We start from the raw sequence: 69,901 nt of genomic DNA on the forward strand, positions 1-69,901 counted from the left end.
CATGGTTGATTCCTCAAGTACTGTCCTGACGATTTCACGTACATCGGTGGTTCCTTGGTGTTTCGTTGTCACCTAGTGGATGGCCTCCATGGAGTGAGCGCCGAGGTGGCAAGCTCGTCAAGGACGCCACCATCCGGCCATACCATGTCGCACAGATGCCCCTGGCTTGATGGGTGCTGCTCCTGGGGCTCCGGTTCGTTCGCACGCTGGGGCATAGAGAGACCGGGCGCAGCCACTCCCCGCGACGCACCGAGCAGCGAACCAGCATATTCTTAGAGATGCTCCTTGTACATCTGCTACACAGTGCGATCCCCTGGGTGAGTCCGTTTCAGATCAAGAGGTTCTCTTCTAACACTTCTGGTCTCGTACTAGGGTTTCTCCTCCCCCGCGTGGTGTATCCTTTGGGTGGTGGCCTGGTAAGGTTGTGGGCGATCCCGCTCCTTCACGCAGGTAGCTGCTTCAGCTTCACCAGCTGCTCTGGTTAGCCGCACTCAGCTGATGGGAGATCAGGAGGCGCACTTCAACCGCGGGCATCGCCTGGATGGATTTGGGGCTGGACGTCAAGGGCGTGGTGCTGGTCGTTTCAATCGTGGCCGCGGGCGCCCGTATGTGTGGCAACGCAACTCACCTGAGCAGGGCCAATCATCCAACACTGGATCGGCGGCTAACCAGCGATGGGAAGCGGCTACACACGGACGTGGCGGCGGCCAGCAGGAGCACTGGCAAGAGGCGGCGCGTCAGGAGGAGACTGCTCCCCTTGGTCGTGGTCCGCGACGGCAGGATGAACAGCGTCCTAATACTGGTACTATCGATCATTGCTCGAACTGTCGGGGTTTTGGTCACCTTGCTATTCGCTGTCCTCTTCTGATATGTGAGCAGTGTGGAAGATCTGGACATGCTACTTCTGCTTGCCTTGCTATTTTGTCTTGGGAGTGTTTGGTGCCGATGTGTGCGTTTCAAGCTAGGGGCCAGGGGTTCTACTATATTCCTGATTCTATTTCCGCTAAGTAGTTGAAGGACCGTCCTAGCAGTGTGGTGATTTCGGTTATTGCGGGTGTTGCTTCATGCAAGGATATTGAGATGGAGTTCACTGCATTTTTTGCTTCTGGGTGGCATTGTTCTGCAAGAAAGATTGGTCCGCAGCAGTATGTGATGCGATTTCCATTTGCTGGGGAGGTCGAGAAAGCCAGTTACAATGAGACTTTTTGATACGGGTGCGGGTGGCCCGATCTTTCGATGAGATTGGTAACTTTCGATTTGGGTAGGAGGTGACGTTGACGATCCGATTACGGTCTAGGAGGCAGCGCCTTAGCAATCGATACACCAACTCCAAAGGGTTATTGATCACGCGGGGACACGATCAAAGGGTTATTGATCACGCGGGGGCACGATCAACCTGACCACGAAGGTCTTTATTCCTGCAAGCAACCGAAGAACAAGCAAGAACAAGATAAATAGCGGATGCAATCTAAAATTGCGAATATACTATATCAAACCAATGTCTCAACGAGACGATAAGTTGGGGTTCCGAAAGCGGTAAAACAGGTGGTCTAACCGACACACGCGATTACACGAAATAGTAGCGATGGCTAACTTTTAACTAAACAAAATCCAAGGCTCCTTAGGGGGCTCATGGGGTATATAAAGGAGGAGGGAGAGATATTTTCGTCCACGTTGAGTATGGAGTCCGAAATCCAACTCTATCTCTAACTTTCCTAACAAACTACAACTCTTTAGGAAACAGAAAAACAGATCCGTCAGCTTGTTTTGTCCGCCACGGTCAGCACGAGTTGAATCTCTTGATGGGGCCAGATCTGTTGGAAAGGTCTTGTAATTACCTTTCCAACAAGTACTTGTTTGCTTGATTTGGACTCCGGATGCGGCCTGGGTGATTAAAACAAATTCGGGTCTCCTGACAGCTCGGACCCGAATCGGATTCAACTTTAATTCATGATATCTTTCTCTAGCAAGCTCCGAATCATGTGCCGTTTGATTTGTTGGAAAGTACACTTGAAATCCTTCCCTCTCAGCTGTATGAATGCTTGATTCTTGTTGGCCCTCCCGTTCGCCTCCATCGTATCTCATCTTGACTTTGGACTTGAAAAGCTCGACAAGATGCCTACGTAATAAAACGAGACAAGATAGTAATAGCTCCGCCTCTTCATAAATATGACAATGAAAACAATTACTTCTTGAATTCACCTGATTATGAATCTTGTCAAATATTATAAAATTGAGGGTACCAAAGGTCGTATCCATGGTTAGCATGTCCATATCATCCTCCCTTTTTTGAAAGGAAAGCCGTCCTCGGCGTCGTTTGTGCTGTAAAGAGACTGACAAAATAGACAAAGTGTGTGCATGGTATATGTATATGTCATCCATCTTTATACATCTCCTTTCTTGCACAATTGATCTTTTATAACAAAGTCTTATGAGATAATTAGTAAAACAATCATGATGAATAACATTCCAGCAAGAAGATTGACAATATTGTTTGCATTTATAAGCGAAACGATTTCTTGTATTTGGTTTGCACCGCTCACCATTACACCATCCCAACATTGGAGAATAATAATGAATAGTATCCAAATTAGTTACTACAATATGCTGAAATTTAGAGCAAGTCAAAGCACTAATATTCAAACAAGCATGTAAATAACTATTTGGCAAATAATCAACACCTATATTGGAGGTCCTATCAAAATGATTAAGCATGTGCAAAAATTTCTTTTCTCCCAAGAGAGGAAAATTATCACAAGTAATGCAAATCTCATGCACCAAAATGTTATTGTTCACATCATGTTGTCCAATTAAATGAATTGTGTATTCATGAACAGCAAAAGATTTCGAAATTGTTAACTCACACAGTTTATCCATTGCATGCGACAAATACATGGGACTATCAAGTGCAATATAACACAAAGAATTAATAGGTGGATCGTTCTCAATCACTCCATGTGTAATTAAGTCGACACAATCTAAACCAAATTTATCTACATCACATGTTTCTCCCAAAACATTAGTTATTTCCTCACATGATTCATTCTCATCAATATCAAAATTAATATGTGCACTCAAATCATTAGAAGAATTAATTTCAGCAGTAGGTGCACTCAAATCAGCATGTAAATCAACAATTTCACATGGTGCAGAAAATTCAACGGGTATCTCATTTATTTCATCACATGTCATATTTTGTTCAGCAACACAATCATCTTTATCATTACCTTATAGGCTCAACACGTTTCTTGTACACCTTCTCTCCAATTTCCTCTCCGCTTCACGAGCAAGATTAAGCAAACACAATAGAGAGTCGTATTTTCCGTATTCAATCATGTAAGAAATATCAAAGTTAAGCCCACAATAAAACCTATCCATTTTTCTTTGGTCGGTTTCATCTAAACCAGATCGCAAGGTTAAAATTTGGAACTCATGGTAGTAATCATCAACAGTTTTATCATCTTGTGTCAAACGTCGTAATTTGGAACGCAACTCATAAGCATAACTTGGAGAAACATATTTTTCTCTCATGATTTTTTTCATATCAATCCAAGTGTGAGGTATTTTGTTTTCTCTAACTATCTCACACCACCATGATAATGCATCAAAACGAAATTTACTACTAGCAATTTGGACCTTATGACTATCTAGTACATGGAAGCATGTGAATTGTTCAGTTAAAGTTAGCTCCCAATCTATATACGTTTCAGCATCATTTTCCCCCTCAAAGAAAGGTACACACAATTTAATTGTATTAGAAGGATTGTTTTGTACCGTTGCCGTGGCATTATCAACAAGAGAAGTGGAGGATGGCCGTGGTGAAAAGCACTCATCGCGGTCACGGGATAGCATCGTTCTAGTTGCCATGATTCGTGTAAGTCCTGTCATGGTTAGTAGAAAACAAGAAACAAATCACAGTAATATGTTCCTATCAACTACTAGGATGTGGCTACAAGTCGCTCAACTCTCAAGCTAAAAATCAAGTTCTTACAAGTTCTTACCATGCAAAACAGGAAGGTGATGGCCAGCGGCGTGACCAAGCCCTCCGAATATTAAATGTATCAATGCCTCGGTAACAAACCAACCTAGGTGTAGAATCTGTGGAGCTTGGAGGCTTTTGTGAGTAGCAAGGAATAGCAAATAATCAAATCAGCAATGCAAAGTTGAAAATATGCTCAATAATGCTAGTCCTAGCTGCTGGAGTCGATAAGAACGAATTACAGAAATAATCTAAGTCTAGATACTGAAGAAGATAGGATAGAAAGATGGCACAACAAGTAAATCTCTGGGATTTTTTTTCCTTTTTTTTCTTTTTGTGACCTTCTGTTTGGCTTCTTATTCTTTTCTTCTTCTTTTTTTCTTTTTTCTTTTTTAACCCCAGAAACTCACGCAAAAGAAGGACCGGAAAACTGTACGTCGGTCTTTCGAAGAACAGCAAAGGCTGCAGTAAGAAAAATTCAGAAAAATATGAGAAAATATGGGTTAGAAGCGTATCGAGACAAGCTTTCCAATGAGTGCAAGATCACTCGAAACGGAGGTCGGACGGTGGAGAAAACTGAGATATACTGCGCTGCCCCGGTGCCGTAAAACGGGTGCAGAAACTTTGGAGCTCGAAAAGTCCACCTTAGAGGCCGAATTTGAGTGTCAAAATGCAAGGCAACGCCCTGGATATTTCCTGATGCACTTCGTCGTGAGCTTTCCAAAAAGTCCAAGAACGTCCAAATCCGAGTTGGTATGCAAACGATACATCCGTTTTACTGAACACGGGTCAAACCCACCCGAAACTAAAATTCTACTTGGACTCGGGTCCGAAACTGACTCGAACTCTTTCTCTTTTTTTTTTGTTCTTTCTTTCTTCCTTTTATTTTTCTTTCCCTTCTTTTTTTTTCAACTTTCCGAACAACTTGATCTCTAAACAAAATTCGATCTATTATGAAACACTTTCCAAAAGCACTCTTGATTGGACTCGGACTCGAACTCGCGGCTGAAAACTATAACTTGCCGACTCGGTGTAGGACTCGAAGAGGGACTCGGTGTAGGACTCGAAGAGGAACTCGGTGGAAGATATGGTGGCGGCGGAAGATTATGGCGGTGGTGTGGCAGGAAGTTTGGCGGCGGAAGATTGATGAAGGAAACCTGCGTCACACGAAGAACAAGAAAACCAAAAGCAAGTTCGATCTAGTAGAAAAAATCTGAAAAACGATCCAATCTAATCCAGCAACTCGACACGATTAATGCAACAAAGATTCAACAATGCAAATACTAATGTGAAAATTGCAAGGCTCAGATTGGTTCTAGAACAAGGTAACTAATTCTAATTTTTGTTTGGCTTTTTCTGGACGATAGGTAAAAACAGATCTAAACAATGCAAATACTAATGTGTTGGGGTTGAAGCCGCCGAGGGGATCGGTGTCGAGGTAGTCTGGCGAGAACCGCGAGAGGGACGGCGTGGCATTTCCATGGTTGTCATGGGGCATATGGGGCGACACTGGCGAAATGGCTAACGACGACGGGGACGACACTGGAGGGTGGCCGCGGCGCAGCAATGCCAGCCTTAATCGCTTCCATCTGCGCCGAGGCCGCGACCCTCTGTGCCTCCATCTTCCGGGCCAGGTCGGCGTTTCTCTCTTTGGCCTTCATCTCCCATTCACGGCAGGACGCGTTTTCGACGCCGTGGCGGGTACAATCCGCCGCCTAGTTAGCGTTGCTCATCCCGGCCGGCCGCTCCTTCTGCTTGGGTTTCTTCGCCGCTGCGTCGCCGGCCAGCGTGGAACGAGGCGCTGCATACCTCTTCGGCGGCATAGTTTTTTTGGGGCGGTAGTGGTGTCGGCGAGGCGCTTTGAGGTGGTGTCGGCGGCGAGAATGAGGAAATGACAGGACTGGCCGCCCAGGCAGGGGTAAGTGGAGGGAAAAAGGGAAGCCGTCGAAAATTTGGAGGGAAATTTGTATTATCTCGCCGACAGGTGTGGCCCGCATTGCTTTTTGGCTTCAGCCAGTGCCCCCGATCCCCCCCCCCCCGAGTTAGGTGCGGCCTTGGGGCGCCGACTAAAATCTTGGGGGCCTGGGCTGGGTGGGTTTTCGGGTGCTGGCGCCCCCATTTGGCGTTTGGGGGGGCTTTTAGGGGGGGCGGCTGGAGTTGCTCTAAGACCAACATATAAGGGATGTTGGTTCTCACCTAGTAAGCAAGTGAGCAAGGGAAATCCCCACACACGCTCCTCCTCCTCTGCTCGCCTCGTGTTTCGTGGATCGAGTTGAAGGCTGGGCTTCCTATCTTTTTGTCACGCGCGCGAGGTATTTTTGAAATCTGTTACGGACGCGTGCAAATTTTGTGGAGTCGGTTCAGATTTCCTAAACCGAACCGACCTATACCTGCATCGCTATTTATACAGCCACCCCGTCCCTCGATCGGGACGCAACACAACCGAGTTAGGATTTCGTCTGCCTCTCGCTCTTGCGCCATCATCGTAGTCAACTCCATCTCGAGCGCCGGCGTGCACCAGCGAACGGGAGAGGGCGAATAAGGTTTTTGGGAACGGGAGAGGGCGAATAAGGTTCTAAGTGCCATAGTTGTGTGCAATCAAAGCAACCTCGAAAGCGCCACACGACGGCCGAGGAGAGAAATCTGGCACCTCTAGAACATACATTCTGATCTTTGTGAGATGAATGGTGTGTTGACAAAAGGTGGAAAAAGATATTTCATGACGTCAATTGATGATGTTAGTAGATTCTGCTATGTTTATTTGTTGCGAACTAAAGATGAGGCTTTAGACTACTTTAAATCTATAAGGCTGAAGTTTAAAATCAATTGGAGAGAAAGATCAAACGTTTTAGGTCGGATCGTGGTGGCGAGTATTTCTCCAATGTATTTGATGAGTTTTGTGCGGAACATGGTATTATTCATGAGAGAACGCCTCCCTACTCTCCCCAATCAAACGGGGTCGCCGAGAGGAAAAGCCGTACGTTGACTGACTTGGTGAATTCCATATTAGCCACCACCGGTTTATCTAAGGCATGGTGGGGGGGAGGCTCTAGTGACTTCATGTCATGTCCTAAATAAAGTTCTAAACAAAAATAAAGAGAAGACTCCCTACGAGGAGTGGATTGAGAGAAAGCCATCACTTTCTTATTTGCGCACTTGGGGATGTTTGGCAAAGGTCAACGTTCCAATTCCCAAGAAACGCAAGCTCGGACCGAAGGCAGTGGATTGTATGTTTCTAGGCTATGCTCAACGGAGTGTGGGCTATATATTCTTAGTAGTTAAATCCGAGGTACCTGATATGCATGTCGATACTATTATGAAATCTCATGGTGCAACATTTTTTGAGAATATTTTTCCTACGAAAGATATGCATAGCATTGCTAGAATTTCCTCTGAAATATTACCTGAGTCTAGCATACCTGAATCTAATACATCTGATAATGAATCCGAACATTCTGAGGATGATGTTGAGAAGGATGATAATGAAGCTCCTTACAGGAGTAAGAGACGAATGATTGCAAAATCCTTCGGTGATGACTTCATTGTGTACCTTGTGAACGATACTCCCAAAACCATCGTAGAGGCATATGCATCTTCTGATGCAGATGACTAAAAAGAAGCTGTCCAGAGTGAGATGGACTCCATTTTTTCTAATGGGACTTGGGAGTTATCTGAACGACCCCACGGTTGTAAACCAGTGGGCTGCATGTGGTTGTTCAAAACGAAACTCCGGAGTAATAACTGTTACATATATTCAAACAGACAAAAACTTGGCAGATCTCTTTACAAAGGGACTATCACGTAATGTGATAGAGAGCGCATCGAGGGAGATGGGATTGAGACCCATGTCCTGTCGCACCAGTGGCACCCGGGGTACCACCGCCGCATGACGCGTGGGCTCCCTCGCTTGCTTCCCGGGAGGATCGCATCCTAGGCAGCACCCCGCGAGCTGCCCGGCAAGTCACCAGCACGGCAGGGCTAGCCGGGCTGCGGGGGTTGCCCTGGAGGGCAGCAAGAGAAATCCCGCCCGGGCGCTTCCCGGGAAAGTTACTTGCCGGGGAGGGCATTCCCGGGCGCAGGCGCCCGTTACAGGGGTGGGACCGAGTGGGCAGGACAGCAGCACCACGTGGCCGCTCGGCGAGCCCCCCGTGCGCAGGTTTCGCCAGGACAAGGAGTGAAGCACACTCAAGCATTAAATGCACCGACAGAAAGGGGATTCCCCGTCCAATCAGCCTACAACGACTGGCCCGGTGCAAATCCTAGGCACGTAGGACCCAAGTTGCAGGGCTACCCATCCTGCATGAAAGCCAGCGCAATGAGGGCAAGTTGTCCGAGTTCTTTGCTCGCCATTTGTCACCCATGCACTGTGGCACCTGTGGCATCCCCCTTCGGTATAAAATGAGGACCCCCGCAAATGGTCAAAGGGTTCGGTTCGGTTTTCCCACTAGTTTTAGCCAGAAATAGCAAGTAGCCCTTAGCGAAACAAGAGACAACGCCCGAGGACTCCCCCCGGCAACTTGTAAACCCTTGCTCATCGGTTAATAGCAAACTCAGAAGCAGGACGTAGGGTTTTACACCTCAGGGTGGCCCGAACCTGGGTAAAAGAGGTCTTGTGTTCACCATGTCCCGGCGCTTGGCATTGGCCCCGCCGGCGATCGCCAGGTAGGGGGCGCGTGAGGAGAGCTCGCCGGTGACCGCCGGCGCCGTCGCCTGCAGCAGCATCGGCCTCGTCTCGCCATGCCTCCCAAGCAGGCTGGTGATTCTCGGATCGACCCGCGTGACGCCCCAGCGGTGCACACGCGGTCGCACGACGCGCAAGCCGCGTCGCGAGCTCAGGGTTACCCTGAGGCCCTCTCGGGCACAGCAGTCGCAGCTGCCACCCCAACCTCCTCGGCCGTCGGCGGACAACCGGCCGAGGGGGCCAGCTGCTCCCAGCACCAGAGCCAGTCGCACGAGCGGCCACGATGCCGCCCGCGCCGGCCAGCGAGTTCACTCGCGGGCCAGAGATGCGCAGCGGCAGCTATGCCATGAACACACCGCGTCGCGAGCGACGCCGTCGGAATCGCACCCTACTCAACCGGGTGCGTCGGGGGACAGGGGTGGAGGGCAGCCGGTCGGAGAATCGACTGTCCCCGGCCCAAACCCCGGCAGAAGTCATGGTGCGGTACGAGCCACAGCAAGGCACGTCGGCACACGATGCGTGGAGTGCGGAGTTGGACGCGCTCCTCGCACTCACTGCCCAGCAGCCGCAGGGCAAGGGCGCCCTAGCTGGCTCAGGCCGCGGGCAGAACCCGGGGCGCGAAGACGCACCCTACGCCTCGGGGCAGGGAGAAAACCCTCCCCCGCAGGGAGGGCAAGGAGGCGGGGATCCTGAGGGGTCCTCGGATTCGTCATCAACCGTCACACGGGGTGACGCGCGCGGCGTCCTGAACACCCGCCAACAGGAGGATCTTCGCCAGCGCCTGGAGCACCGGCGCCGGCGCGAGGCAGAGCGCCCGCGCCTGGAGGAGCAGGAGGATGCTCCTATGGGCGCCGAGGTCGGCTGCACCGCGTTCACCCGCGAGCTGTGCCGGGTAACATGGCCCCGCACGTTCCGAGCGCCGGCGCTGGGGACGCACGACGGGACCGCGAACCCGAAGGATTTCCTCCTGACCTACACGTTGGGGATGCACGCCATCGGCGCCGACGACAAGGTCAGGGCTAACTGGTTCCCGATGGTCCGCAAGGGATCAGCGAGAACGTGGCTGCTCAACCTGCCTGCCGGGTCCATAGCCACTTGGGCGGACCTGCGCGAGCAGTTCGTGAGCGCGTTCCAGGGTGGCTACAAGCGCCCGGGAACCATGGCAGAGCTACACACCGTAGTGCAGAAGCCAGGAGAGATGCTGCGGAACTTCGTCAACCGCTTCTCCAACCTCTCCTACTCCATCCCGGAGGCGGAGGCTGCCGCCATCACCATCAACGTCCGCGACCCCAAGATGCGGGAGAAGCTGAGCACGCATCGGATCTGGACGATGCAGGAGCTCTACGGCAGAGGAGGGGCGCTTAGCGCCCGAACTCGCAGCTAAGGCTGCCGCGAGCCCCGCTAAGGGATCGCAGAAGAAGAGCTCCCGCAAGCACAACGGGAAGTAAATCCTCGCCGCGGAGTCGGGAGCTGCCTCGAGGCCTACGAAGAAGGCCTTGCCCGCTGGCGAGTCTGGCGGTAAGGAGGGCGACGCGTCACGCTGCCAACCAGGCGTACAACAGCGTCTCGAAGGGGAAGTTCGGGTGGTGGAGGTGCACCCAGGGGAGGATTGTCTCAGCGATCTCCCTGGCGCACGAGGCTATCTCCTCGTCACAGAACTTGGACATCCACAGGTCAAGCGCCCCGAGCTTCCCCACCATGTCAGAGAAGAAGGGGATCAATGTGCTAACGACTGTGCCATCCACCTTCGCGGCTCGCATCTCGAGGAGCTTCTTGGTCTCCCTCCGCCGCTGCTCCGCCAACTTGTCGTGGTTGCCGCACGCCAGCACCACTGCCTCCTTGGCCTGCTAGAGGAGTTCTCCTCGCCGCGAGATCTCCGTGGCCTTGGCCACGTTGTCCTCGCCCATCTTGACGAGCTCGCCCTGGGCAGTGGCTAGTTCGGACTCGGGTTGGCGCTCCTCTCCTTGGCGGAGTTGAGCTCCTTCTCCCGCCGTGCCGACGCCGCTGCCGCGTCTTCCGCAGCCTTGGTCCGCTCCTCAAGCTTGGTGCGCAGCCCCTGGAGCTGGGAGAGGTAGCTACAGACCAGCTCGCTCTTCTCGTTGAGGCAAGCTTGGGCCGTAGCAAGCACCTCCTCGTGCTCCTTCTTGGCCTTCTCCTGCGTCGCGGCCAGCGAGTCCAGGGCTTGCTGGTGCTCGGCGCGCTGGCCTCCAGTTGCCGGTGGAGCTCCGTCTCGAGGACAACTGGCGTTGTGGCTTCATCCCTGGCCTGTCAGGCCAGGCGCGTCTCCTCCCACAGCCGGGAGAGCTCCTGCCGCTCCCTCTCGACGGCCTGCCGCACCTCGCCAAGCTGGCCCTTCGCGAGCTCGTGGCGCTCCCTCACTTGGTTTAAGGAGGTGACGAACGCCAGTTGCTGCTCCTTGATGGCGTCAAGGAACTGGTGCCCTTGGTCGTAGATGCTCGGGTCCCGGGTGATTGGGTCCCAAGTCGGCCCGGCAAGGATGCCGAAATCTGGGCCGGTGGTACCAGCGGATAACGACGAGGTCCCTGCCGCCACTGTTTGGCCAAGAAGGGTGTCGTCCACTTGCGGCGGAGCCTCCCGTTGCTCCCCTGCCGCAGCCTCTCCACACCCGTGGCCACGGGTGGCAGGACTGTTGGAGTTGCCGCGCCCCCGGTAGGAAGCGCCTCCTGCTGGGAGACCGTGGGATCCCCGTCATCGGCCTGCATGGCCCGGGACGCGCCGCCGAGCTCCGACTCGGTAGCGACAGCGGGCGCCGCCACCGTTATGTCTTGCGCGGAGGAGCTTGGCACGGGAGCCTCTTCCGGCTCCTCTCTCGTCCCCGTGTCTTCGACATCGGAGCCGAGGTCGACCACCACGTCGCCCGCTCCCGTCGCGGGCACAGTCGCGACTGCGACAAAGAAAAGAATTAGGATCCAAAAATAAACTAAGTTACCTGGTGATGAGCGCAAGAGAGCTCTGAACGAGTACCTTGCGGTGCCGCCGAGCTTGCGGGAGGAGCCTCCTCCTCCTCCGTCCCAACCTATGTTGCCGGCGCCCGCCGCGGGCTGGACTTCGCCTGCGAGTCAAGAGAGCAGTATGGTTGCGGATCAACAGGAAGGAGAAGCGTAAACAATTGAACCAGGAGTGGGGTCAGTACATGTTGTCAGCTCCTCCACCGGGATTGGGTCAGCGGCAGGCGCAGGGGTGGCGCCACCGGCCCCCGCGCCGCCTGTCGGCGCTAGCGTGGGCCCGGGTGCGCGGCTTCTTGCTCGGCGCAGCGGGTGGCGACTCGGCTCTCCCCCTCTTGCCGGCTCCCGTCGGGGTGCCGTCCTTCGGGGGGTTGAGCCTGAACTCGAAGCCCCGGAAGAGTCCCCGCTTGGGCGGGGCCGTGGGCGCCCGTGGGGTTGCCGCGCCCCCAGTTGCCGAGGGAACCGCCACGGCGCCTGCGGTCACTGCAGAGGTGGCCGCTGCTGCGCACGCTCTTGATCTCCGCAGGATCAAAGGCGCGTCGTCCTCGTCCTCCTCCTCCGCTGCCGTAGGGAGGACCGCTTAGGTCCCGGCAACTTGACCCGCCTCGTCGCCGGAGGACTCGAGTTCGGGCCACCCGCTTCCCTCGGGTTGCAGGTGGAGGGGGACGGGGGGCCCGAGCGGGGGAGTCGAACATCAGCCCCCACTCGTCGCAGGGTGGGTAGCCGCTGACAATCTTGTGCAACCCCGGGACGCCGGCATGTAGGGAGGGAACCCCTGGCGGCAGCTCTGTGAAGGGGGCGTCTTTGCCGGTGATCCCCTTCACCCACGCTCGGATTGTTTCCGGGGCCACGCCCCCGTGCTGGAGGCGGGTGGTGTCCCCGGGGCCCGTGTACATCCACGCGGGGCGGGAGCGCAGCTGCAGTGGCGCGATACGCCGGCTGATGTAGGTGCGCGCCACGTCGAGGTCGGTGAGCCCTTCTAGCCGCAGGGCCTTAATTCTCTCGACAATGGGGAGGAGTTCGGTGTCGCGGCTGTAGCGGTTCCGCCAGGTGTCGTTGGGCAGCAGCAGCTCGGTGGGCGTGTAGATGAATTCCTTGGGTTCCTCCACACGAACCCAGCACTAGTCCGCGCGTCACTCCTTCTTGATCTTCTTCTCTGACCGGACGATGAACTCTAATTTCATCCGATCGCGGGCGCGGAAGACCACCCCAGACGACATCACCCCCACCTGCTCGATGCGCGGGTAGAAGTAGTGCCAGAATAATGCCACCGACGGCATCACTCCGACGAACCCCTCGCAGAGGAACTGAAAGACGGCGAGGAGGAAGAGGGAGGTGGGGTGGAGTTGCGCCACCCGAAGCTGATACGCCTCCATGAGCACGTGGAGGAACAGGGAGAACGGAGGCACCAACCCGGCGAGGATGAAGCACGCAAACATCCGGAAGTCGTTCTCCTAGTGCTCGGCGACGGCGGGGAAGATGAGAGTCTCCCCGTACTCATTAAACCGCGAGGCGACAACGTGCCGGACCTTGTCTAGCCCCTCACCGTTTTAGCCAGGCCGGAAGAAGGCGTACGTGGCCCTCAGCGCCCGCCTCTTCTGGTCCTTCTCCGAGGCGGGCTTCTTGGGAGCCGTCTCGCTCTTGCTGGCCCCAGGCTTCTTGGAGCCTTTCCCTTTCTTGGGAGCGGTGGGCGCCATGGGGAACGCGAGCGGAAGCTAGCAGGATTCAGGGGCGCAAGGGGGCGTGAGGATGGAGAAGAAAGGCTGGGGGGCTAAGTGTTTGCTCCTCAGCGCAGCGGTGGGGTCTTATAGCACCCCGGCGCTAAGCAACGGTCGCATCCGCACCCTATGGGTGCGCTGGGGATAACTACACTTCAAGAGGATAGCGCAGGGCGTGGCCTTAACCACCCGTGTTTAATAGGGAGGTTAGGGCGGAAATCTCGCGCCCACTACTCTGCCCGTAACGACAGGATCCTTGAAGCAGCGCATAGACGAGGACCCGAAGCGGCTCGGGACCCACACGTCGGTTAAGGGCGTAGCCCGGCAACCGACCAGGGAAGAGTCCACCCGAGGACAGGCGTTGCCGGCCCACGCCCGGGGGCTACTGTCGCACCATGGGCACCCGAGGTACCACCGCTGCATGACACGTGGGCCACCTCACTTGCTCCCCGGAGAGGATCGCACCCCGGGCAGCACCCCGCGAGCTGCCCGGCAAATCACCAGCACGGCAGGGCTAGCCGGGCTGCGGGGCTTGCCCTGTAGGGCAGCAAGAGAAATCCCGTCTGGGCGCTTCCCAGGAAGGTTACTTGCCGGGAAGGGTGTTCCCGGGCGCAGGTGCCTGTTACAGGAGCGGGACTGAGTGGGCAGGACAGCAACGCGACATGGCCGCTCGGCGAGCCCACCGTGCGCAGGGTTCGCCAGTACAAGGAGTGAAGCACACTCAAGCATTAAATGCACCGACAGAAAGGGGATTCCCCGTCCAGTCAGCCTACAGTGACTGGCCCAGTGTAAATTCTAGGCACGTAGCGCCCTAGTTGCAAGGCTACCCATCCTGCATGCAAGCCAGCGCAGCGAGGGCAAGCTGCCCGAGTTCTTTGCTCGCCACTTGTCACCCATGCACCAAGGCACCTGTGGTATCCCCTTGAGTATAAAAGGAGGACCCCTGCCAATGGTCAAAGGGTTCGGTTCCCTACTAGCTCTAGCCAAGAATAGCAAGTAGCCCTTAGCAGAAAAGGAGAGAACGCCCGGTAACTCCCCCGGCAACCTGTAAACCCTTGTTCACTGGCTAATAAGAACACAGAAGCAAGAGGTAGGGTTTTACACCTCAGAGTGGCCCGAACCTGGGTAAAAACGATTCCGTGTTCATCGTGTCTCAGTGCTTGACATTGGCCTCGCCGGCGATTGCCGGAGCGATCCCCGTCGCCCACTGCCGAACCTAAAAGGGGGTGCTCGCACATTCCTGGTGTCTGAGCCCCATGCTACGACAAATCTGAAGAAATATAGGAACATATTATGGAATGGTCAATCATGCCCTGCTACATGACTTGCCACCAAGAGAATTCTCAAGCATCTCCTAGAACAACATAGATCCCAAACATATTACAAACCAGGAAATCTATTCCTTGGAAATTTGGAGGAAAGTGGCAAAAAGTAAAAAGGACATAGTACAAAAGAAATCAGTCTAAGACAACCCATTCAGAATGTTGCCTGTGACAAGGCTGTGATTTCATCATTCAACCAAGCTGGAGGGCGCTTTACCTGTCCCATCACCAAATATGCTAGAGTAATAAGTTGATGAGGTGCTACTGCCAGAGAAGTCGTTTGAACTTCTTAAGCCATGGTGATTGTTTCCACAACTTGCATTCGATGTTGATCCCTGTCATGCACTTATACAAACCAGCGACATTTGAGGTTTGGCCAACACCCTGAGATGAGGCATTTGTAAGAATCGTGCTTGTAAACTTTTGAAATGTTATACGAAAAAGAGTGATCCCGATATGGCCAATTGAGCCACGCCGGCAACACTGACAACTTCTTCTCCTTCGGAGCCGTCGGAGGTGTAGTTGGTTCCCAAGAATGCCTTGCCTTCCCTCTTCTTAAATGTCTTTCTTCCATTAGCGAGGTTGGGCAATTTCTTGGCGGGTCTATGTTTCTTCTCTAACTCTTTTAAAGCCATATTAGATTGTTGGGTTGGGGCTTTCCCCATTAAGTACCTCGCATTCCCTTGCATTATGACAAACTCAAGAAGGAAGATATTCAACCACTAGTGGACAAACACCTAAAGAATAGAGGGGCAAGCCTTTTTTATCCTATGCCAGGAGGCTCGCCCTAATAAAATCATGTTTAGCTAGCATTCCTGTTTATTTGCTTTCTTTCTGTAAGTTTCCCAAATAGGCTCTAGAGCTTATTAACACCCAAATGCAACGCTGCTTGTGGAGTGACTCCGAGGGAAATAGGAAACTTCATCTTGCAATTTGGCATTTACTATGTACGAAGAAAGATTTTCGAGGGCTAGGAATTCCCTGCCTCCAGGATGTAATTATGTGGCTTTTAGGCGCATAGGTCAAGAGATACATTCAGAGTGATGGGAAACTCTAGAAACAAGTAATAAATCACAAGTATGCTTGCTCAATCCCAAATATTTTTCTATAGTAAATCTGAGTGGGAATCCAGAATCTGGAAAGGTGTTATGTGGACTGCTACTGCTGTTTAATTTGGATATAGATGGGCTGTTAGGGATGGACCAGCTACAGCCATCTGGGGAACCTCCATTCTTGTCAAATTGCTTCTCTAGATTCTACCGAGGAGTCATAGTATAATAGAGATACATGTTTGCGTATCAAAAAATACATGCTAGAAAAAACTTCGATAAAGAACTGCTAGACAAACAATGATGAAAAGGCGTTAATCGCCAAATCCGAAGAAATATAGGAACATATTATGGAATGGTCAATCGTGCCCTGCTACATGACTTGCCACCAAGAGAGTTCTCAGGCATCACCTAGAACAACATAGATCCCAAACATATTACAAACCAGGAAATCTATTCCCTGGAAATTTGGAGGAAAGTGGCAAAAAGTAGAAAGGGCATAGTACAAAAGAAATCAGGCTAAGACAACCCATTCAGAATGTTGCCTGTGACAAGGCTGTGATTTCATCATTCAACCAAGCTGGAGGGCGCTTTACCTGTCCCATCACCAAATATGCTAGAGTAATAAGTTGATGAGGTGCTACTGCCAGAGAAGTCGTCTAAACTTCTTAAGCCATGGTGATTGTTTCCACAACTTGCATTCGATGTTGGACACCATGTGCCACGGGGAGCAAAACCTCCAAGTGGCCTAATTTGTTGTGAACTTGAAGATGCATAGCTGATCTCAGGGTGTTGGCCAAACCTCAAATGTTGTTAGTCCGAAAAAGTGTCATTGTTGTTTCTATGGTAGCAGCTGAATGATTGAGGTGCAAAATTCAGAAGACGGTCATGAATGACTCCTTGATCTCTTCTTACATGAGGAGGATCCCGATGAAACAAACCCTGATTTCTTGGTACATCATGAGGATGCACAGGACGTAAGTCTTGATCTGGTAGTGCAGCAGAGGATGCCCGTGAAATAGAACTTGGTCCGCTAGTACTAGCAGATGATGTCAAGGAAATATGCCTTGATCTTCTGGTATAGAAGGGGACAAGGAGGAATGAGCCTCCATCCACTTCCACATCTGCATGATGGGAGGAAATAATCATTCATCTCTCGGTGGGTTTAAAGAACCGGAAGACATAAGTGGATGACGATAGATGGAAATGCCTTCACTTTTTGGTGGAATCTATGGCCTTCGGGTGACGGGAACAAATGGGAACAACCTTTCTACGGCCTTTTTGAAGGGTCTTAAAAGATGGTAACGACGAGCCAGTGAAACCATATTTTTGCATCTTGTCGCGATCCATTTCATGAGACGGTCACTTCATCATGTCTCCATCGTAATTGCCATTACTATCCCTAAAGCACCCTCTTTCTATATTTTACTGAGATAGTGAGTTCGTTATCCTACTTTACAACATACCAATGAAAGTTTGGACCCAACATTTTGATGAGGCCGGAGATACTCGACCAGAAATAATGAGTGTGATGGTTGTTGGATCGGTCCAGCTAACGAATTATAAGGTGACTTGGGGTGCATTAATATATGCGAACATTCCATTTTACCTTAGTTCTGTCGGTCAAAAAGAAGTCTAATTCTGTCAAGTCACCTTTACCATCAGATATGTCACGAGAATCAACATCCAACGATAATGGACTTGTCACATCCTTGGTAGTAAGGATGACTTGTCCATTATCATTGGATGTTGATTTTTGTGACATCCCAGATAGTAAAGATGACTTGTCAGAATTAGACTTCTCTTTGGCCTGCGAAACCCAGGTAAATCTGAATGTTTCCCTATATCCATGCGCCCTAAGTTACCTTTTGATATACCGGATGGACTGGTCTAACAACCATTACACTCAATATATCAGGTTGAGTATCTTTGGTCTTGTGAAAATGTTAGTCCAATAAACTTCTATAGATATGGTATTAGGCATGATAACCAACTCAACATCTCATTACAATATAGAAAATTGTTTCTTTAGGGATAATAATGGACTTGATGATGGAGACCTTATGAGGTGGCAATCTCATGAGTTGAAGCATGACAAGTTGCAGAAGTATGGTTCCACTGAACCACCAACCACTATTATTGTCTTTTAAAGCCTTCACAAAGGGCGAAGAACGGTTGCAGTCGTTTGCTCTCAACACCCCAAGACCACATATTCCCCCAAAGAACAAGGCATCTTCATCGATCATAATCCACTCATGCCTTCTAGTTCTTTGACCCCATCGAGAGATGAAGGGTTATTTCCTCCTCATCATCGAGATGGCGGAGGCTCATTTCCTCGGTGTCCTTGTCCTCCTACTTCTGTACCAGAAGATGAAGGTACATTTCTTCGACATTGTCCACTGGTACTAGCAAATCAAGTCATATTTGACGGGCATACTCCTGCTATACTACCAGATCAAGGCTTATATCATGTGCACCCTCCTCATGTACTAACATCAGCGCGTGTTTCATCGGGATCCCCGTCATGCATGAAGAGATCAAGGCTTCATTCATCACCGTCCTCCCAATTTTGCACCTCAACCATTCAGCTCATAACATGGAAACAATAATGGCACTTATTCAAACCAGCGACATTTGAGGTTTGGCCAACACCCTGAGATGAGGCATATGTGAGAATCATGCTTGTAATCTTTTGAAATGTTATACGAAAAAGAGTGATCCTGATATGGCCAATTGAGCCACGCCGGCAACACTGACAACTTCTTCTCCTTCGGAGCCGTCGGAGGTGTAGTTGGTTCCCAAGAATGCCTTGCCTTCCCTTCCCTCTTCTTAAATGTCTTTCTTCCATTAGCGGGGTTGGGCAATTTCTTGGCGGGTCTATGTTTCTTCTCTAACTCTTTTAAAGCCATATTAGATTGTTGGGTTGGGGCTTTCCCCATTAAGTACCTCGCATTCCCTTGCATTATGACAAAATCAAAAAGGAAGATGTTCAACCACTAGTGGACAAAAACCTGAAGAGAATAGAGGGGCAAGCCTTTTTATCCTATGCCGGGAGGTTCGCCTTCATAAAATCCGGAAAGAAGTAATAGATCACACGTATGCTGGCTCTGCCCCAAACATTTTCTATTGTAAACCTGAGGTGGAATCCAGATTTGGAAAGGTGTTATGTGAGCTGCTACTGCTATTAAATTTGGACATAGATGGGTTGTTGGGGATGGACGGGCTACGTCCATCTACGAACCTCCATTCTTATCAAATTCTTCCTTGTAAGGGAGTTGTCGTGGTGGTGTCACGGCAGATGCCATAGGATGGCTTATGTTGGGACCGATGGACGAAGGAGGAACCGGAGGAGGGGGGACGTGATGAGAAACACGCACAAACACACGAGCACACACAGATTTACCAAGGTTCGAAGCCCTCTTGTCGAAGTAAGACTCCTACTCCTACTTTGTTGTATAAGCCGAGATAACAAGATTTACAATGGCGCTCCTTGAGTAGTATTCTTGAGGAAGAAGAAGAAGAAGGGGAAAACCCTAGATGCCTAAGTGTCGGATCGATACCTGTCCAGGGAAGGGTAGTGCTCTATTTATGGACCGTCCATGTCACACTGACAAGTGGACCACAGGCTAACGTTATCTTCTAAGGGGCCCGCCGGGCACGCGACTTGGTTCCCTTTGGGTGGCACCGCAGGGGACAAGACAACTTTACTTTTCCTAGCGTCCTGCAACAAGTACTGCTGCCTCCTGCCGGCTTCCGTCACTGATTCTCTTTCGGTGCTTCTTTGCGCAGTCGCCTGACACCGCAACGTAATCAACGACTGCTTTCCCGTGATAAAGATAGCACTGCTTTACTTTGCGCCACGCGATGAGGATAAGACCGTTGAGACATCTCGGCGGTGGCCGAGATCAGAGTACTCGTCCTTATCCTGCAATCACGTAAGACAAGATAGACATGCCGGCATACACTTGGTATGCCGGCTTAGTATTAGTTTGGCTTAAGGATGCCGGCGTACATGCCTGTGCCGGCTTTGCCTTTGTCATCTCGGCTAATGTGTGTCGTCATGACCCTACCCAGGGTCATCCCCCCGACACTAGTCCCCGAAGCTGTTGCGGTCCGGCAAGGAAGAATGTCAGGCCACGACAGTTTCTCACACATAAACCATCGAAGCTCTCCAGGGCTTAGTCAAAAAGGATGCCGAGACAACCCCGAGTTCTTCTTAGCCGAGATCAAGTTATTCCGACATACCGAGTTGGCGTGCTTACAGTAGAAAACTCGTTTCTGCCGACATTAGTGCCACCTGTCGCTTATACTCCACGCTCTGCTTAAATAATGGGAAGATAAGACCCGGAGTACTGCCGGCGCGTCCTTTAAGGCGGGCGCGTCGTCCCATCGGACAGTAAAACCGACAGGCCATTAAGAGGGGAATATCGGTTCCCACGCGGATCCTTATCCTCCCGGATTTGACAAGATTTACTGCGCCACACCGCGCGGTAACCGAGCGAGTGCGCGTTAATGGGGTTGATTGCCCCCATGATCGTGCGCGACCCTTTCTTTGGCCACAGGGATCGTGGGCGCGGATCTTCCGCGCCCCATTAGTGCGCTGCGAGTATAAATAGAGGGAGGGGGCGAGGGTGAAAACCCTTCGCACTCCCCCATCCTTCTCGCTCTCCTCTGCTCCTCTACTCTTCTCTGCTCCTTGCGCACTCCGCCATTGCTGCTAGCTCCAAGCTCTTCCGCCCCCGCACTTCTTAGCTCCCAGCAACCGAGCTCGCCGCCGCATCCTCGCGCGCGGTAACTCAGTTCTCTGCCACCGCTCTCTTGGTCGCTCGGGCGTTGCGCCACCGTCCTCTCACTAGAAAACCTAACCCTAGATCTGTTCTCTGAGGAATGGCCTCTTCATCCCGCAACGCCGCCGCCGACCCCACTACTCAGCACACCGAGGAGATGGGTTCAGAGCGAGCTGGCTGGGAAGGCTCCGACATCTCCCCGGCGGACATCGAGTGGCTCCACCGCTCCCGGCGGATTCCAAAAGATGTGGAGTGCCGGGTTCCCGGTGACGAGATCGTGCCGGCACCCGAATCTGGTGAGCATGTCGTCTTCCTTGCTCACTTCGAACGAGGGTTCGCATTGCCGGCTAGCGATTTTACTAGGAAATTTTTAGATTTCTTCGGCCTTCTGCCGCACCACCTTCCGGCAAACGCCATCCTTACACTCTCAGCGTTTGTCACCTGCTGTGAGGCCTATCTCGGCCTCTGGCCTTCCATCGACTTGTGGGCCAAATACTTTATGTTCCGGCCCCAAGTTCTTCCCGACAAGGAGAATCCCGGTGCCGCCAAGCCTATGACCAGTGCGGCACCGCCACCGTCATACCCCGCCGAGGCTCAGCCTTCCCTCGGATCCAGGGTCCTGAGTCCTGCAAAAAGTGGCTCAAGACCTTCTATGTCAAGAACTCCTCCGACACCGACAAGATCAACTTGCCGGGATTCGTAGTCGGCCCTCCGAAGGCGAAAGAACTGGAAGTATGATCCGAAGGACACCCTTTCCGAGATCAACGAGATCCACGCCGGCAACCTTGAACTCAAGGCAGAAGGGATGACGGCCGATGACTTGCTGGCAACCTTCATGTACCAAATTGACTGTTGCAGCAAATCAAAACATAATTTTGATGCCGGAACAAGGTGCCATGTCCGATTTTTCAACAAGCCTGAGTACTTGGTGTCTACGGAGGAGTGCTAATATGCGTTAGAGAGAGCATCAGCGAGAGACGTCAGCTCCCTAGAAGGAGTCAGCAGCCTGTACGGAATAGTACCATCATTTGGAGCTACCGAATCCCGTGTTGAAGCCTTGTACATGGCCAAGTCAGGGCGGCAGGGGCATCCAGTGTAGAATCGCGGCACAAAATTGAGCAGCATCAGTTGGTGAAGTGGATGCAGAAGATCCAGAGTCAGCCGGTGATGCCAAAACAATTGCAAAAGATCTGGGACTAGCCATCTCGGGCGAACGTTTGTGGGCCACGTTGTGCATGGATCCAGCCAAGGGCGGCGATGGCGGAACGAGCGGTAGATCCGGTCACGATCCCAAAGCCCGATCCGCTCTATAACATGCCTTCTGCGTCAGGCGAATCAGGATGGTGAGGCATGCCGGCGAATCCGGAGGCCGTATTCTCCTGCATAAAATCAGCAGATTCTTCTATTGTTTCACCTTGAAAATCCTCCAAAAATTCATGGCAAAGGAGTTATTATTTTGGTCACGTGCTAAGCAATGACCCCCAATCGAGGGAATTAAAAGGGAAAGGGGAAGAAGGAAATTTCGATACGCAGACAAGTGGTGGCGTTGGAATGAAGCTCGGCAAAAGCAAAAGGTATTGTCGTAAAGAAGATATCATGAGAAATATAAACTTGATCCGTAGAAATATCAAGGCACTTGTAGCCTTTGTGGAACGTACTATACCCAAGGTACACCGAGTAGAATGAAATGCAAGTTTCTGAGAGTTATAGGGGCGTAAATTAGGCGAACATGCACACTAGAGCACTTTGAGAAAGCCATAATCGGTTTTTTCTTTGAGGAGACAGTCAATCGGAGTGGTGTTATGGATGACACGGCTAAGGAGACAATTCATGAGGTAGATGGCTGCCACAAAGGCCTGATCGCCAAACTTCAAGGGCATGGAAGCTTGGGCGAGTAGCGAGAGACCTACATCAACAATGTGTCGATGCTTACGTTCGGCTGAACAATTTTGCTGGTGAGCAGGGGGACATGAGACAAGTCGAGTCTTCCCTAAAGAAGGGACACTATAAACCCCATATGGATTATGCAAGAAATGAGAATAAACAGGTAAAGATCGAATCCTAAACCCCAAGCTAGTGTCCCTCTCAGCCCTGGTGAGATGGCCAGCCAACCCTTGCTCCTTGGAGTTGTACCCACCATCTAGGGACGAGCCTCAATCCTTGAATACCTACCAACCATGATACCAAAAATGACTCATAGCACTTATGGTACTGGTGTCTAACTTACAGAAATAAGTGATATCCAAGACGGATAACCATTGCTACATGAATAAGAATACTACGTTCTAAGGATCACATTACGCTTTCTAAAGCAGAAAACAAAAATAAGGATCTTCTACAATGACCTTTGGTAAAAGAGCAAAATGTAACCAACAAAACATGTAGTACGATTTCCACCACACCCATCAAAGAAATATTAAATGAAATGAAGCAGAACACTACCTTACATGAATATATTGTTTTTATAACCTATAGAGACGGAGAAAGTCTACAAAGGTGAGCGAATGTTGAGGCAGTAATCGTAACTAATCAAAATTGACAAAAAGCAAGAATTGTGAGAGGATACCTATACAGTGGAGAAAACATCTTCATTATACACACGTAGTACCAGTGTTCCCAGCTAGGTCAACAAACCAAACTGCCATTCCTGAAACACACTTTTAGAGATTAAGGATCTAAGAGCAGCTAAAGAAATGCAGCAGTAGTAACAGTAAGAACAAACACAATGGAAAACAATGATAACTGGTACATAACCGTGGGTAAAAACAGTAATCAATGAAATTTCAAATGCAACTCTGAATTTCCTTTCTTCTCCCTCTATCTCAAATAGCAGCAGGGGCGGAGGCAGGGACCAGGCCAGCCCTGGCCCTGCCCCCCCCCCCCTCCCCTAACATTTCGAATTTCTACTTGGGTCCCTGCATAATTTTGCGATTTAACCATATGAGCTTCATATTTTTATGTTTTGGGCCCCCTCATAAATAATTCCTTCTATTCTGGCCCTCCCTGTAATTTTTTCCTGCCTCCGCCACTGAATAGCAGAATATCTACATATAAGTACATAACAAAAAAAAGCATTCTAAACAATTAGCTACATAAATGTAGAGTTGTTTATTTAAGATCCAGGAAATTAACAGCCACTCAGAACAGAAGAAACAACTGTTGATGAATAAAGGTCTTTTCTGCACTTGTAGACAATGTTTCATCAAAAGCTACACTTTATGAACTAATAGGCAAATAAGTGTCTAAAAGGAACTAAATTTTCAGTGAATTAGGAACACCGATGCCTCTATCTAACCACCAAAAACATACAACAAAACTAAAACGATCCAGCAGGCAGGAAAGGAGGTCCGGGACTCTCACCGTGTAGGCGCTGCCAGGTCAACGGAGGTGCCGTTGCACGTCCCCAGAGGTGTTGAGCTGGCTACGCCTATTCTGCCAAGGTCGTGCTGATCAACTGAGGGTTTCGGCCTGCGGAGCTGGGCCCTAGTCATGGCCAGAGTCATGCCACCGCAGCAAATCCATCGTATCCTCTCCGCAACGCTTGACAAAGTAGCTGATGAGACTCAGAATCAGACACGCCACCATGTAACTAATAGTTGGGACGCAGAATAAGCGTGTAGAGTGGGCCAGAATACAAACCAGGAGATCCGCTACAAAAGCTGGCATTTCGTCGAACACATGTCGAGCGGCTCCACATACCACTTGTGTGTACGACTGATTCCGTACGAGTGGCGACGCCTCAACAGATGCAGGGACGACGGCGTTGTGAGCGGATCCGTGCAGTGGGAGGAGGAGGCGACGGCTCAACGGGATAAGGTGGCACCTCTTCAAATCGCCCTGGTAACTGCGCGCCACTGCCATCCGATAAGCCGACGGATGAAGGCTCGGCAGGGAGAAAAGGAGATGGAGGAGGACTAACGGGGACCGGGGACCGGCGGCGTGCGCGCTGGAGGAAGGAGGGAGACTGGAGAGAAGGAGGACGAGACTCGGAGGGGAAGAGCCTGAGCGAGGGCATGCAGCGCCTGCGGCGCGGAATAGACTCTGTGAGCATGGGCAGACAGCCGACGATAGCGGGGTCTTGCTGGGAGAAGGCCGCGGCCTGAGAGGAGGATCGGCGGCGCAGCGGCGAGAAGGGCGTCGGAGAAGGGAGGCGGTTGGACTAGGACGGCTCTCGGGTTTGAGGGACAAGGACAATTTGCAAATGAGGCGTGCCGCTGCCCGATTCCACAACGCGATTAATGCTGCCAGCAAAGGAGTCGTTGCAGATCTCCGGATTTCACAAGGTGATTAAATGCCGCTAAATTAAGAGTATATATTTCCGCCGCTAAATTAAGAATACGTATTTAGCAACCTCACCGGTGGAAATTTCCACGTCTCACCAAAATTGGAAACATGGTTAATGTCGTGGAGTTAAAATATGCCTAGAATGGATCTCAGCACCGCTAACAAGCCTGCACCTATTGAGATGATGATTCCCCCTAACTTCATTTTAACTGAGGTGTAATATCCTACATCCTGCTTGAACTCTACGTATGGTTAGCACGTTCGGACGATGGGTCGGCATCTGTTTGGACAATAGGCGTTGCTCTCGCGCTCTCCGGTGCGCGGGCGGTAGTAGGAGTAATACCCGGGGAACGGGTTCTTTGTGCTCCTTTGATGTCTTTGACGCTGGCGGCAGTCTAAGCAGGTAGTGTCTAGACGACATGCGCTCACCGCGATGTTTGGTTTGTGGGCAAAAATAGAAATAGAAGAATTTTGTTCTTTTTGTATCCGTAAAAAAAAGGCCAGTTTCGACAGCGCGACGAAGCGAGCGTGACCAGTTAGTACCACTTAATGATCATCAATAGTTCACGGAGTATAAACACACGTACCACAATAGCACAATGCTTGTCCATTTTGACACCAACATCATTCGGTCCTGAATTCTGCAAGTATTAATTTCGTCTAATATTCATATATAGATAAAGGCATGTGCCAAAGAAGAGGGACAAAATAAATAATGATTATGTTAATTGACGTACTCGCAGCTCGGAACCACCCAAGGGACACCTCGCCTCCTGTACGCTCACGCCTCCGCCGTGCTCCAGATCCCTGTCGTCTTCGTCCACAAGTTGTCGACGCGCTGGCCCGGATCTTCCTCTTGGCTCCGCGAGCATGCACCCCGCAGAGCGTGCGGCGCTAGATCTTACCCTCCGCTTCGCGAGAAGCCGCCCGACAGAGTGTTGAGAGGGGGGGCGCGGGGTTGTCGGCGGCAAGGAATCGAGTGAGAGAGGAGCGAGCGCTGGGACTGGGAGGGAGAGAGGGAGAAAGGGACGTCCGGGAAAAAGGGTATCGGGGGAGTCATGAGTGATCCCGAAGTTTCTGAAAAAGGCTATGGGCATCTCCAAGGGATAAACCCCATTTGTCCTCGCCAATTGTCTAGTTGGGTGGTCTTTGGACAAATGGGGATGAGCAAAATAGCAAGTTGTCCGATGCGAACCCCCATTTGTCAATTTGACTATTTTTCCATTTTTATTTATTTGCAACTATGCACATGATTTGAATACCATTGATAATTCAAAATTAAATATCAGAGCACACCTGACCGAACACTAATTTGAATTTAAATTCAAATTTTACAAATTCAAATTACGGATTGAAATTCAAAACCGAATTAAAGCATGATTTTTTCGGTTGCATTGTATTGATTCACTATATTTAAAAAATAAATACTTGTAATGCCGCGACGTCGAGCACGAAGAGCTGCGCCAGGACAAAAGAAGAAAAGGACGAAATAGCGAAATAGCGGCCCAAATAACATCGCAAGGACAGTTATGATAGCACCACTTAGAGGCATCAACATAGCCTCAACTCTCCGCCCTTTCATAGGAAGATTTGTGAGTAGAAACAAGTTATTACAATAATTTCTAAAACTCGAAGAATAGAAGAACTTTTAGTCAGCAGGGCCTTCCCCTGGCAGTTCCTCACAGCTGCCACGCCGGACCGAGGACCGAAGCTCGCATCAATATTCAACTTCACCCGGCCAACCTTCGGTGCTGGTCATTTCTTAACTTCCCCAAAAATTCTACTATCTCCGCCTCATAATTCTTGTCATGGCCCACGGCTGTGCACGTGGCGAGGGGGTCGTTCTAAGTGAGAAATTTCTTTGAGAGTATGACTAATTCAGCTGGTGCAAATAACCTGTTTGACTCACGAACAATCGCAGCTCCCCCCGGTAGCACATCCTCTCATACTCTGTTCCTTTGTTCAGTTGTCCTTCGTCCTCTACATGCAACATTGCAAGGTCAGCCATGATCCGCACTAATTCCCCCCCCCCCCCCCCCCCTCTCCCTTTTTTTTTCTTTGATGACCAGTACACAAGTTGAATCGATCGGGGATTTGAATCTCCTTTTCGGAAAAAAAACACAAGTTGAATCGAGCTTCTCCAGCTCGTCACCATCTTCAACGTACCAACTGCCAAGGTGGAGCCTTCGTGTTTCCATATACATGCTTTCGTAAATCCCCGTACAAGGTACAAAGAAAACCTACCAAACCTGCATAATTCGTGACACCGAGCACATAAGTACTCCTTGGTATATCACCGGCAGCCAGTCCGTCCCCTCGCACACGTTCTTCCCCGACGAGCACGCTCTCCTCTGTCGCTCCTACATCAACGAGATCGGGCCGGGCACTGCTCCAGGCCGTCAAGCTGCTTGCGACGTACCTGATCTCCGGCGCCGATGTTAAGAACAGGAGGTCGGCACGAACATTTCATGTCGTGGGTCGCATTTCGTCAGCACATTCTTAGATCCGGGCGCGACTCTGAGGATGGTTCTCTGTTCCTCCTATTAATTTGCAATTGTGCTTTTGTCTTCGTTGTGCGTGGAAAGGATCTAATTTATTCTCTCCGTTCCACGGATGACGCGAATGCCTGCCTGCCTGCCTGCCAGCCAGCCAGCACATGAGCTTGTGTGGCTCCTCATGCAAAGGCCCGACCACGCAGAGAAGCAGCGCAAGGTCATGCTGCAGTTGGATGAAGAACACATGCTGACGCATCTTGCCATCGCATGTATAATAATGGCACTGACGATGGAGACCTGATGAGGTGGCAATCTCATGGATTGGATTATACTCACTCCGTTCTATAATTTTTGTCGAAACAACATTTTTTTAGAACTAGATACATCCATTTTTAGACAAATTTGAGACATGAATTATGAAACGGAAGGAGTAACAAGTTGAGCAAATATGGTTTCACTGAACCATCATTACCATCTTTTAAGGCATTCACTAGAAACTAGAGAAGCAACTTCTCGCCAACAGCATACCATCATGGCTTCATGGCTCGTCGCAATGCCGCTGAGGCTGAGGCCGAGCCAACCATAACACTTCGCCATGTTGTGGCTGCCCCTCCACTTTCCACCTCAAAGAGCAAGTAATAAAACTCAAACATGAATTCTGTATGGTGTCAATTCAATTTGAAACCGAAGAATTGGGAGTTTTCCAATTAAGCTTAGATTATTTCAAGAAGTTCCAGGAAACTGCAAAAAACAAGTCTCTTGCAGTGTTAGATGTAATCAACATGTGTTAGTTATGGTGTAATCCCTACTTGTAACTGCTCACAAGTGCGGTTGCCGTTACCCCTTTTGGCAACCACCTCTCCTTCATCCCTATATATATGCGATACATCACCAATAAAGAAGTGAGTTGATCCATTTGCTTTGTCTCAATCTCTTTTCCATCTCTAGCCTAAACAAACTGTCGTATTGTAGGACTTATGAAGCACGACATTAGAAGGCCATATCCTGAAGAATCTTCAGTGTTGTTTGATGTACCTATAAAAGTTAAATATGGGGAAATAGCATCAAATTCAAGACGAGAGTAGTATAGCAACTAATAGTTCAAAAGATGAATAAGGCAGCTCACCCATTCTAGATGTTGTGCTGTAATGCCAGATGTGTTATTTGCATAGATGCCACCAAGAACCTTACCACAAGTTGACGAAATTGTTTTACAAAAATAAAACCACAAAAACTTGAAAGTAGCCAATTCAGTCATTTAAAAAAAAACATGTTCTCTAATAATTAGCATAATACCTTAGAAACTGTCTCAAGGAACATTCCAGGGCGGACAGGGTGTGGCTTGTGGCCCGTTACATTTTCCTAATGTTATGTAAGTATGTGCAGTCAACAGTCTGCTTCATGCATAATATGTGTGAATTTCTGATGGTGGGAACTATTTAAGTTGTATCCAAAGCTTACCCTTCCAGATATCCCGGTTGGAGGTTCCAGGACAGAATTTGGTTCAGCATTATCAGCACCTTCACCTTTGCCATGCATAACATCGCTGATCATCCTCTCCAATGGTTTCCCTGGTTTGAGAGCAACCAGCTTGCTCAAGAAGTTCACCTATTCATTCAGATAATATGGATGATAATTATGTAGCATTTCATGAATTAGATGCAATGGAAGTGACATTATCATGATTCAGCCCTTTACCATTAAGGCCTTGTTGGTCGGGCAAACCAATAATAAACCATAGCTACCATACAGAACTGGGTATGCTATTGGGGCAAAGAAGTGATGTTTCGGTCGACCAACAGACGAGTCAATATTTGTTACATTTAGTACGAACTCAGTCAGATTTGCAGATTAAGCCCCAGTCAACCCAATCAATTGTAGCATGTTATTATAGGGAACATCCTCACGTGGGGGTGTATGCGTTTGTGCGTGAGTCTTCCTTGTAAACAGGGGAAAAAGCAGCTGTAATATGGCAGTACCAAAAATATCATGGGTGATAGAAAATGGCAATAATAAACAAAGTGGAAGGTGAAATCCCATAGAAATTACCAAAATTTGGTTAGGTTCATACAGTCACCAACCAAATAATAAACAAAGTGAAGTAATTTATGATATTAAGTATGACATTAATGATTTCATCAGTATTACTTCAGGAGTTCCAACCTATCCGAAACATACCTCTGCCTGAGGAAGGGTATTGAGACCACGATCATTTCTTTCATCTAAAAGGCCACCTCCCATCATATTTCGAGCTTCCTCTCTTACTATAACTAGTCTTGCCAGAAGTTTTCGATCAGGAATTGTGGGTCTGCTTTCCATGGACTACATTAATGAATATAAAGTTAGATCAGAAGAACGGGGAACAAGTTCTTGACATGGAGACCCAGACAAATTAACTACATGAAGGCACTTAAGCATTCTTCAAATGATCTAATCACAAATAAGAACTGTACTTCCCATATTTGAATTCATGTTCATGTACCACAATGTTTCATAAATTCTAACGCAGAGCCTATATATTAATTAGATCCTTGATAAATGATTTAAAAAGTCAGTATCTTGTGTTTATTTCAAAACAAAAAGACTTATCTTAAATGACTTATTAAAAAAATATAAACGGTAAACATCTCGTCAAGCAAATGAGTGAAATCCTTTTAATAGCTAAAATTGGAATAGACTGTATCAAAAAACAAAACTTCTTATGTGGATAAAGGATTCACTATTATTGTACATGAACTACCAAATAAGAAGTGAAAGGAAATAAGAAAAACTCTTTTTGTACGGAATACATAATTACATATAGAGTCCATTCGGACAGAGGTACCAGCACCAGACATTTATAGTTCTCCAAAATAAACCAGAAATTCATTGAATATGGAGACGCGATTAATTAAGTATCTGAAATGCCTAGCTTCAGAATGCTAATGTTGATATTTTCGGATAATTCATGATGTGCAGTGTAGCACGTGCAGCATATGCACTCTAGTTCAATAATGGTTAAGTCATTTGTGAGGATGCATCTCGGTCGCAACCAATCTGAGAAGCTTTAATATTACACAGATGATTAGTGTGAACCAGTTGTTTATCTGTTTGAGGGGAATGAAGTTGACACAACTGATAATAAGAATTACAAAAACTGGACTGAAGTTTTCAAAAATTAACACAAGAACACAATGAAAACTAATTCCCTTGGAACTGCACTTTGCTAGGTGATTGAGAAGTTAGCATGTGTTATATAGGGTTGTCATGTATGCATGACAGTGGTTTATAGCTCATTTTCAAAACGTGCAGAGGCACAACTAGTTTGAATACTGAAACTAGATAGACGTACTATTTGAACACTGAAACTAGATCAATATTTGTTGTTGCAAGATGTAATAAATCAACTAGGGAATTTTTCGTTGGCCACTATGACTGCATTATATTTAGACCTGCCAGAATTTAGTATTTTTTTTGTATTTACCATCCCAAAGTCCAATTGATGTCTGTTTGGGCTACTTTTGACTTGCTGAACAGGCCACTGGCTATTAACAATGGATATGGAGCAAGGGAGTGTCACTAGAGTGGAAGAATCGTTGATGGTGGGCGGAAAGACTACCGAAGCGAGCTGGTGCATGAGGAATTTATCTGCTGATCCTGATAATGGCGCGGCTTTGGTAACATTAACAGTGGTCACTGGTCAGTGGAGGTGGTTGAAGTGTGGTGGCACATGTCATTAAGTTAGAGCACAAGCAGCATCAGGAAATCTCATATGGACTCGAACTGTCTAGGCTCAAACAGGTCAAAACTGGCACACAAGAAATCGATTACATTTTGGATGGGTCCAAACCATCTCTAAAGTCTCTCAAGCCGTCACTGCAACTTCTTTATTTTCTCTGTGTTGTACGTTCATGGTGACTAGTGATCGTAGTAACGATATAACTAACTATGTAGCAATTGGGGTCAATGGTGTACAAGTCAACACTACTTGTGCCCATATTACTAAATGCAAATAAAAAAATGCCGAGCATGTTAGGACAAAATTGTAAAGATCACATATGCATCATGAATGCACAAATGTACTTATGCTCTTCAACCTACCTCCAGCAGATCATCTGCCTGGTTCGCAATGTCATTAAGATTTGCCCCTGGAATTTGACACTTAAGGCCTTTATCATTTTCGAACAAACCTCCACCAGCAGCTACACGACGTAGTAATTCATGTCTGCTCTCTTTCTTTTCGGTCTGACAAAGAAGACCAACCACTTGAACCTGATACATAAAATGGGTAGACTGTCAGAGAGTGTAACTGTGCCTACAGAAATAAATAAATAATGTATGTTTTAACATAAATACAATTGCAGTAGATATAAGACTTACGTGTGGAGGGCATTTTTTTGTGAGATGGTCTAGTACCGTCTGCTTGACTACCTCAAGAAGAGAGTTTCGCTGTCATCATAAAACTGTTATGTAAGGCAAGTTAACAAAGCTTGTAAAACAAAGCAAAACATAAAAAACATACAACAGGATAATAATTAGTCTGGCTGATAACAATGCCTCAGGATATCTTCCATGGACCTCATCCATACCACAATGCAAACAAGCATTTTCAAGAATGTCTCAAGAACTTACATCCACGCCCAGTAACTCGCATGATAAATTGAAAATGAGTAAATGTTGTAAGATTAGGCTGTAGCATGTCTCCAAACATTACTTGTCGACATCAGAACTATCCTATTCATACAAAGCATTCGCAAGTATATCTTCCAGATCAATTAGATTACATGTTTAAACGAGACTAATGAGAAATTCAACATTAGTACTCTGTGTGTTGTTAGACAACGACAACAAGTACGTACATACAGCTTAAGGCATTATCAGAGAGACATATAAATAGATAGCGCATCCGTTTACTATCACAATATGGCAAAGCGACAAGTGCACACAGCTTATTTGTCCTCTATGGCGTTGAATGATCTCTGAACGATTGTTCACTCAGAGAAGAATAAATGCTCGTCGATGATGTAGAATCTTGAGTTGGGCAACAAAAGTATCAATCTACCTCATCATCACCATCCTTCTGTGCAAGCTGTATCATATAATCAAGTGCCATGAGGAATCCAGACTCCATCTCATCAACCCTCTTCGCAATTACTCCCTGCGCCACGAGCTCCACTGCGACCGGTGCAAATGCACCATTCATCTCCATGCCCTCCATCTACAACACCACCAGCACATACCCAGCAGTGTTACAACAATAAAACCTCAAGAGCAGCAATTTTTTACAATTGGCACAAGCGGTGAACATTGAAATCCTGCATATCATACTGAGGTAATCTGTGTCACCATTCAAAAGATTCATCTATTCATCGTGGTTCAACAATTTCGGTACAATCTATAATCGAGCACTATTAATGAAAAGTAACATAACCCAATGGACCTCATAACAATTGTCGCAATGGGCTAACACAAAAGTTAATACTATGTGCCAATCCGTCTTTAAGTGGCCAAAAATATAGCTACAGTCACCACCCAACAACGAGAGAACATTTTGTCCGTATGGAATAGCACAGAATAAAATAAAACAATTAACCTAGTTCGAAATTTAGCAAAATACCGTTTCCATAATCCACCGTGGTCATTTCACCAAACGATTTCTACTTCTAGAGGACTGAATGAAAAAGGAAAACGTTCGTCCATCGCAGGAAAGCAAGCTAGGAAATGGCTGGTGAAAACTTGTACCAGCGTGAGCATCTCCTGGAGCACGGAGGCGACCTGCTCGCCGCCGCGGAGGAGGGCGTCGCATTCGGCAGGGTCCCATTTGGCTGGGTCGTCCCCGAGTGGGGATGGAGAAGCGATGGGGAGGGGCGTCTTGGGCTTCGCGCCGAGGCAGACGAGGGTACCACGGGAGGAGACCCGCGGGTGGAGGTTGGAGGCGGGCCTGCGGGTGAGGTAAGGGAGCACGGCCGAGGGAGGGGTTAGAGAGAGGGAGAGAGTCGCCATGGTTTTGCCCGGATGGCTGTACCCGTAAACCCCACCGGTTTTTACCTCCTCAGTTGGATAAGGGTTCAAGAAAAATATGTTTTAAGCGAAGGGTTTAATAAAAACATTATACCCACAATTCCACAAATCTACAAATGGTAAAAAAAAAGTTATACATGTTGGATCCGTCCATATAGACCCGGCTAAACTGATACTCCCTCCGTCTCATATTAAGTGCCGAAATATTACATGTATCTAGACGGTTTTTACGCATAAATACACGGAACCTCATTTGGCTCTCGGGATCCAGTGCTCCCTAAGTTCAAACATCACGAAAATCATGTTTTGAAGTTTCAAAGAATCTGAATTTCTTTTGTAGTGTTAGTATAGATGTATACTACATATCTGTACATTTTCGTGTAATGATTCATTGATTTGTGGTCTGTGTAAAAATACCAAATCTGGGGAGGAAATTGATCCTCCCCAGATTTGGTATACTAACACTATAAAAAAATTCAGATTTTTTTGAAACTTCAAAACATAATTTTCATGATGTTTGAACTATAGGGGGCACTGGATCCCGAGAACCAAAAATCCATATTCATACATACATTCATATTTGGACAAATTTGAGTCACTTAATATGAGACGGAGGTAGTACATGACAATGTAGTACTTGTTGTCATATGCACAAATAGAAAGCCCTTGAAATCCTAAAACCCCTAATTTCCATCCGGCACTCCCTTTTCTTTTCGCACACTCGCCTTGAGCCTCCGACTTGCCGACTCCTAATAACAGCTTGTAGAGCACCGCCAACCGCTGGTGAACAACCGTCCCTCGTCATTAGGATAATGCATCACACACAACAAGCTGGTGAAGGACACGGTCCCCTAGGCACCACGTGGGTGTACACAATACGACCATTGCCGACTAGAACCATCTCCACCGTCGTCTTCGACGAGGAACATCAAAGCTAGTCACAACTGGCTAGCGGTCTCTTACTCAAGACAAACTTCCTCCATACAACTCAACATCAGGTTTATATGAGAAGGTAACCAACGCCAGAGTTGATGAAGATCCGAATGCACATATTATCGATGAATGGCCTCTTCAATAGGCAGTGTATACCTAGAAGCGGCAATGTCAATGGTGGTGGCCTACACTTGCTACCACCTAGTCCATAAACCGCAAGAGGGCCTCCACAAAAGGAGGTTGAAGTGGACTTAGATAGTCACTCATCGAAGACAACACCAAGAGCTGAGTTCGCATTGGAGTGGAACAACAAGATGCATATCTGCACGAATGGAATCCAAATCCTAGAAATTAAATAGCAATCATGGTTCGTACCCAACTAAACCCAATCAAGCTGCAAGGTGCACGAGAAAGGAACCGAATCAATGATTCTCATGCAGCATGGATTTGAAGTCGAAGCCTGGAATCGAGTCAGGGGTATTTGTTATAGAAAGAGGAGAGGACGAAGAAAAAAGTAGTGTGGGTCGAACCCAAAGCACCACCATGAATTGGAGAATTAGGAACTCCTTCACCACAGATGCCTTGCCATCGTCATGGCATGGGGCCCGCTAAGCAGATAGAGGGAACCTATCAATGAAAACCAGAGCTTAAATCCGGCTTATTAGGTACTTAGCCAAGTTCCTCTAAGAAAACTCTTCATCATGGATCTAGAAAAGAACAAGACCCCTTGTCCTCCCCTTCTCGTGCCAGAAGAGCCAACAGAGGAGAGAAAAAGAGAAGGCGTTGGAAGTGGAACAGGGTTAGAGAGTGACCTCACACGCAGAAATGCCTGCGTATGAGTGCATTCTTAAAAGGTAAGTATTATTGTCCCTCCTCACTTCTCTTTTAGCTTTTCTTCAAAAAATATACAGTGTAGGAGTGCATTTTTAACGTTTTCTTATTAAAGCACAAAGGTGTGGTAAGCTGAAATCGACAGATCGAAAACTTATCTATACTTTTTTAATTTAATTACATATTTTGATTGACTTTTGTCATTTTTATTAAGTTTTCGGCCAAATTGCTTTTAATCGTCGTGGGCAGATGTTCTTAGAAATCTTTTATTTCTCTTTGATGAATAATAAGTACGGTCGGATGGAATGCTACTGTCATGGCATAATCTCCCTTTTTATTTTCTTTAAGCATAGATCAAATTTGGAACTCAAAGTTTTTTATCATGATGATAAATGTATATGTGTTCGTCCATTACAAAATTTTTGTAACTTATAACTTTCAGGTTTTCTTTAGGCTTCTAATTTTCAAGTTTATGTGCCTACGTTCTCGTGCTCCGTGTTGCCTTCCACTCCGCGGTCACGCCTCAGTTCCTCACGCCGTCACGCGAACCCAAAGACGAGCAATACTAGAAGAACACACGCGGAAAAGAAAACGAAGACAACAAAAACAGAGAACAAAAAACCAGGAAACGCCCCGCAGGCGCAGCTCCACCACCTCCCCGCCCCTCTCTCTTGCCCCTCCGATCCACCCGCCCCCTTCTCCCTCCGACAACAGCTGCTCGCCGCGTTCAATCATGGCGGCCGACCCCTCCGCGGCCTCGGCGGCCGCCGACCCCGACGGCCCGGACGCCGTCCGCCTCACGTGGAACGCCTGGCCGCGGTCCAAGGTCGAGGCCAGCCGCTGCGTTGTCCCGCTCGCCGCCGCCATCTCGCCGGTCCGCTGCCCCGAGTCCCTCGCCTCGCCGCCGCTGCCCTACGCGCCGCTCAGATGCAAGCCGCCCTGTTCCGCGCTCCTCAACCCCTTCGCCCGTGTCGACTACGCCGCCAAGATCTGGATCTGCCCGCTCTGCTTTTCCCGGAACCACTTCCCCCCGCACTACGCCGGCATCTCCGAGAGCAACGTCCCCGCCGAGCTCTTCCCGCAGTGCTCCACCGTCGAGTACCTCGTCGCCGGCGCCCCGGGCGGGCCCGCCCCGGGATCGCCGGGGCCGCCGCCGCCGGTGTTCTTATTCGTGATCGACACGTGCGTCATCGAGGAGGAACTGGAGTACGTCAAGATGTCCATGCGGAAGGCAGTCGCGCTCCTGCCCGAGCACGCCCTCGTCGGCCTGGTCACCTTCGGGACGCAGGTGCATCTCCACGAGCTTGGGTTCTCCGACCTTAGCAAGATCTATGTGTTCCGGGGGACCAAGGAGATCTCCAAAGATCAGATTTTGGATCAGCTTGGGTTAGCAGGTGCGGGTCGGCCGGGGTTCCCAAAGATGCCACAGCAACCGGGCGTGCAACAGGTCAATGGGATGCATCCATCAGCAACGGCCGGGGTTAACAGGTTCTTGCTACCGGTGTCAGAGTGCGAATGCACACTCAGCACGGTGAGGAGTTCGGCCCATTGGATTTGGTGATTTTTGTTTAACGCAAGTGTAACTTGAATGTAGTGGTTATATATTGCAGTTGCTGGACGAGTTGCAGCCTGACCAGTGGCCGGTGGAAACTGGGCACCGTGCAATCCGGTGCACCGGTGTTGCGTTGAGCGTAGCTGCTGGCTTGCTTGGGGCTTGCATGCCTGGGACGGGCGCAAGGATTATTGCGCTACTTGGTGGGCCATGTACTGAAGGTCCTGGAGTGGTAAAGATTCCTGCTCTCCTAGGCTTGACCATAAATTAGTCAATTAAACTTTTTTCATGTACTTGAAAATCTGTTTAGCAATTTGAAAATTTCTGCTTAGCGGGAGGTATAATTATGTCTTTGTGGAGACTAGAGGCTTATGAAGTATCAGAAGCATGGTTCTGAAGTAGTGAAGTATACTTGAGAATTGCGATAGCTTTACTAGGCGATGTACTGTTTAATTATTTATTATTCAGGAACTTGCCATAGGTGATGTTTGTTTTATCTATATACATTTCTTATTCTGTGTGTACAAGTCAGTGTTGTCACACAATTAATCTATTATTCTGTGCATACTAGTCACTGATGTTGGAACGAGTACATGATCTCTAAGGCGAGTCTTTACCCTTTAAAAAGATGATATGGATGATGGTAATAGTGTTTTGAATTCACCTAAACCTGATGTGGAAAAATACTAACACTAAAAATCTGTCTTTCACCATACTCATGATGGGAGGTGCGTTCTTTTTTCGAGCTGGTTTGGAGTGTCAAAGGTTGTGGGCATGCACTTGCTGTTGTGTAACAGTGAAATACTGCTTCCCATGGTAGTTTGCATAGTAAGGGACAGTAGAAACCTTAGATGGAGGAGCTTCAAACAATCTGCAGTTCTACACGTCTCTAAATTGGCACCTTTTGTTGGTAAAGTCTTATCATTCAGAAAAAAAGTGGATAAATACAATCTCTTACTATCATCTAGAACAAATTTTAGTGCAACATTCCTTCAGAAAAGACGGTGTTCTTAAAATTTGCAGAATTTCTTCACATCCAACTACTGATTGTCTTGAATGATATTTCTTCTCTATACTTGTGTTCATAACTTCATTTGATTTGAAATATTATTCCATTTAATAATGCAGATCGTGTCGAAAGATTTATCGGAGCCAGTTAGATCACATAAGGATCTCGATAAGGATGCAGCTCCTCATTTCCAGAAAGCTGTCAAATTTTACGATGGCCTTGCCAAGCAATTGGTCAGTCAAGGTCATGTTCTAGATGTTTTTGCATCTGCTCTTGATCAGGTATTTTCTTTATCCAGCATTCTATTCCGGTGTTCTAATGGAGGTTCCTGTCGTGCTCATTACTTTATATAGCTTAGATGGCGAGGCTACTTTAGAGACGTGTCCTAACCTAGTATAACTGTATGACAGCAAATTAAATCACCAATTATCATAATTGATGAGCTTAGAGAATTCACAGTGGCTTGTATCTAAAGCCACATCTTCCAATTATAATAGCTGTGCTTGCGGATTTACAATTAGCCGTTAATGTGCCACTTTTTTCCCAGTTGCTATTAACCTCAGTAATATGCAAACAGCTGGTTGTGTTACTCAAATGACCTGGCCTTGTGTCTTATCACTTTTTTATATGCTTGGAACACCAACAGGTTGGACTAGCGGAGATGAAGCTTGCTATTGAGAGAACAGGTGGCCTTGTTGTCTTATCTGAAAGTTTTGGGCATTCGGTATTTAAGGATTCTTTTAAACGTATTTTTGAGGGAGGTGAACAGTCTTTAGGCCTCTCATTCAAGTAAGTTTGCTGTCTGTTCTCCTGTTTTCGTCATTTCTTTCTGCATTTTTATCAGACAACTTTCAACACTTTATCAATAATAAATTTTAAAATAATTTGATTGGATGTGTGAGGTGTATGATTTGTCTTAAAAAATAGTAAAATACTTCCACAAGGTAATTAATTAATTATTTTACTAGGTTTATAATTATATCATAGTAGAAATTAGACAACTAATGGTCAAATTTATATTTTGGATAACATGCCAATGTCCGAGACTGGGAGGAGTACTATGGATTTGTTTGTTCGTTTTGTTGTTGCTGGGATCCAGTTATTTCTGATCCCTGTCACATACTTCTTGGGCAATGATAATCAGCAACCACCAATTCACCTCCCAAAAACTGGTGGGTCCTCAGCCCCCCAGAACATGTAGATGTTGCTAGGATCAAAGTTCACCAAGCACCCCCGAAAACCATCAGCAGCCACGCTGCTGCAAAGCTCATGTTACTACTGGGTGCTTGCCACTTTTTTCACTTTCCTCTGTTTTGTCACCTTCTTCCCATCAGCTAATAGATTTAGGCGAGCAGCCTTGATGGTGATGACATTAATTAGTAGAGGACATTATGTGGAATGCCATCAGGAGCAGCAAGCAGTGAGCCAATTTTAGTGGGTTCTTGCCATCGGCCTCGGGAGTGGTGAACTTTGGCTGGGTGCTATGAACTTAAAGGTCAGGAGGTTGATGGCTAGAAACTCAAGAAGAATGCCACCTTCAGGGATTGAGTTTTAGTTTACCTTTCCCTTTTTCTTCTTCTCATTTGGTTCTTTCTTTTATCATCATCGAAATATCCATGTCATTACAATGGACATGATGTCAGATCATTGTTCAAGAAATCAGTAATCAGTAACTGCTCGGTCGGGTAGGGATTAATCAGCTTAATCGGTCGACCATTAATCGGTCCGAGAAGCGGGTAGCAGCAGAGAAGGAGAGGAGAAAGAGAGGGAGAGGGTGGACGACGCACCTGTAGCGCGGGGAAATGGGTATCGCACGGGGAGAATTAGGAAGGGGGAGAACTTTTGTGTATTTTGGGACACAAATTTAATCAGCCCACCACGATTAATCGGATTAATCTGGGATTAATCGGGAATTGGACGATTAATCGGCCCGAGCGATTAATTCCTATGATTACCATTATTCTACACGGTGCCCTGCCGATCAGCGAATAATCGTCCGATTAATCGCTGAATCGGCCGATTTCTTGTACAATGTGTCAAGATGCCACCACTTGAAAGCAGGTTATAGGTTAAGATTTGGTCTGAAAAGTTTCTTCTTGATTTAAACAACAGTGAATTTCCTAGGAAGTACTGTGCCTTTTCTTGTGTCTGATTTACAGTCATTTTTTAATAGATTTTTTTTTGAAATAGCTAACCATACTTATTGCATTTTATTGAAAGTAGAAGTTGTGGAGGGGGTATGTCCAATACCATTGATCCATTTTTTCTAGCTATGAGCATGCATTGATTCTTTCCTTTTCTCTTGAAGTGGCACACTTGAAATAAACTGTTCGAAGGACATTAAAGTTCAAGGTGTTATTGGACCGTGCACATCTTTGGAGAAGGTATGCCTATCTATACCATGCACTCATTGTGTCAAGTTCTTTTGGATGAAAAAAATATATACTAATTTTAAGACTTGGCTTGACATTTGCTTCATGGCAACCATAGAAAGGAGCTCTGTGCGCAGACACAGTTGTTGGCCAAGGAAACACAACGGCATGGAAAATGTGTGGTCTTGATAGAAATACTTCATTAACAGTATTTTTTGATGTCTCACCAAGTGAACGCTCCAGCCAACCAGGACAACAAAATCCCAATTTGTATATACAATTCGTAACCAGGTATCTTTTATTCTCTTGTGTTATCTTTGGCATAAGAATGAATTATTGTACTAAGTATGCTGATTCTTTTGTAGTTACCAACACCCAGAAGGTCAAATGAGGATAAGAGTTACTACTATAAGCAGAAAATGGGTGGATGGTTCTACCAATACTGAGGTTAGCTTTAAAAAAATTCTGCTTGGTTTGTATGTTATGATGTTGAGTAGTGCACCAAATTTTACCATAAAAATTGTAACCTATAGTCATTAAAAGTATGGAGCATCTGGTTTTTGAATGGAAAACTGTATGTATTTGTAACAAAGGAAATATTTGCAAACCAGGGATATGTCTACACAAACAGGGGCAAAAGAGTTACTACACAAGGGTATTCTGATCTATCCATGATCGGATAACTGCTTTAAGCTCATCCTTCACTCTATGGATCAGCATTGTCCTTGGGTAGATTATACATTATCGTGCGCATTTACATCTTGCCTTGTAGCTGTTTAATTTATCACGAACATGTGTTACAAGCAAGATTTTAAAAGAGCTATGGTGAGTCGTGGCGACCGACCCCCTTCAGAATATTACAACACTTATGGCTTGTTGCGAGGCAACGCGATAGACACATACTAACTGATGGCAAATTAACAACACTAACCTAGGATGATGGCAAATTAACAACACTAACCTAGTATGATGGCAAATTAAATCAAAACAGCCACAGAAAACCCTGGCCTCCTAGTACAAAATGAAAAAAGAAAAGAAAGAAAGAAAAGGAAGAAGATGATGCAAAGCCTAGCCCAGCCAACTCTTCCTTACTGTGACATATGGATGAGGTGGCAATGCTAGGACCTTATGGATGACACCTTAGGCTGATTTCTATCGTGAGTCTGGACACCTTTGCTTGGACGAGCACCACATAGTTATGATGTTGGCTTTGAAACCATGGTTATAAGTACACCCTCCGACCCATATTACTTGCCCCAGATTTAGTACAACTTTGTACTAAATCAGTGACAAGTAATTCGGCCGGAGGGAGTACTATTTTTTAATGAGTGTGGGATCTGTTGGTTACAATTTATTTAATACGATATCTGAAGCTGTTGGATCAACACGTGTTACTTGCAGCACAACTGCATTTCTTTGGATGATTTTACTTGACAAACATTTCCTTTGAACACAGGAACTAGTCGAAGGATTTGACCAGGAAACTGCAGCTGTTGTGTTAGCAAGATATATCTCCCTGAAAATGGAAATAGAGGTAATTTCTTTCGTGCATCATAACTCCAGTTATCATGAGTCCAGTCCCCTGAATGACTTTTTTGCCTGATAGCATCTGTACTTCTACGTGTCCTGGGGATTCACGACCTATGTAAATAAACCAAAACCGATGGTCACACAGCTATTTCCCAATGAACACGTTCCAGGTTCCATATTCTTTTATTTCAACACAAGCCAGTCTGACCCTGGCACTTGCAGCCAACTAATGCGCTGTCTTGGACAAACATCCATCACTCCAATAGTGGCCATAATACAAGTCATATTTGTACAAAATCTACTCTGAATGTTTAACCAAAACCAGTCATAGGTCTATCCATGGGTGTATTAATTGTGTTTGCACTCTGAAGCCAGCAACCACCTAATTCCATATTCTCATACAGTTAGTCCCCCCTAATTATTATTGTTGCTAATTCTATACTGTTTTCCACCTAAGTATTATTGTTGCTAATTCTATACCTAAGTATTATTGTTGCTAATTCTATACCTAATTCTAAATTATTTTGAGGTTTTGGTACTCCCTCTGTCCAACAAAGGATGTCTCAACTTTGACTAAATTTGAATGCATCTATACACTAAGTCATGTCTACATACATCCAAATTTTGACAAACTTGAGACATCTTTTGTTGGACGGAGGGAGTACAATATTTGCTGTTTTACTAAGTCCTGCAAACTTCGTCGGCATCAGGTAAACTTATTTCTTTGGACCTGCTGTACTGAATAATTTAGTCTAAACTGGGTTTAGACACTTGCTTTTCCATATATAACATCAGAAGGGAAAAATGAAATCATTTACTGTAGTTCTCTATATTATGTCTCATCTTATGCATCTATGTTTGCATAAACTTATGTGCATACAGGGACTTCCGTGCGAAACACTGTTAGGTCTTGACTTCCTTAACTCTAGTGTCGATGATAATTTTTTGTGCGTGATGTGTGTATTCTTATTGAGCAGGAGAACAATACAATTTATAACTTTAGTTGCTTTGTTCGAATATCCTCTCATTAAACCCGTATAAGGAAGCTCTTCTTCTATGCTTTTTTTTTTCATCTTTTTCTACAGAAGACTATATAGGCACCATCATTGATTTCTAGGTATATTATTAATGACAGCCTTAACCTATTTGATTCAGTTAATAATAGCCTTCGTAGATGTGTGTATATTGTAGATTTTTATGAACTTTTATCTCGGGCCCTCTGTGTCAAGATAGTATGAATTTGTTTCTTTAGAAGGTTTAGTGTATACCAGATCTTCACAAACACTTGCACATGTTCATGCAATTTACCAACCTTTCTTTGTGTTGCTAAATCAAAATTTGTGTTTGAGATGCATCATCAAAATTCTGTTTAAACCATTTTTGCAGGAAGAGTTTGACGCAACACGGTGGCTCGATAGATCTCTCATACGGCTTTGTTCAAGATTTGGGGATTATCGGAAGGATGACCCCTCTTCATTTAGCCTACATTCTAATTTCTCACTATTTCCTCAATTTATGTTTAATCTGCGGCGTTCACAATTTGTTCAGGTGATGTGTTGTGCGCCGTTTATTGTTTTATTTTATTTTCCTCCAGAAAATCGTTATCTTCCTAATGCTCTGTTTCATCTTCACAGGTTTTCAATAACAGTCCAGACGAAACAGCTTATTTCCGGATGTTACTCAACCGAGAGAGTATCACTAATTCGGTCGCCATGATTCAGCCGTCATTAATTTCATTTTCGTTTGATTCACCTCCTTCTCCTGTATTCCTCGATGTGGCATCAATAGCAGCAGATCGTATACTTCTACTTGATGCATACTTCAGTGTTGTCATCTTCCATGGCATGACAATCGCTCAGTGGAGAAACATGTGCTACCAGAACCAACCGGAACATCAGGTTACTTGGGGTGGTCCTTTCTCCATCTTCTAGTCTATAAGAGTTTGCTCCCTTTCTTATATTTAAACACAGCAATACATATGACAACAGATTGCTATTTTTGGGTGTATAGACTCATCTCATTCTCTATTATAGTTATTTCTTAAGAAGAATCATTAACTTTTACCTTCTTTCAGGACACCAGTACAAATTTGTTGCTTTTTATGAGTAACAGATATAAGAAAATGCAGACAGCCAATAAACCAAATGGAAACAAAAACACAGTTATCATTTAGCATGTTTACTTAGACTACTGCATCAATCCTCTAGTTTTAGCTCCAGTTTTCCTATTTCATCGGCTACAGGCTTTTCGGTATGCGGCGCTTTCTTCGCTATAGTTTCTGTGGGAAACCACACCTTTTCTTACTTTTGGAAGTCAGCCATACCCTGCACCCTATGGGGGTGGGTTGCACCTGATATGTTATTATTTGGATGTGGATTCTTCCATGGTTGGTGATCAAGACTGTATTATGCTAGCTGATTTAGTCTCTATTGTAATATATTTAGCTGATTTGCACACTATTGAAAACTCAGATTCTTACTTTTTTTTCCAGCAATTTGCACAATTGTTACAAGCGCCTCAGGATGAGGCTCAGGTCATAATAAGCGGTCGATTTCCAGTTCCTAGACTAGTTGTGTGTGACCAACATGGCTCGCAGGTATGAATATTACATGTATCTTATTTCCAGTTCTACTTAGCTCGATATTCTTCGTTCAATTTTATGAAGAAAAAAAACAGCAACTTTTTCTAAACATATACTTTTCTGTTGCATGCAGGCAAGGTTCTTGTTAGCGAAACTGAATCCTTCGGCCACATATAATTCAGCACATGATGTTGCACCAGGTTCTGACATCATATTCACCGATGATGTTAGCTTCCAGGTCTTTTGTGAGCATCTTCAAAGGCTTGCTGTTCAGTCGTAAGGACATGCGTGCAGAGTTGTACTCTCAAGACCCAAGTTGATAGCTATTTGATGTTTACCGGGTCCATAGGTTGGGTTGTGACTTGTGAGAAAAATTTCCCCTCTGTTTTTTTGTCCATGTGTCTTCGTATCACGAAAGTTATCCGAGTTGAGACATTTTTCCGGGACATAATTTTAAAAGCATGTATAAGTCAGTCCAGAAGTCTTGATCACCCATCGTTTATAGATATATATTTAAAATATTGACATCCCTCCTATCTCATCTTGAGGTGTAGCGTATACACTAATCCAGGTTCAGTTTTTTCTGTCAGTTGAAATCATAATTTGTTCATGTTATTGTGTGTTCTTTTCGTTGGACCGTGTTGCGGCTATAAAAATTTCATTGGGTATCCATGGCAGCACCATTATGGATTTATGTATCTGTACTACTCTCTCCGTTTCACATTATAGGCTGTATTAGGACGAGAGTTTGAACAATGATTTGTCTAATATGTAGTTTATGTGAGATATAAAGTTATATAACCATGAGTAAGTACTTTTGATTTTGAATGCAATGACAACTTTTATCCCACATAAATTGAACATGGGCAAACCTTGTCTTAATGAATCCTAATACACCCAATAATTTGGAACAGAGGCAGTCCCCCAACATATGTGCGATCACCCTTGAACGACTAACAGTAGAGTTACTATTGAATCTTCATGTTATCTAGAGTCACAGTAAAATAACTGACTTTAAATAACTTGTTAGCATTAATTATTGATGAAGTAAGCCTAAATTTTGCGGCAGAACTGGCAGTCCTGATGTTGTATGTAATACCAGTATTGCTCCTTCAAAGTATCTCGCCCTTGGGACCCTAGGGTATCACTTTCGGTGCACCTCCTTATGGGCTTGAGTTAGGGTATGTGTATTCGTCAGCCCACTGGACCTTGTTACACGAGACATATTGTATTTGATCTCTGACTAACCTCCCATCAAATAGCATGAACAAAAACTTGTTTGTTCATGTTACTTGTCGTCGGCATAACATGGGTTACCGACGAATAAAAAGTTTCCACTAAATCCCCTCTATTGTTTTGTCATGTCAAAAACTTTAGTCTCTCTATGGATTTGTTATTCGTATCTTTCGGTTTTACTCCCTCATGTATTTCCCTCATAGAGAAATACGGTGTATATACTAGTACCACTCTCGAATTGCAGCAGCAAAAGAGCTCATTTACTGAAACTTTTGCAAATCCTAACATTGCAAAACTTCTTCTTTAAAGTCCATCCGTAACTCCTCCAAAGTTGAAAGTGAGCAAAACGTACTTCCTGTTGACTCCCATCACCCAGCTATCCCTACACCTAGAAAGGACTCCATCTAGTTTCCTTTCTCAAAAAGATCTTTTTACTTCCTTCCGAAATTAAAAACTCAACGGACGGCCGAAGCCCATTCCCATTCCCCTCTATTTCTTCCCTCCTCTGGCCCTCCCTCCATTCTCCCCCCTAGACTACCGCACCAACAAAGCGCCCCCCGAAAAACCAAAAGCTCCCACTTATTCCGCGCCGCGACGCGCACTTCGCCGTCGTCGCGCCGGCACGCACAAAGCCCAACGCTTTCTCGATTGCAGCAGTTAATGGCGCACGATGGGTTCCTACGAAGCTTCCACGGGCTACCGTGGCCGCCGGCTGTTAACGGCGCTACGCCGTCGTTCGACGTTGCCCAGCACGCCCTGACCGGCTGGGAGCAGCAGCAGCACGATGCGGGCTCCCTGGCGTATAACTCGGCGCTGAGCTCGCTCGTGTCCTCGCCCTCGTCCATGGCCGCCGCCGCCGCCGCCGAAGCAGCAGCGTCGTCCTCCCCCCATGGCGCCGCCGCCGTGCTGATGATGGACGAGCTCGTCAGCAGGCTCGGCGTCTGCGGCGGGCTAGCGATCCCGTCGCCATCGCCGCAGCCGCCGTCCTGCTACAGCACGCCGTTGGGCTCCCCGTCCAAGCCGGCCACGCCTCTGCCGGCCGGGAAGAAGAAGCAGCTCTCCCGCGCCGCGAGCAGCCAGTCTCTCCTTGGGAATGGGGAGTACCGGAAGCGGAAAGCGCCAGGCGCCAAGGCCAAAGGCGCCATTGCTACTAAGGTAGGCAAGGCAAAGCTCATCTGTGCACCATCCTTCCTCTGTTTATGGAGTCTGGCCCCAGAAGAACTGACTAGAATTTCCTTCAGTCGCCGGAGCCGGAGACGAGAGCCAAGAAATGCAAGCTGTCCACGGCGGCGGAGACCGGTGCCCAAGAGGCCGAGGAACTAGCGATCATCATGCCGGTACCTGCCGTCAGCGGAGAACTCGGCGGCAATGGCAAGGGGAAAGAAAAGGAGGTTGCTGAAGATCCACACAAGGACTACATCCATGTCCGTGCCCGCCGCGGCCAAGCCACCGACAGCCATAGCCTCGCTGAGCGGGTATGGTTATGGATGCATGCCATGAATTTGCGAGTTCATTGCATTCCTTTCGTCTGTGTTGATTCTGATTGTCATTTCCGTTGGCCATTGTTGTATGTTTAGGTGAGGAGGGAGAAGATCAGCGAGCGCATGAAGCTGCTGCAGGACCTGGTGCCTAGCTGCAACAAGGTAACAAACAAAATACTAACATGAAAAGAAGAAGAAAATGTACTACGAGTAGTAGAAACTTCATTGCCAGAGGGAATAATGAAAATATTAAGTAATGTTATCCTTGTAATGTAAATGCAGGTTACAGGCAAGGCAGTGATGCTCGACGAGATAATAAACTATGTCCAGTCGCTGCAGCGGCAAGTTGAGGTCAGCCATGTCTTCAGTTCTCGAACGAATTATGAATTAAACAAAGTGCAAAATTCTTCTAGTAGAACATGGATGTTTTTTATTGATACATTTGTTAATTTGAGCAACATGATTCCGTGTTTGTTCCAACAGTTCCTGTCGATGAAGCTCTCGACAGTCAACCCACAGATGGAGTTCGACGTGGACAATTTCCTACCCAAAGATGTATTTACTCTCAAACCAAGCCTATGATGAGCTATGTATTTTCTTCTGTACATATAAGATTCCTTATATAGCCGTTAACTGTGAATTCTGCAGGACAACGAGCCCTGCTCGCTGCCGGCGACAGCCTACACGGCGGCGGAGGGCGCTAACCCGGCGGCGTTCTGCTACCCGCCGTCGCCTGAAGCCGGCAAGGCTACTATGCAGCAGAGCGCCCTGGCCATTTGTTCCAAAGGCTTCGAAGTGCCTTCATTGTTCGTGACCCATGGAACAATTCCTGCAAGCTCTTCCCACCAGGAATTAATCCAGAATGCTTGTAACTTGTGGGAGGACGACGACCTCCAGAGCGTGGTTCAGATGGGGTTCCGCGGCAACACATGATAGTACTAGTACAACTACTGTGTGAACCAATCATCGGATTAGGAGACAATTCAGTTTCACCAATCAAGCAAGGGCAGGAAAGGGAAAAATATATATGGTCGCTGGCCGGGGGCGTTGTCTGGTGCGGCAGGGCCACTACTCAGCAGCAACACCAGCAGCTAGGCTGGGAGGGTTCTTCTCCAATCATTGGATTCTGACTCCATGATTGTGCATACATATATATAAACCCGTGCATATGGGCAGCATATATAAGGCTCTTTCTTCTTACTGCTAAGTTCATCGCCTCAGCTGAAGATTTGTATGTAGCAAAGCACGGACAGGCCGAGAGAATGTCTAAAAGAGACGATGTTTACTTGTGTCGCCGTGAGGAATTTGTTGTAATGTAATGCATTTTGTAATTTCTGGACAGAACAAGTTGAGATTTTATATATAAACCAGAGACAGATGCTGCCTGCTTTTATATACATGTAACTGCTTTAGGTTGTGCCGGTAGGTGAGTATGTTGGTTTCCTGTACCTAATAGATCTTTTTAGTTGTGTGAGCTGGAGTCAACAACCTCTATGCAGAATCTTTAACTTATTTCATTGTCTTGCTCCTTTGTATGGTTGTATTTATATAAAAAAAATCTTATCTTGAGAGTCCTAGGCACCCAACGTAGGAGGGGGAAATGCACCTACTCTTTATTATTCTTCAAAGAGCACAAACTGCTGGCACGACAGAAAGGTCTTTTGGTGAATGATGAACCCAACTGACATGATCTCCAAAGTTCCACATTGGCAATGATATATTTGGGCTCCTGTCGTGTCAACAAAATTCTTCTTTGGGATGTGTCTCCCTAGAGAACCGATGGAGAGTATGAGCGGATGTACTATTCCATTTAGTTCTCGAGGTTGTGATTTTAAGTTTCTATTTACAGTTTGTTTTCTTTCAAATATGAGCATCACTTCAAGGTTGCTTAATGGAACCTATTTCTTCTTGGAATTTTGAGAAATTTTATAAGAATTTGGTTACATAAAAAGGATTACTTTGTACATGTTTTTTTTCTTTTAATATCCGAATGTTGTACGTTTGCTTTGAGATTCATCAGGACTGCTTAGGAAAGTTGTTGTTGATTAACAATGTAAGCCATATAAAATTGTGGGGTTTGTCGAGTGGACACCTCTTTTACAGGACAAAGAACAGAAGGCGTAGACAAAACAAATGGAAAGGTAGGTATTGGGTTCCAGAGTGGTGGAGATTCCATCCAGCGTAGAAGCATCGGTTACAAAGCGAAGCTGCTCTGCCTTTTCCTTTACTCATATACAAACCCTGAGATAAACTTTCATCAATCCATAAAAATAACCATATTCTAACATTGGCTGATTTGAATAGTCTCTGTGACTTCAAAGGGAAATTTATACGAAATTTAAATTAACATTGGCTGTTTTCAATTTCAGTTTCAGAAATATTTTGGCCACAACTAAAATAACGGTGATTCAATGAATTTCAGTCATTTTGGTTTCCATTTCGGCCAAATGACTGAAATTCTCGGATGAAGTTGACTAAAATCCAACCAAATCTGTTTTTTATAAAAGATATCAAATTATTTATGAGTATTACTAAAATATTCAAATATTTTGACCGAAAGAGAATTATTTCGGCCTCCAATGAGACAACTAATTTTCTGTGATTTCAATGACGAAAATGAAGATCGCTGCCGCTTGACGCCTTGCCTCTACCTGTTTTACCCTTCAACGGAAAAGAAATTACTCATTTTGTTTCCTAGTATCGATAGATGTAAGCCTCTGATCAACTTGATGCAAGGCTTATGTTCACCGGTCTCCACCACAAAAGACCTAAAATATACTCCTTCCGTTCTGAAATAAGTGACGTGGATTTGTATAAAAACCTATACAAATCCACGTCACTTATTTCGGATGGAGGGAGTATACATGGACACACAAAATGAGAAAACATTACGAATCTCATGGTGGCCACTGTAGGGTGCTAATCGGCATGCATGGCAGGTAGGTAGTCATTGTCACACTGTCCCATTGAGGTTACAACTTACAAACTCACGCACCGTCTCTACTGACGGAAACCCAAGTGCTGCTGGCTGCTGCTTAATAATCATCACGCCTACAAGGGGTTCCTTTCTTGAAAAGAAATAAACGAATGGAACTTGTGTAAGATTCAAACAAGGGTTGTTCGAATTAATGGTTGAAGCACGAAGCTTTGACAAATCAAAATTTTCTTTACAAGCATTCACTTTTACTCATAACATTTGTGCACTAGGGAGTACCAAATGTAGGTAACCCGAGCTAGGCCCAATCCTTTTTTGTTTATCAATATCATGTCATAATAATTCGTATCATTGTCGCATTGAATGCAGTGGGCGCTTAAACTGGGACCGAGACAAGCGCAACAAACTCTAATAGCGGCAGAATTGGAGCTTTCAAGGGGTAAGGTGGATCTTATGATGGTGGTCCTGACGAGACCAGATGGGATCATTCGAACTGCAACTCCATCCATGGATCCAAAATTTATCTGCAGCACCACCTCTGTGTAGGATTCATTAATCAGATCAGACCAAGCCAGATGCGTTATGGAATTCATTGATTGTGAAATGGGAAGCAGAGAAGCCCAGGCAAACGCTGTTGCTTCGGACAGATTTTCATCAGCATCCTTTCGTTGCAGGCATCAACTTTAGTAAGGCCGGATTTGGATTAGGATTTCCGAAGGAATTTTACAGAATTTAGTTTTATCCTATAAAAGCTTTTTGGGTCACATGAACGGAGTTGGCAAAATCCTAATGAGTGTACTCACTTGGCATCTTGGCCTCAATACACCATAAGAATTCTAACGTGAATTCAAACCTATCCTTCCTTTTTTGAACCTCATATTTTTCCCGTTGAGAACTCCAATGCATTCTGTCTCTACATCTCTCTCCTATTTTCTGTAAAATAACTATGTTCATTTTCCGTGCACTATCAAATAGACCACTACAAAATTAATATTTTAAAGAAGAAATAGTTCGGCTTGGATACAAGAAGTTTATTTTTTCTTGATGTTTTTGTGAACTTGTTCACCGAGTCAGATGGAAGCCATACTACTCCTTCCATTCCTTTATGTAGCTCATGTAGATTTTTTCTACTTGTTCCGTTATATAGCTCATTGCTTATTGCTTCTCGCTACCGGCCAATAACTGCTCATCACGATCATTTTCTTTTAAACAAACTTGGTTGGCCAGTCACTACAAACAAGAGCTCGAATTGGTTCAAATTGTTGTGTTAACGAAAGGAGAGAGTGTTAAAGATGTGATCGATGAATAGCTCAAGAGGTGGAACAAAGTTGAGTGCCGTACCTATATCACCTTGAGAGAAATCTAGAAACGCAAAATCATATGGTTAGAGAAAACCTGGAGGGTCTGCAACATTTCTGAGTAGTACGGGAGTTTCTGGAATAAATTCCGAAGGGTCCAGATTATGCAGTTTTGCCTTCCGTTCTGCCCAAGTTTCTTTCGGAATTTGCTAGAGTATGGACAGTCATACTTTTCCGCAGAAATGTATGAAGTTGTTGTAGTAAGTATAAAGTTGTTGTTATTCTAGAAAACAACAGGAGTACGGGGTGCCAATGCTCGATGGCTCAAGTGCGAGAATAGTACGTAGGGTGTGTACGCTGGTCTTATAGCAAAAGTCGCCGTACACTTGGACAAGTTTGACACGTCGATATTTTTTGAATAGGTTCAGTCGACTCTTCGGGCACGACTTAGTCCTATGTTAGGAGAGGCTTCGAGGGGGTCGTTAGCCGGGTGTTTGGGCCGAACTTGTCTTCCTAAATCACCTATGGCGAGAGATCTCTAGGGGCCGCCTCGGACTTAGGCCGAACTTGTCTTCCCAAATAGCGAGGTTGGGATACTCTTGAGACTCTAACTCGATCCCTCTACTTCGAGTCGAGGTCGTACTAGACGGCCCGGAATCTCGAAACTAGGCTTCCTAAATCGCGTCCCCGAGGTCGAGTCGAGACTAGGCTCGACCCAAACACTCGAGAGCGGGCTCCTTAGGTGGCTTCTTTCGGCACCCGGATCGTAACTCTCCTTGGGACGAGCCACCGGCTAGGTAGGTTTTACGAGGAAACCGGGCCTAGGTGGGCTGCCTTGTGAGGTACTTGTAGTTCGGGAAGTCTTCCTAGCAGACTCGAGGCCTTCGAGGCGTTGCGTTGGCGGAGCCACCGGCTAGGTAAACTTCCTCGAGGAAGAGGATAGACCTAGGTGGGCTTGGTGTATCCCAAGGGCTCCTCGGATTCTTCCTTCGGGACCTTCCTTCTGAAAAGTCATGGCCACAAAGGTTTTTCTTGCAAAATTTGGAGATCGGGGGACTCCTTTCACAAGATAATGAAGCCGCAGGGGTTCTTTTGTGAATTTCGGGTTATCCAAGGGTCCCCGCGCGAATTATCGAGCCGCCAGGGGGCAGCCTGCGATTTTCCATGTCTTGGGGGACGTTTCTGAAAAAAGCCTTCACTCTGGGCTGCCCATTGTGCCCGGGGGCGCTCCTGGGCCGTGCCTGGCTTCATGGGCCTCCCGAGCGTGCGGGCTGCGCCCGACCGGGCCTGGGAGGCTTCTTGTTTTTTTATTTGCGCTCGTTATCGGGCCGAGGCCCACTTCGCCTCCTGGCCCGCATACCGGTTCGCCGGTTTAAGTGAAAGGATCGGATGGTTAGGGGAAGGCCAAATCCCTAGATCCAACGGCTGGGGCTCATCTTCTTCCTTTGTACGGGGCCAAAAAGGAAATTGTCCTCCTTTCCTCTTCCGTCGGCGACGCCGTCACCATGGGTGACGCCGGCGGCCACGAGCTTTGCAGGGGCAGTGCGGACCGGTCTTGCGCGACCACCCGACCACCTCTGCCCCCTTCCCTGCGCTTCTTTTTGCCTTTTCCCCCTTGGTTTTTGTCTTGGTGCTTGGACAGTGGTTGCCCCACAGTCGGCGACGTGTCGAGACGTGGGTGGCTCGGCCCAGATGTCGAGGAAGTCACTTGGCCTATAAAATGGAGACATGGGGTGCTGGGGGAGCCATGCCCACTCTCGTTTCCTCCCCTTCCGGTGCCGAAGACAAGCTCAGCGGCATCCGAAGGACGGGACGAGACCGGTGGCGTTTAGGAGCTCCTCGGGAGCGCGTAGCCCGTCCAAGGAGTTGGCTAGCCCGCCCCGTGTGTTGAAGATCCTCAAAGCTTCGTGGGGGACGCGATTTTGTCGAGCTTCGGGTTTCGAGCGGTGCCGGCACTGCCTGCAATTTGAGCCGAGAAGGGGGGGCGCCTGGGTGCTTCCGTGCCCCTTTCGAGGTGAGCTACGTCAGAGCGTCTGTCCCTTGCTCCATGGTGGCGCCTTGTGGCGCGCAGTGCGAACGGTGGCCGTGGGACGTTCGTGTCATTTCGTCGAATAGCTTCGGTGCGTGGTCGGAGCGGCGCGAGGGCACGCATGGCGTGGCTTAGGCGTGCACCGGGGTGCGCTCGGGGCGCAGGTGCGGGACGAGGCGCGTCTCGGCGTCGGAACCAGGGAGCCAAAGCCACGAGCACGGCGAGGCGCGGGCGACGTCGATGAGGCATGACGCAGCGTGGGCGCGCTCGGCTCGAGGAGCGCGCGTCGGTCGCGGCGCGGCGCGTCACAGGGTTAGGCGCATCGGGGACGCCGGTCAGGGCACTGCCAGAGCGCTAAGGGTGCAAACGGGATCCCGCGAAAGTCCCGCTTCTATTTTAATTCTCAAATCTCTTATTCAAATTCTGAACAAAATTTTGAATAGAAGATTTGAAAAATGAACTAGAAGCGGGACTTTCGCGGGATCCCGTTTGCATCCCTACAGAGCGCGGTGCGGCGTGTCCCGGGTCGCCGGCCATTTGGTCGAACTCCCTACGGGCGCGCCTCTTCTTTTTTTTTGGTTCGTTGCTGGATCGGGCTGGGCTGGGGGTATGGCACTCGGGCCTAGGGATGTCTTCGGAGGGGACTCCTCCCTCTCTCTTTTTTCAATGGCAGTTGCGTGTGACCTCGCGACGTAGATTTTCCCTAGTTGCTTCCTTAGGAATTTTCTTGCAACTTGTTCTAATGTTTTTGCATCTCCTTATAGGCGAGATGGCGGGATCCGATGTGGAGCATCGCGCCGGCGTCGGCAGGAGCGTTGAGAGGGAGGCCTCCCATGGGCGTGGGGCCGAGGCGAGTACGTCGGGGGGCAAGCCAGGGAGGTCGAAGAAGGTCACACGCCCGGAGAGAGGACCCTGGCCTGATCCATATCCGGCCTTGCCGGGACGGGTTCCCGACATCCTTCCGGCGTCGACGACGACCAAGAAGGACTTGTCGGACCTTGTGGAGGCGGGCTACTTCCGCAAGGGCCTTGCCTCGCTTCCTGATGAGGGCGAGCTTCGACTGGAGCCGCAGAGGCATCAAGGGCACAGCGTCGTGTTTACCAGCTGGTTTCACGCCGGACTGTGCCTGCCTGTCCACCCGTTCCTATTGGAGTTCCTCGATACTTATGGTATCGAGTTGGCGCAGTTGCTTCCTTCGGCGATCCTGCGTCTGAACGCGTTCAGATGGCTTTGTGAGACCGCCTTACGGGAGCCTCTGACCATGAGGTTGTTCTTGTTGCTGTTCACCGTCCACGTGGAGGAGCGTCGCACCCCCGACGAGAGTACTTGGAGTGCTTTTGGGTTGGTCTCTGTGAGGCTCTGCCCGGCTTCCACGACGAGTTCCCTCTAATGCCGGCGAAGAGCGCGATGCGTCTGTTCGACGGGTGGGACTCGTAGTGGTTCTTCCTCAACGTTTCGAAGACGAGCTTGCGTCACTCCGGTAGGCTCCCTCGACACTCTGGGCCTGGGGGGCTTCGGGACGTCATTCGTCCCATGAGCACGTCCTTGGTCGAGGAGTGGGAGCTTGCCGGGATCAAGTTGGCTCGTTCGGAGCGTAGATGCCGCGACCTTCTGGAGGAGATGGTAATGGCGGGCCGCTTCATGATGAGGGCGCGACCACAGGCGGAGCTGGGGATCCCCTTGGCTTTTCGTCACCCACGCCGCGTGGCTAAGCGTGAGTTTCGTGATACTTGAGTCGTTGCTTCAAGTATTCTTGTTTGCTTGACACTAACCCTGGCTGGTGCTTGTGCTTGTTTTTCAGTGGCTTTTTGTCGAGAGAAGGCGGCCGAGTGGGCTTCCCAGATGGTCGGACCATACAACTCGGTGGAGCATCGGGCCTGCGTCGATACCATCAGCGAGGGAGGATGTCACAACGTCGTGGCGGCGTGCTTCGATGACTTGGTACCGATGAGCCCGGATCCCAAGTACGGGAAGCTCATCAAGGCCGGCGAGCGGTACTCTCGTCTTGCGACTCCGTCGATGATCGCCGTTGGTTCTCACCTTAGACACACTTGTGGGAAGGTGAAGCCTCAGGTTGTACTTTAGTTGGGTGTGCCGGCGGCCCCAATGCCCAAGATCCCTCATCCTCCGAGTTCATGCAAGAGGAGGGCTCCTTCTCCTGACCTTGTTGACGTGGCTGAGTCGAGGTCTCCCTTGAGAGAGTCCATGGACATGCACCTAACCGGGAAGATCGACATTGAGAAGATCCTGCCCCTGTCGCCTCATGAGCGTGCGGCTTTCGCCTAGAGGACCGGGCTTCAGCTTGTGGTGGATACCTCCTCGGAAGCCAGCGGCGGGGGTGTTCTGGTGTTCTCTTTGGCTCGAGGGCCTGTCGAGGAGGAGCTTCCTGCCGCCGGTGAGTGTGTGCGTGTTGAGCGTTTTAATTCCCTTTCGGGAATGTTCTCACGGGGTCTTTTTTGTCTTGTTTCAGGTACGGGGCCTACGACGCCTGATGCTCCCGAGGCCGAGCCCCTGATTCCGGAGGAGGGAGAGGTGCTTTCGAGGACCGAGGGAGGAGTGAGAGACCCGCTCGAGGCGTTGGAGCTTGTGAGTCTGCTTTCCTCGTCTCCCTTCTTGCTAGGTCCATTTTGTCGGTCAGCGCTCATGATTTTTCTTCCTTTGCCACTTATGACATAGCCTCATGGCTTGGTCGAGGCCGTGGGCACTCTTCCCGCTCTCAAGGCTCAGGTTGGGGTGCTTTCGGCGGCCTTGGACGTCGAGACCTCGAAGGCTACCCTTGCACTGAGTGAGTTGGCTTCTGAGAGGGCGCGGCGGGAGGTTGTCGAGACTGAGCTTTCTCGGGTGTCGGCGGAGCTTGCGGTCATGGAGGCGAGGGCTCACCTTGCCGAGGAGGGCCAGAAGGATGCGATCACGAAGACCCGTCGTGCCGAGGAGGACTTGGTGGTGGCCAGCCTCAACGTGGAGCACGCTCGAGTGGAGGTCGCCTCCCTCAAGGCGGAGTCGTAGGACGCCGGGTTCGGACCGCTGTTTGCCCCTCGTGCTCGTGCCCCTTCGGACGGCCGTCCGGAGGTGGTCTCGCTCCTACTCGCCCAGGCTTCGGAGATTCGAGAGATGATACTCTGTTTGAAGGGCTCCCCTCAGCCGGATCTTCCCCTGTGTCGTACGACGGATGAGGCGAGTAGGGTGCTCACTTCACCGGTGGAGCTCCTTGAGCCCGTCGTGAAGAGGTGCCTTCTGAGTACGGGTGCTCGACTTGTTTTGTCGGTAGTCGCGACTGTCCTGGATGGCGGTGCCAGGACGAGTGGACTTGAGGGTGAGATGACTCACGGGGTGAAGAAGTTTTTGGCGGACTAGGGAGCTCCTCTTCGCGCTTTGGCTCGACGCTTTGTGCATTGCCTTGAGCCCGCTCTTCAGGAGAGCAACGGTGGGGCTTGAGTCTTGTTGCCTTTTGAGGCGACAAGGTACCCCAGCTGCTTACTTATGCGATGTTGCATATCCACTTATGACATAGCCTCATGACTTCCATGTTCTAGGCTTAGACATAGAGGTTGTAAGGCAGCCTTTTCGATGTGTTTCACGCTTTGCTATGTAGCCAACATTGTCGGAAATATCAACTTAGCTCGGTATGTATATTCTTATGTTTTCACCATGTAGTCAACATTATTGGAAATGTTAACTTGGCTCAACATGTGTTCTTTGGAGTACTATATTTCCTTCTTGGCGAAGTACTATATTTTCTTAGTTTATACAGCTCCCGATCGTTCGCTATGATCACACTTTTGTGTAATCAATTGCTGTCGCCGTTGGGATACGACTTGGCTTCGGTGCCTTAGGCCATGGTTACGAGCCATGGATCCTAGTACCCTTGTGGGGGTCGCTATCGATACGCCGATAGTGATCCGGACGTTTCGACCTGCCGTTCGTGGAAATTCATGCGGAATTTCCCCTCTTCGGACTTCAGGAAGCTATGCTTTCCTGCAATTAATATCGAGCCTTAACTCGGTTACTATCATGCAGGCCCGTGCGCGACGTCTCGCACGCGGGTAGCATGGTTCTCCGAGGTAAGTAAGCTCATGCATAACTCGCTGTCGTAGCCCGAGGCTTAGACACCAGGAATGCTGGGCACCCCCTTTTAGGTTCGGCAGTGGGCGATGGGGATCGCTCCGGCGATCGCTGGCGAGGCCAATGACGAGCGTAGCAATGAACAAGCAAGTTTACCCAGGTTCGGGCCACCCGGAGGTGTAAAACCCTACGTCCTGCTTCTGAGTATGTATTAACCAATGAACAAGTGTTTACATGTTGCCGGGGGAGTCCCTGGGTGCTCTCTTCCTTTCTGCTAAATGGCTACTTACTACTTCTGGACTAAATCTCTAGGAATCGTAACCCAGCTAGAGTCGACGACCCCTTTGACCACTGGCCTCGGTCCTCCTTTTATAGTCAAGGGAATACCACATGTGCCCCGGTCTGCATGGGGGACGCGCTTTTGGACACGCGCCGAACAAAAACCCTAGGCAGCTTGCCTTTGCTGCGCTGGCATGAATGCACGGTACAAAACACTGTAGCTAGGGCGATACGCGCCCTAGATTCACTGCGAGCTACTCATTGTAGGTTGAGTAGACAGGAAACCACTTCCCCGTCGGAGCATTTAATGCTCGACTTGTGCCTCACTTCAAGCTCCGACCAGCCTTGCACAGAAGAAGCCTGCTGGGCGGCCACGTGGCGTCGATACCCTGCCTGCACTGGGCACCGGCCGTGACGTAAGTGCCTACGTCAGGAGACACCCTCCCCGGCAAATGAGCTTCCCGGGGGGCGTCCTGATGGGGATCTTCACGCTGTCATCCGGGGTAACCCCCGCAGCCCGGCAAGTTCTGCTCCAGGGCAACCCCCTTCCCAGGCTCCTACCGGGCTGGTGGCTTCCTGGGCAGCACAGTGTGAGCTGCCCAGGGTGCCGTCCTTGCGGGGAGCAAGCGAGGCGACCCACGCGTTGAGCAACAGTGGCACCCCAGGTGCCACCGGTGCGACAGTAGCCCCCAGGCGTGGGTCGGCAAGGCCTGTTCCCGGACGAAATCATGCTTGGTTGGTTGCCGGGCTACGCCCTAACCGACGCGTGTGTCCCAAGTCGTTTTGGGTTCCCGGCCATGTGATTTCCGTCCTAACCTTCCCCTTAATTGCGGGTGGTTAAGGCCACGTCGTGCATTCCCCTCTTAAAATGCAGTTATCCCCGGCGCACCCATAGGGTGCGGATGTGATTGTTGCTCAGCGCTAGGGTGCCATAAAACCCCATCGCTGTGCTGGGAGGCAATCACTTAGACCCCAGTCCTTCTTTCTAATCCCCATCCCTCCTCGCGCCCCTAATCCTGCTAATTGCCACCCACATTCCCCATGGCGCCCAAGGTCCCCAAGAGGGGGAAGGGTTCCACACGCTCTGTGGGTGACAAGAGCGAGAAAGCTCCCAAGAAGCCTCTGTCGGAGAAGGAGCAGAGGAATCGGGAGATGAGGGCCAAGCGGGCCTTCTTCAAGCCCGGCTACAACGGCGAGGGGGTCGACAAGATTTAGCACGCCGTCGCCACCTCGTTCAACGAGTACGGTGAGATGCTCATCTTCACTGCCGGCGGCGACCACTAGGACAACGACTTCTGGGTGTTTGCCCGCTTCATTCTTGTTGGGTTCGTGCCTCCGTACTCCCTTTTTCTCCATGCTCTCATGGCGGCGTACTAGCTCAAAGTTGCGCAGCTCCACCCCACATCTCTTTTTGTCGTCGCTCGATGCTCCGACACCGGGGGCGTGCGGCCACGTCCCCCTTTTAGGTTCGGTAGGGGCGTCTGGGGCGGAGACCCGGTGATCGCCGGCATGGCCGATGATGCCCTACAGGGCCAGTGAGACCAAGTGCTAAGGGTGCGCTCCAGTACAAGAACAAGTGCACACACGTTTTTTACCCAGGTTAGGGCCACCCGGAGGTGTAAAACCCTACGTCCTGCCTGTCTGAACTGATATTGATGGTGGATGAAACGTTTACAAACCGCCGGGGCAGTTCCCGGGCTTCCTCTCAATGTCTAAGTATTCCCTACTGCTCTCTGTTGGCTGTCTACTGGAACCAGCTGATCCCTGATCTAGTGAGCCAGCCAAGGGAACTCGTGGGACTGAACGACTGTCCAACTGACCATCCCAACTGTCTAATCTCCTAACCAACAGAGAGCCTAGAGCCTGAACCCGAGCCGAACAGAACCGAACCCCCCGACCGCTGGCATGGGTCCTCCTTTTATACACAAGGGGATGCCACATGTGCCGCGGTGCATGAGCTACAAGTGTCCAACGGGGAGGCATGCAACTCCCCCCGGTGAGTTGGTGGCATCCATGGGTGCCACCTCCGCTGCTAGGGGCCTAAGACCCTAGGGTAGGATTAGACAACCACTGTTCCTTGGATCGAACGGGTAACTACCCGTCGGTCGGCTCGTTTACTGAGCCGCGCACCTTACTCCTTGCCTTGGTGGGACCGTGCGTCCCGCGCTCGCCACGCGCCCGCGCGGCACGGTCCACTGGGCCCCACGCGTGAGGCGGGGGCACGCGCCCGGGAACCTCCAGTCCCCGCAAGTCGACCCCGGGAAGCACCTGGGCCCAACACCGATCCCCCGGTTTCAGCCCCGCAGCCTCCGCCACCCGCAGCCCATGGGAAGCAAGTGACTGAGGAGAGCGAGGGGGATCGGAATCCAGCTGGCCCAGTGAAGAGTCCTCTGGCGACCAGGCTGTCGGCGTTACTGGAGCCCAAACGACCCTCCCTGAGGCGGAGGTGGAGGATGAGGACGATGGGCCGCTGGTGCAGCCATCAAGAGCGCCGGCGGCAGAAACACCCGGCGGGAGTTCATCTCCCGCGGGTCCCGCTGCCGCAGCGGCCTCGGCTGCGTCGGCAGTGCCGACGGCAGCGGCTACCTCAGAAACGGCCACAGGCGCCTCGGCGGCTTCCGCAGCAACTGGGGCTGCAGCAACGCCACGAGGGTCCACGGTCCCGTCCAAGCGAGGAATCTTCACGGGCTACTCGCTCAAGCTCAAACCCCCAAGGTAAGCTGCCACTTTTTGCCCCCTTTTCTTTACAAGTTTGTGCTTGCCTTGATTCCTTCGCTTCTTTGTTGATGCCTTGCAGGGACGGCGCCCCGGTAGGAGCCGACAAGAGGGGGAGAACCAACACTGCACCCGCTGCGCCAAGCAAGAAGCCGCGCACCCGGGCCAGCGTTAGTGCTAGGCAGATCGGCACAAGGACCAGCGGCGCCGCCACTACGCCTGCCGCCGACCCGGTCCCAGAGGAGGAGGAGCCCGCAGCAGGTACAGACCCCTCCCCTGATTCCACTGTACATGCTCCTTCTGCACGTTAACCCTTAACCGTGCGATCACTTTGGCTTGCAGGCAAAACCCAGCCTGTATGGGGCAGCTCGACAGCAGAAGCCGAGGCAGAGGGGAACAGATCTCCCCCCGCAAGCGCGACGACCCTGCAAGGTACTCATCCAGAATTCCTTTGCGCTCGTCGCCGGGTGCCTCAGCTTGGCTTGAAGTAACTTATTTTGCTCTTGTTGCAGGTCCCAATGCGCCCACCACGGGGCGGGCGGTACGGTGATCGACCTCGCCTCTGACGTCGAGGTCTTTGAGTTGGAGGATGAGCCGGAGGTGGCTCCCGCGTCAAGCCCCACCGCCCCAGACACGACGGTGGTGGCGCCCACCGCCGCTACCGGAGTGGGGCTCGGCGGCGCGTCCCCGTCCTCGCAGGCCGGGGGCACGGGTCCCCCGGCTGCCCAGCAGGAGACGACTCCTGCCGGGGGCGCGGCCCCTCGACCAGACCCGCCGCCCAGGCAGCTCCCTTGCAAGGGGACGATGCTCCACACGACCATACCATGGCAACGGGGGTCTCGTCGTCGTCCGCCGCTACCTCCAGCCCAGACCTCGGCATTCTTGCCGGGGAGACTTGGGACCCAATCACCTGGGACCCAAGTATCTACGATCAGGGGCACTAGTTCCTCGACGCCATCAAGGAGCAGCAACTGGATTTCGTCACCTCGTTCAACAAGGTGAGGGAGCACCATGAGCTCGCGAAGCTTCAGCTGGGTGGAGTGCGGCAAGACATCGAGAGGGAGTGGCAAGAGCTCTCTAGGCTAATGGAGGAGACCCGGCTAGCCCGGCAGGCCAGGGACGAGGCCACAATGCCAGTCGTCCCCGAGGCGGAGCTCCACCGGCAGCTGGATGCCCAACGCGCCGAGCACCAGCAAGTATTGGACTCGCTGGCTGCGGCGCGGAAGAAGGCCAACAAGGAGCATGAGGACGTGCTAGCAACAGCTCAGGCTTGCCTCAACGAGAAGAGCGAGCTGGTCAGCGGCTACTCCTCCCAACTCCAGGCATTGCACCTGAAGCTGGAGGAGCAGGCCAAGGCCGCGAAGGACGCGGCAGCGGCGTCGGCACGGCGAGAGAAGGAGCTGCGGGAGCAGGTCCGGACCAGGGAGCGTGAACTCGAGGGGGAGCTCGATTCCACCAAGGAAAGGAGCGCCCATCTCGAGTCCGAGCTGACCATCGCCCAGGGCGAGCTCGTCAGGACTGGCGAGGACAACGTGAGCAAGGCCACGGAGATCGTGCGGCTGACGGAATGCCTCCGGAAGGCCAAGCTTGCGGTGGTGTCCTCGCGCAGCAACCACGACAAGTTGGCGGAGCAGCGGCGGAAGGAGACCGAGAAGCTGCTTGAAATCGCCCAGGCCGTACGCGAGCTGCTGCCGAGGTTCGAGCTGCAGGCGGCGAAGGTGGACAGCACGGACGTCAGCACCCTGATCCGATTCTTCTTCGACATGGTGGGGAAGCTTGGGCGCTGGACATGTGGATCTCCAAGTTTTGCGACGGGGAGATAGCGTCGTGCGCCAGGGAGATCGCCGAGACGACCCTCCCCCGGGTGCACTACTACCACCCCAACTTCCCTTTCGGGGCACTGCTGGACGCGTGGTCGGACAACGAGGACGGTCCCTCCGACACCAAGGTATTGGGCAAGTTTATCGATGAAGTGGTGGAGCGGATGCAGAGGAAGCCGGAGCCGGAGCCCTCAGCAGAAGACCCTGGCAACCAGTCGTCATAGTCTCCTGCTAGCCTTTTTTTACCTTTGTTTCCTGCAAGTGGCGCTTGGTGCCGTTGAACAGTTATGGTTTTATTAGCCCATGTAATCATTCGTTACTTTTAGAAATTTCGCTTTCTGGTTCTACTTGGTATTTGTTCCTGAAATTGTCTTGTGGGGTGGACCTTCCTGTCCTCGTGTGTTATGCTTTGTGTTGCCGAGGACTCGCATGCTACTCACTTAACCAGACCAGGGACCCGGGACAGACCCGCAGTGCCAACCTGGGGTTAAGTAGCAGCGGCGAGCAACTCCACTTGCGGGTTAGCTACTCCCAAGCATGCGTCTACGGGACGGACCCGCAAGCCGCATGAGGAGCGCACTCCCCCCGAAAGCGTCCTTCTAACACTCCAGCCACACGTAAGACCCGACCCACACCAACGAGCCAGCGTCGAGATTAGAAAGCTAGGCGCCTAGGATAATGCACTTAGCTGTCTGTTCTCTTGTTGAACATATCGGTTCTGCACTTGGAACGCCTGCTGGAGGGATGCAGCAAGGACGCGGTGATAGTGCACCCATCAGCTGTCGTGGCACAAGGCCTTGACACCAGGGATGCGTGGCACCCCCTTTTAGGTTCGGCAGTGGGCGACGGGGATCGCTCCGGTGATCGCTGGCAGGGCCGATGCTAAGCGTCGGAGCACAATGTGCGCGAGATTGCTTTTACCCAGGTTCGGGCCACCCTGAGGTGTAAAACCCTACGTCCTGCTTCTGAGTTTTCTATTATCCAGCGAACAGAAGTTTACAAGTTGTCGGGGGGAGCCCCCGGGTGCTCTCCTTTTTTAGCTAAGTGCTACTTGCTGTTCTTGGCCTGAGCTAGTGTGAATCTGAACCAACCGAACCCCTTGACCATTGGCGGAGGTCCTTCTTTTATACCGAAGGGGATGCCACAGGTGCCACGGTGCATGGCTGATAAATGGCGAGTAGGGAGCTAGGGTTGCTCCTCCTCGGTGCGTTGGCTTGCATGCAGATTAAGTAGCCTTGCAACTAGGGGCCTAGGCGCTAAAGATTTACCACAGGCCAGTCACTGTAGGCTGAAAGGACGGGGAATCCCCTTTTGGTCGGAGCATTTAATGCTGGCGTGTGCTTCACTCCCCGTCCCGACGAATCCTGCGCGCAGCACGCCCGTCGAGCGGCCACGTGGCGCCGCTGTTGCTCCTGCTCATGTAACGGATACTTGCGCTCGGGAACACTCTCCCCGGCAAGAAAACTTCCTGGGAAGCGCCCAGGCGGGATTTCTCTTGCTGCCCTTCTGAGCAACCCCCGCAGCCCGGCTAGCCCTGCCAGGCTGGTGACTTGCCAGGCAGCTTGCACGGAGCTGCCCGGAGTGCGATCCTTCCGGGAAGCAAGCAAGGCGGCCCACGCGTCATGTAGCGGTGGTACCCTGGGTGCCACTGGTGCGACAGTAGCCCCCGGGCGTGGGCCGGCAACACCTGTTCCCGGGATTGAACCTTCCTTGGTCGGTTGCCGGGCTACGCCCTTAACCGACGCGTGGGTCCCGCGCCGCTTCGGCCCTGCTTATGCGCTGCTTCAAGGGCTCTGCCGTTACGTGTAGAGTAGTGGGCGCGAGATTTCCGCCTTAACCTCCCCATTAAACACGGGTGGTTAAGGCCACGCCCTGCGTTATCCCCTCTTAGGGCGTAATTATCTCGGCGCACCCGTAGGGTGCAGAAACGACCGTTGCTCAGCGCTGGGGCGCTATAAGACCCTGCCGCTGCGCTGGGGAGCAAACACTTAGCCCCTCAGCTTTTCCCCTTCGTCACCAATCTTCCTCGCACTCCTGCCTCCGGCCAGCTTTCGCCCACATCTCTCATGGCGCCCCCCGCTCCCAAGAAAGGGAAAGGCTCCAAGAGGCCTGCAGCTGGCAGGAGCGAGACGGCTTCCCAGAAGCCCGTCTCGGATAAGGACCAAAAGAGGAGGGAGCTGAGGGCCTCGTGCGCCTTCTTCCGGCCCGGCTACAACGTCGAGGCGCTGGATAAGGTCCGACACGCCGTTGCCTCGCGTTTCAACGAGTACGGGGAAACCCTCATCTTCCCCGCCGCCGCCGAACACCAGGAAAACGACTTCTGGGTGTTCGCGCGCTTCATCCTTGTCGGGTTGGTGCCTCCGTACTCCCTGTTCCTCCATGCGCTCATGGAGGCGTACCAGCTCCGGGTGGCACAGCTCCACCCCACCTCTCTCTTTCTCCTCGCTGTCTTCCAATTCCTCTGCGAGGGATTCGTCGGGGTAATGCCGTCGGTGGCCTTATTCCGGCAGTACTTCTACCCGCGCGTCGAGCAGGCGGGGGCAATGTCGTCGGGGGTGGTCTTCCGCGCCCGCGATCGGATGAAATCAGAGTTCATCGTCCGGTCAGAGAAAGAAGATCGAGAAGGGGTGGCGCGCGGACTGGTGCGGGGTCCGTGTGGAGGAGCCGGAGGAGTTCATCTTCACGCCCACTGAGCGGCCGGCGCCCAACGATACCTGGCAGAACCGCTACAGCCGTGACGCCGAACTGCTCCCCATCGTCGAGCGGATCAAGGCCCTGCGGCTAGCAGGGCTCACTGACCTTGACGTGGCGCGCACCTACATCAGCCAACGCATAGCGCCGCTGCAGCTGCGCTCCCGCCCCGTGTGGATGTACACGGGTCCCGGGGACACCACCTGCCTCCAGCTCGGGGACGTGGCCCCAGAGGCCATCCAGGCGTGGGTGAAGGGGATCACCGGGGAGGACGCCCCTGTCTCGGAGCTGCCGCCGGGGGCTCCTTCGCTCCACGCCGGCATCCCGGGATTGCACAGGATCATCAGCTCCTACCCGCCCTTCGACGAGTGGGGGCTGATGTTCGACTCCCCTGCCCGAGCCCCGTGTCCCCCTCCGCCGGCAACCCGTGGGAAGCGGGCGCTCGTGGAGAGCGGGGGAGAATTGGAGCTTAGCTGGCCCGACCTGGAGTCCTCCGGCGACGAGGCGGGCCAGGTTGCCGGGGTTTGAGCTGCCCTTCTCGCGGAGGAGGAGGAGGAGGATGAAGACGACGCGCCCCTGATCGTGCGAAGATCAAGGGCGCCCGCAACGGCGGCCCCCTCCGCGGCGGCCGCCGGAACCGCAATGGCTTCTACGGCGACCGGGGGCGCGACAACTCCTCGGGCGCCCACGGCCCCGCCTAAGCGGGGGCTCTTCCGGGGCTTCGAGTTCAAGCTCAACCCACCGAAGGACGGCACCCCGTCGGGAGCCGGCAAGAGGGGGACAGTCGACTCGCCACCCGCCGCGCCGAGTAAGAGGACGCTTATCCGGGCCGATGCTAGTGCCGCCCCGGCCGGTGTGGGGGCCGGTGGGAGCCGGCAACAGGTACCGATCCCCTCCTTGATCCCCTGGCACACGTTAATCCGGCCTGCTTACCTGCAACTGTGCCGCCTCCTAAACTCGCAGGCGAAATCCAGCCAGCGGCAGGCGGCCCGGAGACAGGGCCGGAATTGGAGGGGAGGAAGCTCTTCCCGCAAGTTCTACGACCCCGCAAGGTACTCACTTAGAGCCCCCTTGCGTTTATCGCTGGGCAACCCATCTTATGTCTGAATTCTAACTCCATTCTCTGTCGTAGTCCCGACTGTGCCTACAGCGGTAGCGAGTGCCGTGGTGGTTGACCTCGGCTCTGACGCCGAGGACGCGGGGATGAGGGAGGAGCCGGAAGGGGCTCCTGCGCCTAGCTCCCCCGCGGCGGACGGGATGGTGGTAGCGCCCGCCGTCGCTATCGGGTCGAAGCTCGGTAGCGCGTCCCGGGCCGTGCAGGCTAAGGCTGCGGAGGACGCGGCAACGGCGTCGGTGCGGCGGGAGAAGGAGCTCAACTCCGCCAATTAGAGGAGCGCCCAGCTCGAATCCGAGCTGGCTGCCGCCCGGGAGGAGCTCGTCAAGGCAGGCAAGGACAACCTGGCCAAGGCCAAGGAGATCGCGCGACAGGCGGACCTCCTACGCAAGTCCAAGCATGCCGTGACGCTGCCGCGCAGCAACCATGCCACGCGGGTGGAGCAGCGACAGAGGGAGACCCTGAAGCTGCTCGAGATCGCCAAGGCGGTGCGCGACCTGCTGCCGCGATTCGAGCTGTGGGCCATGCAGGTGGATGACACGGATGTCAGCACGCTGATACCGTTCTTCTCCGACATGGTGGGGAAGCTCGGGGCGCTCGACGTGTGGATCTCCACGTTTTGCGACCGGGAGATCGCCACGTGCGCCAGGGATATCGCCAGGACGATCCTTCCCCGGGTACACCTCCGCCGCCCGGACTTCCCCTTCGAAACATTGTGGGACGCCTGGTCCGACAGCGAGGACGGCCCCACCCACTGCCAGGCGGTGAGCAGGTTCATTGACAAGGTGGTAGACCGGATGCAGAGGAACCCGGAGCCAGAGCCCCAGCGGAAGACGCCGGCTGCTAGTCTCCGCAGCTCCCTGCCGGTCCACGTTTTACCTTCGTGTTTTTGTCTTTAATTCCTGCTAGTGTCACGCTTGGCGCCGTCCAAACAATTAAAGTTCTATTAATTCATGTAATCGCTTGCTACTTTTATGAATTTCGTTCTTTGGTTCTGCTTAGTGCTTGTTTCTCGTTCCCGGGATTGACTCGCGGGGTGGACCTCCCGGCCTTTGTGTGTTACGCCTTGTGTTGCCGGGGACTCGTGCGCCACACACTTATCCGGACCAGGGACTCGGGACGGACCCGCAGTGCCGACCTGGGGTCGAGCGGGAGCGGCGAGCCACTCCGCTTGCGGGACAGCCACTCCCAAGTATGCGCTCACGGGACGGACCCGCAAACCGCACGAGGAGCGCACTCGCCCCGCAAGAGTCCTTCTAACACCCCAGCCACACGGAGGGCTCGAGCCACGCCAGCGAGCCAACGTTAAGCATCGGAGAGTTCGGCGTCCAAGATCGTGTACTTAGCTGTTCGTTTTTTTTACGCTCGGAATGCCTGCCGGAGGGGTGCGGCAAGGACGCTATGGCAGCGCACCGTTCGGCGCTAAGCACGGGTAGCATGCACCACCAGAGCGCCACCGCAGCGGCCCTCGCCTTGACCCGCCTGCTTGAGGGATGCAGCAGGAACGCTGTGGCGGGGCCGCCGCCGGTGCCAAGCACCGGGGGCGCGCCACCACAACGTCTCCGCAGAACCCTCACCTCGGAGTAGCTTGGTGGAGGGGTGCGAAAAGGACGCGATGGCAGTGCACCCATCGGCACTGAGCGCTGATGGCATGCACCACCATCGCGTCTCTGTGGCCTCCCTCGCCTTTGTAACCGCCTTCTGGCTTCGCTCTAGGCTGCTCCACGGCCACCGCGCCCTTTTATAGGCGCCGTGAAGAATCTTGCCACCACGCACGCCTAGTCACCGGGGCACCCGTGGTGCCACTCTCCTTGCAGTGCAGTACGGGCCCTGCCACCACGCGCGCCAAGTCGCCGCGGCACACGTGGCGGCTCCCTCCGGCCGCAGGAACCTCGGAGTACATTGAGAACCTCGAAGTGTGGTTGCTACGCACAACCCGGCACCGCTAAATGACACACCCCATGAGCGACCCACGATCATTACAGTGCGCGCAACTCCGTCCTTGCCCTGCATGACAGATTCTTGCCGAGCCCAAGATGCTGCCAAATTTTTCCAAACACACGAAAAAAGATTCGCAACATGGATAAAGCACAGGTAACCCTCCTGCCTCCAGCCCCCGGGCACAGAAGGTTCGATACCAAGCTTGGGTGTGAGCACCTTTCTTTCCCAGGACGCAACTCCTGTGTGATGCGCGTGGTGGGGAGCCCGGCAACGGCATGGCCCCGTGCCGGAGTAATCTGACAGCGGGTTTTTCGTTTTCGAGGCTCTGGCAGCCCCTGCTCACAACCAAGGATGGAAAGACACTTCTGTGCACCTAAAGCAGGAGACAGAAGGAGAAAAACATGCAAATAATCGAGGCAACTTGAAATTGAGAGGAAAGTACTTATCTTTATTCATAGAAACTAGCGGTTTACAATCGGGGGTTGCCCGGGTACACAAGTTCGAGAGGCATGCTACCGAAGCATCACCTGTGGGTCGGGCTCCGCCGCTTCATGGGTAGAACTTCTGCAAGTGCTCAAGGTTCCAACTGTTTTGCACCGGCAAGCCTTCTTCGGTTTCCAGCTGGACAGCCCCCGGCCTGGTTACCTGCACTACCCGGAAGGGGCCCTCCCATTTCGGAGCCAGCTTGTTCCCAGCCTTCGTTGCTTGTATCCGGCGCAGGACAAGGTCTCCTATCTCGAGCTCCTGGGGACGGACCCGCCTCTCATGATAACGGCAGAGTCCCTGCTGGTAGCGTGCAGCTCGCACAGCAGCCCGGCATCGAAGTTCTTTGATGAAGTTTAGATCGTCAACCCTCTGCTCGTGTTGGCTTTGGTTGCCGTACGCGCGTACCCGAGGGGATCCATGCTTGAGCTCGAGGGACAACACCGCTTCTGCGCCGTAGACAAGGGCGAAAGGGGTTTCGCGCGTTGCCCGGCTAGGTGTGGTCCTGATCGACCATAGCACGGGCTGGAGTTCTTCAACCCAGTGCTTCCCGTGGCCCTTGAGCTTGTCAAAGGTTCACGTCTTGAGTCCCCACAACACCTCTGTGTTGGCTCGCTCCGCCTGCCCATTACTCCTCGGGTGAGCAATAGAGGCGAAGTGGATCTTGGTGCCCATGTCGTCGTAGTAGGCTTGGAACACGGCGCTCGTGAACTGTGTGCCGTTGTCGGTGATGATCCCGTTAGGCACACCGAACCTGCACACGATCCCCTTGAAGAACTTGATGGCCGCCTGAGCGGTCACCTTCCGTACTGGCTCCACCTCCACCCACTTGGAGAACTTGTCGATGGCCACGAACAAATATTCGTAACCGCCGACCACCCTCGGTAGCCTGCCAACGATGTCGAGCCCCCAGACCGCGAACGGCCATGAGAACGGAATGACATGCAGGGCCTGCACCGGCTGGTTGCTCTTCTTCGCGTGGAATTGACAAGGCTCGCACGTCCTGACCAGTTGCTCGGCGACAGCTAGCGCCGTAGGCCAGTAGAAGCTGTGCTGGAACGCCTTGCCAGCCAGAGCCCGGGAGGCCACATGGTGTGAGCACGTGCCTCGATATACCTCCTCCAGCAGTGCACGCCCTTCGTCTTGGGGCACGCAGAGGAGCTTCACCCCGTTTGCACGTCTCCGATAGAGGTTCCCGTCCACCAAGGCGTACATCTTGGCTTGCTGGGCTAGGCGCTCCGCGGCAACATCATCTTCCGGGAGCGCTCCTCCCTTTAGGTAGCGGGCAATATCCACTGCCCAAGGCGGGGTTTCCCTGCTCATGCATGCCACTACGTCAGCGGCATGGACCTCTGCTGCCGCGAGGTTTCCTTCGGTTGCTGGGGGGGCTTCCCCGGCAGCCGGCTTGGGGACGACCGAAGGTGTGGTCTGCCTGTGCCAGAACACCCCCGCCGGGACCTTCCAGCGCTCCGCTGCCAACCTGGACAGCTCGTCAGCCGCGAAGTTATCCTTGCGTTTGACGTGCTCAAATCGCAAGCCCTTGAACTTGCGTTCTAGCTTGCGGACTTCGTCCACGTACGCTGCCATCTGTGGGCAGTCGTAGTCCTTGTTAACCTGGTTGATCACGAGTTGGGAGTCCCCACGAACAACCAGGTGCTTGATATCCAGGGCGGTCGCCGCCCGCAACCCGGCAAGCAACCCTTCATACTCGGCCGTGTTGTTGGTGGA

General features: G+C 50.3%; 3 protein-coding genes, 1 long non-coding RNA gene and 1 other non-coding gene across 7 annotated transcripts; 2 read left to right on the plus strand and 3 right to left on the minus strand.

The window, feature by feature from the left end:
• Positions 1 to 17,357: 17,357 nt before the first annotated feature.
• MIR7736 (microRNA MIR7736) lies at positions 17,358 to 17,516 on the minus strand. Its single transcript, NR_127022.1, has one exon. It is a non-coding gene; the product is annotated as a microRNA MIR7736 (primary transcript).
• Positions 17,517 to 22,099: 4,583 nt separating this feature from the next.
• Positions 22,100 to 24,750, minus strand: LOC104584556. Its single transcript, XR_001407651.2, has 4 exons — positions 24,142 to 24,750; positions 23,863 to 24,055; positions 23,069 to 23,149; positions 22,100 to 22,670 (listed from the first exon to the last, which is right to left on the minus strand). It is a non-coding gene; the product is annotated as an uncharacterized LOC104584556 (long non-coding RNA).
• A 3,203-nt stretch (positions 24,751 to 27,953) lies between these two features.
• Positions 27,954 to 33,317, minus strand: LOC100828331 (protein PEP-RELATED DEVELOPMENT ARRESTED 1 homolog, chloroplastic). Of its 3 annotated transcripts, none has more exons than XM_010239433.2 (9): positions 33,003 to 33,317; positions 32,323 to 32,478; positions 31,641 to 31,709; positions 31,362 to 31,532; positions 29,460 to 29,603; positions 28,743 to 28,889; positions 28,578 to 28,643; positions 28,408 to 28,424; positions 27,954 to 28,316 (listed from the first exon to the last, which is right to left on the minus strand). In XM_010239433.2, exons 1-8 carry the CDS (start codon positions 33,261 to 33,263, stop codon positions 28,413 to 28,415), a joined length of 1,026 nt encoding a protein of 341 aa, XP_010237735.1. In that variant the 5' UTR covers positions 33,264 to 33,317; the 3' UTR covers positions 27,954 to 28,316; positions 28,408 to 28,412. The 3 variants fall into 3 exon arrangements, 2 of the variants coding, with proteins under 2 accessions (XP_010237735.1, XP_003577592.1); XM_003577544.3 differs by having other exon boundaries at positions 28,408 to 28,467; positions 33,003 to 33,316; XR_002960419.1 differs by having other exon boundaries at positions 28,292 to 28,316; positions 28,408 to 28,467; positions 28,578 to 28,675.
• Positions 33,318 to 35,646: 2,329 nt separating this feature from the next.
• LOC100828636 (protein transport protein SEC23) lies at positions 35,647 to 44,704 on the plus strand. Its single transcript, XM_003577545.4, has 12 exons — positions 35,647 to 36,576; positions 36,656 to 36,829; positions 37,726 to 37,887; positions 38,253 to 38,395; positions 39,915 to 39,990; positions 40,097 to 40,269; positions 40,344 to 40,425; positions 41,435 to 41,512; positions 42,895 to 43,056; positions 43,143 to 43,406; positions 44,000 to 44,104; positions 44,223 to 44,704. Exons 1-12 carry the CDS (start codon positions 35,779 to 35,781, stop codon positions 44,367 to 44,369), a joined length of 2,364 nt encoding a protein of 787 aa, XP_003577593.1. The 5' UTR covers positions 35,647 to 35,778; the 3' UTR covers positions 44,370 to 44,704.
• A 1,099-nt stretch (positions 44,705 to 45,803) lies between these two features.
• Positions 45,804 to 48,205, plus strand: LOC100827096 (transcription factor bHLH62). The gene is made up of 6 exons (XM_003576013.4): positions 45,804 to 46,480; positions 46,567 to 46,800; positions 46,903 to 46,968; positions 47,089 to 47,157; positions 47,290 to 47,361; positions 47,455 to 48,205. The coding sequence occupies exons 1-6, from the start codon at positions 45,986 to 45,988 to the stop codon at positions 47,737 to 47,739; spliced, it is 1,221 nt and encodes a 406-aa protein (XP_003576061.3). The 5' UTR covers positions 45,804 to 45,985; the 3' UTR covers positions 47,740 to 48,205.
• Positions 48,206 to 69,901: the final 21,696 nt, after the last annotated feature.

This window comes from Brachypodium distachyon, chromosome 4 (genome assembly GCF_000005505.3).
Source record: "Brachypodium distachyon strain Bd21 chromosome 4, Brachypodium_distachyon_v3.0, whole genome shotgun sequence".
Lineage (NCBI taxonomy): Eukaryota > Viridiplantae > Streptophyta > Magnoliopsida > Poales > Poaceae > Brachypodium > Brachypodium distachyon.

Bases quoted from the DNA above. Each gene is read 5' to 3' on its own strand.
- LOC100828331 (XM_003577544.3), bottom strand. From the start codon at position 33,263: ATGGCGACTCTCTCCCTCTCTCTAACCCCTCCCTCGGCCGTGCTCCCT. The intron at 32,479-33,002 runs GTACAAGTTTTC...GTGGTGTTGTAG, and splicing joins TCCAGGAGATGCTCACGCTG to ATGGAGGGCATGGAGATGAA. The intron at 28,890-29,459 runs GTATGTTTCGGA...CTGAATGAATAG, and splicing joins ATACCCTTCCTCAGGCAGAG to GTGAACTTCTTGAGCAAGCT.
- LOC100828636 (XM_003577545.4), top strand. From the start codon at position 35,779: ATGGCGGCCGACCCCTCCGCGGCCTCGGCGGCCGCCGACCCCGACGGC. The intron at 36,830-37,725 runs GTAAAGATTCCT...TTAATAATGCAG, and splicing joins GTACTGAAGGTCCTGGAGTG to ATCGTGTCGAAAGATTTATC. The intron at 43,407-43,999 runs GTTACTTGGGGT...TTTTTTTTCCAG, and splicing joins AGAACCAACCGGAACATCAG to CAATTTGCACAATTGTTACA.
- LOC100827096 (XM_003576013.4), top strand. From the start codon at position 45,986: ATGGCGCACGATGGGTTCCTACGAAGCTTCCACGGGCTACCGTGGCCG. The intron at 46,481-46,566 runs GTAGGCAAGGCA...AATTTCCTTCAG, and splicing joins AAGGCGCCATTGCTACTAAG to TCGCCGGAGCCGGAGACGAG. The intron at 46,969-47,088 runs GTAACAAACAAA...ATGTAAATGCAG, and splicing joins TGGTGCCTAGCTGCAACAAG to GTTACAGGCAAGGCAGTGAT.